We start from the raw sequence: 72,089 nt of genomic DNA, 5'->3' as shown, positions 1-72,089 counted from the left end.
GTTTTCCGGGCCTACCGGGAAAACGGTGCGACTCCCGAAAGGGGTTTGTTTGGGGAGGGGTGTGCAATTTCAATAGATAATACCCCCCCGCAAGGGTTTACCCCCACCCCCCATGGAAAGTAGCGGTTTTTTCGGGCACCCACCGTTGCCGAACCATACACCGGACCCCATCAAGTATCAAACGGTACTTGATGGTATCAAACGACGCGGCTTGAAGAGACGAAGCCAACGAACAAGTTTCCACCCCCCCACCTATACCCACCAACCCCCAGACGTTTTTTTACGGTTTTTCGCGAATTTGCCGGGGAAGGAGGGAAATAAGAGTGTCGGGATGTTCCGCAGCAACAACGCGCACAAAAACGTCTTTGTACCGGAAGCGATTGGACGCCATTTGAGGGAGTTACGCACGGGAATGCGTTTTTCTTGGGTTTTCTAAATTTTCCAGCCGCATCCCCGCATCCGACCCCTCCATCAACGCGGCCTGAGGAGAGGACCACGGAAAACAACACCTTTCCTGCTTACCATCCACCACACCACCCCCCCCCCCCCCACCCCCCCCCCCCCCCATCCAGATCGGAAAAACCCGTTCTTTACGGTTTTTTGCGATTTTCCCGGAGAAGGAGCGATACTAGCTGTTTCGGGCAGACGAGTTAACTAGTCAAAGGGATTTAAACGACGGACGGTCGTTCCCTTTGGCAAAGAAGGGGAGCGTTCCGGGGTGCGGTCGTTGTCCGCTCCCGGGAAGCGGTCGGACACCCCTTCCCCTTCTCCGGCGACATCATGGCCGGCCGGATCAGCGGAGGATCAGTTGAAATCTCGGAAGAGGAGGATGATGGCGAATTCTCCGATGCCTCGACTCTCTGGCCAAGGAGAGTGACGTGGAGCTCGCCATCAAGGAGAATGAGGGGGGCAGAGCCGGAAATCGCGCGTGTCGAACTCTGGGAGCTCCGTGATGGCACGAAGCGCGCTCGAGTGCGGTTCCCGCTCACAAAGGCACGGCTTCTCATCGGTCAGAAGCTGACACTGTGCCAATGCGTCAGCGGCATCCGGGAAGTGCCGAAGAAGCCGCTCGACCGTCAGCGTTGCTTCCGTTGCCTGTTGATGGGGCATCTGGCGCGAGACTGTCGTGCCTCGTCGGACCGGTCGGGTCAGTGTTTGCAGTGTGGCGAAGAGGGCCACCGCATTAGCCAGTGCACTTCGACAGCTAAGTGCATTGTCTGCCAGGGGCCCCATCGTGTGGGCCACTCATCGTGCCGCCAGAAGCGGGCGTAATGCGGAGAATGCAGGTCAACCTGAGTGGTGGACGCATCGCTCAGGATCTGGCCCTGCAAACAGCCCGCGCGAAGCGGGTCGACATGCTGCTGCTGTCAGAGGTGTATCGGCCTCCGGAGGGCAGCGGAAACTGGGCGGTGGATTCGTCGGGGTGAGCAGCTGTGGTGGCAACCGGCCACCTTCCGATCCAGCGGATTTGGCGCTGTGCCATGCCCGGGTTGGCTGCTGCGCAGATTGGAGGGGTGGTGTTTATCAGCTGCTACACCGCTGCTGTGGGCAACGGAGTCGCCACTCCCAGTGTCGTGGATGTGTCTTTCGCTAGCGCATCCATCGCTTGTCCGAACACTTGGGAGGTGGCAGCGAACACCGCTGCGTGCCACTACACGGCGTCGGACCACCAGTACATCTTTTTCACCGTGGGGCCTCCAACTCTTGACCAGCAGTAGCGACGACAACAGCAGCAACACCAGCAGCAGCAGCAGCAGCAGCAGCAGCACCAGCAGCAGCAGCAGAAGCATCATCAGCGGGGACAGGGGTCCTCTACGTCGTCCACCACTTTTCGGCACGCTGGCCGTAGATGGAAGACGACCCAGTTTTCGGTCGAGGCATTCCTAGCCGCACTCCAGACGGCCGGTTTCCCGGAGCGTGCCGTCAGCCAGGAGGAGATGGTCGACGCCATGCTAGATGCATGCGACGACACGATGGAGCGCGTCACCATGTCGCATCGTGACCCCCATCGAGACCTTTTCTGGTGAACTCCGGAGATTCTACGTCTTCGGGAGGAGTGTGCGACTGTGCACGGGCGGATGCTTCGAATCACCGATCTGCAGGAGCGCAGCATCGTGGCTGCACATCATCGGATGGCGAGGAGAGCCGTGGAGAAGGCTGTCCGTGCCAGCAAGCGAGCGCAGCTCGACGAGCTGATTCAACAGGCGGAAACCAACGAGTTTGGGGCCGGCTATTGGATGGTCATGTTTCGTATTCGTGGTTGCTTCGGGCCACCTGAGAAAGACCGTGTCGTGTTGGAGCGGATAGCCAACGATCTGTTTCCCGACACATCCGCCTGTTGACTGGCCGGAAGCCGAATCGTCGAGCGAAGACACCGAGGAACAGAGATCTTCGCCGACCCCTGTCACCTTAGGCGAGCTCCTGTGGAGGCGAACCGGAAAGCGCCTGGACTTTACGGTATCCCCAATACGGCGGTTAAGACGGCCATTAGGAAGTACCCGGAGGTTTTCGTCCGTTTGTGCCAGGACTGCCGTGAACGGGGTGCGTTTCCAGCGCCCTGGAGGACTGCTGCCACAGCCTGGCAAGCCTCCCGGGGAAAGCTCCTCCTACCGGCCGCTGTGCATGCTCCACGTACTTGGCAAGGTGTTGGAGCGCCTAATACTTAACCGCCCCAACGAGTTCCTGGAGGAACCAGATGCGGAACGGCTGTTGGACGGGCAGTACGGGTTCCGGCGAGGCAGACCCACCATCAGTGCGATCCAGCGCGTTGTCGAAGCGGGCAGGACGGCCATGTCCTTTCGCCGTACCAACGCCCGAGACAAGCGCTGCCTGATGGTGGTGGCACTCGACATCCGCAACGCCTTCAATTCTGCGCCCTGGCAAGCCATCGCCAACGCGCTGAGGGACAAGGGAGCACCGTCATCGCTGCAGAAGATGCTGAAAAGCTACTTTGAGGATCGGCGACTGGTTATTGATACCAGCGACGGCCCTGTTGAGCGGAGCATCAGTGCGAGCGTTCCGCAGGGTTCCATATTGGGACCCACGCTATGGAACGTGTTGTACGACGGGGTCCTGGGTGTCCAGTTGCCGGAGGGGGCCGAGGTTATTGGCTATGCTGATGACCTTGTTGTCTTGGTCCCCGCAACGACACCCCAAGCCGCTTCCTCGACTGCTGAACGAGCCATCGCGGCAATCACGGACTGGCTGGACCGGAACCATCCCTCGCTGGCACCGGAGAAAACGTAAATGACGCTGATATCCACCCTGAAGCGTCATCCGGTCGTCAGCATCAACATCAGAGGTGTGGTCGTGCAATCACAGCGCTTTATCCGCTATCTTGGAGTTTGGTTGCACGACCACCTGTCATAACTGCCGCATGTTCAGCAGGTTGCAGCGAAGGCCATGAGGATTGCGGAAGCCGTCACACGCCTCATGCCCATCCTCCATCCAGCCTGCGCTACGGGGCCCCATCTAGCGCTAGGACTCCATCCTGCGCTACGGGGCCCCAGTATGGTCGGAGGGACTGCAGCTGCAACAATGTCGCAGATTGGTCCAGCGGGTGCAGAGGACGACGGCCATTCATGTTTGTCGGGCTTTCCGGACAGTGAGAGGTGAGACGGCCGTGCTGCTTGGATGAGACCCCAACTGCATGCAGATCGAGGAGGACAGTTCATCACCGGCTGAACGATCCAGCAAACGAATACTCTAGGACTGGTGTTTGGAATCTGGAGCATGACCGGACGTACGGGCAGTGGCAGCAGCAGTGGGACGCAGATGCGGCCAGCCAAGACGTCAGTCGTTTCACTTGGTGGAAGCATCGAGTGCTACCCGACGTGAGCGAATGGCAGTCACGGAAACATGGAGACGTGACGTTCCAGTTGGCGCAGGTATTGTCTGGCCACGGATTTTTCCGTGACTACCTGTGCCGGATGGGCTTCACGTCGTCTCCGAACTGCCCCAGATGTCCTGGCGTCGCTGAGACGGCGGAACACGCCGTTTTTGGCTGTCCACCGTGTGCCGCTGAACGTGGAAGGCTGCTCGAAGGGGGGAGATCGAGTCAGATCACTCCCGAGGATCTCGAGCCAGCTCTGCTCGAGAGCCCGGAAAGATGGAGCGAAATCTGCGAATTCGTCGCACCCGGAACTGACGAGCTCCAAGACGACTGGAATGCGGAGAGGGAACAGTTGGTTTTGCAGGGCCAGTTGTCAGCCGCACGCCCCTCCGACAACTAGGTGGCCGTCGCTCGCAATCAGCGCCGGAATGTTGCGAGGAATGCAGCACGGGCGAGAACGAGGGAGTTGCAGCGAGGTGGGCGGCTCCCATCACCAACTCCATCGCCAACAACAGCTGCACGTCGTGCGGCCATCCGCGAACGAGTCGCGAGGTTCAGGGAGAGGCGAAGGTCTGTGGCCTCCCTGGCATGGCTGCACGGCGATGGCATGGAGTCTTCCAGCGAGGATGAGGACGTCTTCCCACCAGCAGCACTAGAACGGGCAAGCAGCACTAGATCGGGAGGCCTCTCTGCCGCGGAAGCAGCCGCAGCAACAGAGGCGGATGCAGCTGCGCGTTGTAGGGGTCAATGAGCGAGTGTTGGGCACCTCCGTTATCGTTTTGGAGATGTACCGCCCAGTCAAACTCCGCACCTGGCACTGTCCATCACGTGGACCGATAGGTGTCGCCAACGGACGGTACAACGGTACAAATAGAAAGAGAAATCCTGACCGTGATCGGTCGCCAACGGACAACCGATGAACTGCTGACCGCGATCGGTCAGCAATTATTAGATATAAAACGCGAACAAATTTCAATAAAGTTTGTCATTTAACCATCAGAACGAGTCTGAGTATTATTGGCCTTTAGGCGGCGTGACCTGCACCTGTTTAAAGAAACGCGCCGCTAGGTTAGCTTCGCGCACGCGACAAACACACTAATATCATGGAAATGAATTTCAATGAGGTCAAAATCGATATGGATTTTCAAAGTTAAGATTCATTGCCAAAAATTGAAAATAACAAACAAATTGTTGTCAACGACAATGATTTGAATGAAGAAGAAAAACGAGCATTGAATGGAATATTAACAAGCTATAAAGAAATACTACAATTCGAGTCCGATCCTCTTACATTCACACACAAAACAAAACATCAAATAAGAGCTACAGATAACATACCAGTCCATACAACATCGTATACATACCCGCAAGTTTATGAAGATGCAGTTCAGACACAAGTAAAAAGAATGCTAGACGATGGTATAAGATAAGTCAAGTCAGTAAGAGTCAATAAGACAGTCCCTTTCACCATACACTTCTCCGGTATGGGTGGTGCCAAAAAAGGCAGCTTCAAATGGCAATAAGCAGTTTCGTTTCGTTGTTGACTATAGGAAGATTAACGAGATAACTATCAGTGATCGTTATCCAATCCCAGAAATATCAGACACATTTGATAACTTAGGGCAGCCCAAGAAGCATTTGACAGCTATCTTGTGGGCAAAGGGGGTAGAAAGAGAACAGAAACAACGAGGTGAAGAGCAGTGGTGAATTGCACTGGGTGACTGGCATATAGAAAGACAGAGAGCGCAAATAAGAAAGAACGAGAGACAATGAAAATAGACGAATGACGTTCCGAATGGTTTGCATAAATATACCCGGCGTTATCTTGTGCAGAACAAGCCATTCTCTGTGTTCTGTTTTTATAATTTCAATTAAAGTATTTTGAGCGAAAATTAATTGAAAATGGAGAACGTGAAACGAGCAAAGAAAAGTGGACTATTGAGAAGGCTGGGAAAGTCCTTCAGGGAGCAGTGCGAAAGAGAATTGGAAGCTGAAAATCAACCAGGACCGAGCACGCTGCAACCCAACCCAAGCCAAACTGCAACATGTAAGTTTTTTGTGTTCTGGCTGTGTATTCAAGTGAAGAGTGTGAAAATAGAAGCAGGGATATCAAAAACATATAACGAATATCGTGCTACAGTGTTGGAATGAATGGTCGGGTTTCTTAACTGTTGCTGCTTGTGCTGTTTAATGTACGGATCGGTCCTGCAACTGTGGCGATCCAGTGGCTTTCCGCTGATTTTGATACAGTGAAAGTTTCGGTACCGGCCGAGCAGTTGCACTCTTTCATACGATAGAACCGGGCAGAACCGTAGCGCCTGGTGCTTTGTAAAAAAAATTAGCCAACCTCTGTGGTGCAGTGGAATTAATTACCGTGTATGTTTTTTCTTTATTTTAGATACTGATCTGCACATCACCGATGAGGATATGCATGAAGAGATATATGTGCATGAGCTTGATACTGGCATGGCTGAGAGTGCAGAGTACTAAGAGGAATGGATATCGTTAACGGATGAAGAAGATGAAGAGGAAGATGATGCTGAGCAGCATGTGGTCAAGGATGATGATGAAGCCAACCGGAACAACACGTTTTCCAAAACAACAATTGTGGGCACTATCTCATCGAATAACACATGCTGCTTTGAACGATTTATTGGAGATAGTTCAGGAAACTACGGAATGTTATGTTCCTAAAGATGCCCGGACTTTCTTGAAGACTTCCGTTGGCGTTGGCAAATAAATTGCTTCGGTGGCAGGTGGACAGCAAAAAGATTACCATAAGCCTCAGAGCCATGATTGCTGATAATCCTGCTCGAGCGTTTATTAAAAGTAAGCAAATTCAATACAATAAAAAAAATTAAGGCAGTATTAATGACTTGTCTCTTTTTCAGGAGTGGTCTATTTCAACGCTGCAAATGGCTGTATTAAGTGTAAAATTGTGGGTCGACATGACAAACGTACTCGCAGAATGATTTTAGAAGGCGTAGCAGCTAAAAGGACCGATGCAGAGTTTAGAAGCGGGCAATACGCTATTGGGCATCAAAGGCGACCTACACCTATAGCGGATATTACAGGTTTAGCCATAATTAAGCACATACCAGTATCGGACGATCTCCACCAACTACATTCCGGATTCATGAAGTTATTCGTGGTAGGTCATGCAGAAGGAACTTTGTCTTCGTTTCCCAAGTGGACGTTAGAAGAACAAGAAGAGGTTTCGACCATTTTATTAAAAACTCGTTTGCCAGTAGAAATTAATAGGGCTATGAGATCGCTTACATATGTAAAATTTTGGAAGGGGTCTGAATTTCGCACTTACTTAAATCATATTAGCATACCATTACTGAAAGGAAGAATTCACGATGATGCCTATCATCATTTTAAACTGTTTTACGTAGCTATAACTTTATTATCTAGTTCTCATTTTAAAAGACTTTGGGATTATGCAGAGACACTTTTAGAAAAGTTAGTCGCAGAATTTAGTTTGCATTATCATAAATCGTATATCACTAGCATCATACACAATATTTTACATATAGCTGATGATGTACGCGAAATTGAACCCCTCCCTACAATCTTTTCGTACCCTTTTCAGAACACATTACAATTTATAAAATCATTAGTACGGACAGGTCATAGGACGTTAGCTCAAGTAGTAAGTAGGTTAACAGAGTTTAGGCAACTAGAAATTAAGCATAATAAGACAAATATTTCATATCCAGTAGTTAAACATAAGAAAGTTGAGGTTATCTTTAATATTACATAAAAATTTAAGTTATGAAAAGGGAAAATAAATGGCTGGTTCCTAACAAAAGAAAATGAAATTATAAGGTACAGTAGCGTTAAGCTAGTATCAGGAGCATACGTTATAGAAAGACAGCAATTATTGAGGAAACAAGCTGCGTTCAGTTATCCGATTACTTCTGAAACAGTTTATAATTTCCAAGGAAAACTAGAAGACATTTCATAGGAAATAGTTCAGGTAGAATTAAGTTATGTTAAAGTTAAGCTTGTAGCAATTTCTGTCAATTATATTTCATTTTATTTCAGTCCACTTTTGCACACTTTAATGTAATAAACAAAAAAAAAAACTTTATCTGCTGTATAATATACATATTGTTGATGTAGTTACATATTCTATATTTTATATTTATCTACATATTTTAAACTATATTCGAAAAAAATAAAGTACAGAAAATGTACAACTAGTTCTTATGGTATAGACTACTTCATTCATCTTAACCTACTTAACCTTAATCACTTAACTAACTGAACTTATTTTATTCTTCTTCAGAGTCCGCTACTCGTCGTTTCTTAACCGTTAATTGTCCAGCTGGCTTAATATTATAAAGTTTTTTAATAAAAAAAATTCTACTTGATCGTCCGTAAGTTTGGAAACTTCGTTTCCCCCGACTATTTTGAATAACTTTAAAAATTGCAGAATATTTGCATATTTGATCCTCTCCCAGTCCAGCTACATTTTTTTTTAAATTCCTTTTCAAAAACATGATCCATCAGAATGCACAATCTTTTTTTACAATCACTAATATTTTTCAACATGTGCGTCATGTCGTTCACCAATTCTGCCATGTAATTTCCTTCCTGAAGGTCGTTATAAAACTAGTTGAGAGCTTCCTCCGTGTTTACTTAATCTAATGCAAAATTTTTTGGGACTTTGGGTCCATTTGCATACACCTGATTTAAAACAAGTTTAATATATGCTGCCGTTTTTCTATCATGTTCAATCCTAAATCAACCTTCCTTTCTATTCTGTCCAATTGGCAGAGGCCGGAATACGATGGACATGAGTCTAGCAAATTTGCCAGCCCAAAATTAGATTGAGTGGAACTTGGAGGTTTGGAAGGTACGGTTGGTTCAGGCGGAATGGCTGGTTTAGATGGAATGGATGGTTTGGATGGTACGGTTGGTTTAGGCGGTATGGCCGGACGACCATGGCCATGTACCAATACCCTACATCTGCAGCAAGGGCGAGACAAATAATTTTCTGCATCGATATGTTTTTTTTATTCGGCAGTATAAACCGCAAGGAACGTTCAACATTGAACGTCATTTGTACGCCAATACAATTTTTTGGTCGCCATTTTGAAATTTCAATCCGATTGACCTTGGGATGCAAACATGAACCAACCACCCCTCCAAACGCTGCAAAAGAGGGAATGATGAATTTAGGCGTGGTGAATTGCTGCTTGGAGGACTCGCTATTTTTCAGCAATTGATTTACCATCAGGATATCACCAAATCCAAATGAATGAAGCGGATATAGAAAAACTGCATTTTCAGTGTCGTCTGGGAAGTTTTAATTTATGCGAATGCCCTTTGGGTTGAAAAACGCACCCGCCACATTTCAAAGAGTATTGGATTGTTTACTTAGACAGGAAAAAGGGAAGTGCTGTTTTGTCTACATGGACATAGTTTTCTCGAGCTCACCGCAGAATCATAAAAACGAATGGATTAAAATATTTACGAAGCTCAAAGAAGCTAATTTGAAAATTCAAGTGAGCAAATGCAACTTCTTTAGAAAAGAAGTCGATTTCTTAGGACACACAGGTACGGAGGAAGGAGCAAAACCAAACAGCAAAAAGGTAGAAACTGTTAAAGCATGGCCGTTGCCAAAAATGAAAAAGAGCTAAAACAATTTATTGGTACAAAAGGGTGCTATAGAAAATTTATAAAGGATTTCGCAAAAATGGTACAACCACTAATGTTGGATTCCTAAATAGGTTAGGGTAGGCGCCTAAAGTTAGGCTCAACGCACCCATCGTTCTTATCAGAGTCCTTCACCCAAAATGTCAAACATTGTGACGTCCGAGGAGAAGGAGGAAAAGAAGAATTAAATAAAAAGGTTAGTTCTGATCGGTCGGTCCTCGCGTCACCACGCACATAATCAGTGTTTCATTTAGAATACAATTTTACGGCGTCATTTCTGCGCGCCACCAACTAACGAACTCGTAAAGAAAAGATACGGAATTCAATGTTACGAAACAGTTTGAAAGTTGTTTTGAAAAATGCAAAAAAAACTGTTGACAATGGATCCTATTCTAATATACCCTGTGTTCGCTACCGACACGCTAGCTCCGGTTGCTAGTGCAGCAGACTGTAAACTGCGCGCTAGGATGTGCGTGACCACCATGACCACCGACGCTAACGAGGCGACGAGGAGAACCGAACGCGCTGCAAGCAAAGCGGAGAGAGGGGCACCCGAGCGCAAACAATCATCATTGTCATCACGAAATACGAGGATCGAGAAGTGACACTCGCAGAAACTTGCTGGAACCTTCTAAATATTCTGCGGGTAGCAGTTCCTCGCGTATAAAAAAACGCGAGAATCGTCGTAGAATGGAGTTGGATATGACCTGCCAAACGATTAAGTACAAAAAAAGTACCAGTACAAATGAAAAGAACCTACCACCTCCTTCTCCATTCTGAAAGAAACCCCTTGAGGCAACCCGGCGCCCCAACGCCCTGATTTCTCAAAAGATTTTATTCTTACAACTGATGCGAGCGACTGGGCAATTTGAGCCGTCTTGTCGCAAGGATCATTAGGGAAAGATAGACCAATAGAATACGCTTCACGTACTCTGGGCAAAACCGAAGAGAAGTACTCCACTACTGAAAAAGAGTTACTAGCAATGGTGTGGGCTGTGAAGCATTTTCGTCCATACCTCTATGGCAGAGCACTTAACTTGTAACGGATCACTAACCACTAACGTACTCTTTGACAAATAGTAACCACCGCATTGTTAGAGGCAAACTTATTTTGGGAGAATTTGATTACGAATCAGTTTGCAAGCCAGAGAGACAAAATGTAGCTGCCGATGCTTTATCATTCAATTCGATATGCTTTATCTTCGACAACGAAGTATTGCCAGATACAAATACTGTTCAATTATTACTCAAACATCTGAATCGGAATCCAGTCTGCCTCCAGCTTCCGTAACGATTAGACATGTTTCGTTCGGAAGCGTCCTAAAGATCATTGCGTACGGCACATAGTTGGCATTGTTCTCGTGTGCGATTGCGCAATCAACGTGATTACCCGTATCGCACTTACCGGTGTCTCCGCCTTTCTCCGGCATTCGCTCGGAGTTAGTGTTTATCGATCGAGTGGCGCCTAGCCCCGATCATTGTGTGTTTTAGTGTTGTGAATGTGTGTATCTGTTGATCGTTGCGATAAGCAAGCGTGTCGACGCTGCATCGCCGCTTCGATCGTAAGCAGTGTGTGTGTGTGTGTGTGTACCTGTGCGCGCGAGCCTTGTGTTTCGTGTGTAGCGGTAAGTGTTGTCTCCCCTCACTCCCGCTGTTGTCTCCGGTCCCGTCATGGGGACTTATTTATCGGACTCGGAAACGGAGATAGAGCCGCATGTTAAGCGCAAACCAGGACGCCCTAGGGCCGCTCCGGCCACAAAAAAAGTGGCCTTTGACGAAGGTCCTTCGACCTCGAAGGCCACGAGTAGTGCCCCAATTATTAGCGGTGCCCCGCAGATAAAAGCAAACGAGCACCGCGCACGAACTTACCCGTCATCGTGGGAGGGTAAACCGCATGTTTATTTCATGCCACGAACGAAGCAGCTCGATGTTAGGTCGATCGCGGCTGCTCTATTCAGAAAGTACCCGGGCGTTGCCGATGTTTTTCGGATGCGCCCGAATAAGATCAGGGTCACCGCAAAGGACCGGGCACAAGCCAACGTCATTGCGGCTGATCCAGATTTTGCGAAGCAATACCGGGTGTATATCCCCGGTAGTCTGGTTGAAGTGACCGGCGTAATCGAGGATTTCGATTACCCAGAGGAGGAAATTTTGAACTTTGGGGTGGACGCTTTTGTAGCACCAAACACCCCAAAAGTAAAAGTGCTTGAAGCCAAAAAGATTTTCAAGTTAGACGCCTCGTCGAAGGACGAGAAAAAGTATATCCCGACCGCCTCAATCCGGATTACGTTTGAGGGAACGGTACTTCCGCAGGCCCTCATTCTTGAGGGTCTCCGGATACCCATCGACCGGCCATACGTACCAAGGGTGGCCACCAGTTCAAAGTGCAGCCGGATTGGACACGCTGAACCGTTTTGTACTCACAAAACATGTTGCGGTAAATGCAAAAGGGCGCATACTACAGAGGAATGCAAAGCCCCGTCCCAAAAATGCTCGCATTGTCGGGAGGAGTGGCATGAGGTAGCCTTGTGCCCTGTGTACCGGAAACTCCAGAAGGAGCAGACAAAAACTGTAGCCGAGGGGGCACGCGGCTTATACAGCGATGCTCTCAAGAGAGCAAACGCAACGAACCCTTTTGCAGTTTTGGGTACAACTGCAAATGGCGAGCCTAGTCCGACTGCACCCGAACAGGTGCCACTGAGATCGGTAAAGATCATGAGAGTGCCTTACAAAAAGGTACAGCGGAAGGTTCTAAAGACAAAAAATAGACCTTTGGCACCACAGCGCCACGCTAAAGTTTCTTCCCCGGTCCAAAACGTAACGCTGATCCCAAAACTCCTGCCCCCCAAATTGCCAGGAAGCAGCCCAAGAAGAAGCGATCTTCTCGGACCGAAGCGCTAGTGGAAAGCCTGGCTTTTCCGACGGAGCTTCTCGTTGACGGAAGCTTCCCGAGAACTCCCACCCCATCTCTTTCCGAGATCCTTGAGTCCCTCCTAATGACCCTTAACCTCCCGCAGCACCTGCACATGATCGCTACTTGGGCCCTTCCTTTCCTGAAGGGGTTGATCAAACAGTGGCTGGTTCAATGGCCATGCTTAAGTATGATGGTCCGTTTGGATGATTAATGGCTCCTACGGCTACTATCATACAGTGGAACTGTAGGAGTTTACTTGGAAAGCTAAACTCTTTCATAACATTAGTGGGCGAACACAACTGCGATGTGTTTGCCCTCTGTGAAATTTGGCTATCGGATAACATTAAATTAACCTTCCCGGGATATAATATAATCCGTGAAGATCGCGTTACTAGGGGTGGGGGGGTACTGATTGGTGTTCGAAAGAGTCACACTTTCACTAGAATACCCACCCCAAGACAAGAAATGATAGAAACTGTCGCAGTTAAGGAAAAACTGGGCGTTCTTCACGTGACAATTGCATCCATCTATATCCCCCCGATAGCCAATAATGAAAAAGAAAAAATTGAAAAGTTCAAAGAGGATCTTGGAAATCTAGCAGCGGTCTTGCCTGGACCGCTTTTGATCCTGGGAGACTTTAACTCCCATGGAATCGACTGGGGGTGCGATAAAGATGACATTCGCACTCCTATCATCCGAGATTTCTGCGACAGATTTGGTTTTTCGATTCTAAACTCAGGAGAGGAAACTAGGATGCAGACACCTCTAAGTAGGGCGAGTGCACTGGACCTGTCTCTATGTCCATCAGCAATGGCCCTGGATTTTAGTTGGAAGGTGATCCAGGACCCTATCGGCAGTGACCACATACCGATAGAAATTTCCTACATCAAGGGAGGATGCCCAGTAGAAGAAATCCCCGTTAAATGTGACTTAACGAGGAACATAGACTGGACGAGATACGGCGAATTAATAGCCACTTCGCTTTCACTTGACTTGGAAGATTTGTCTCCTGTCAAGGAGTACGAAAAACTTGTTTCAATCATAAACAAGTGCGCCCTTGAGGCCCAAACTAGGCGCTCCCACCAAGCAAGGACATTTCAAAAACCTCCCACTCCTTGGTGGGACAAGGATTGCCAAGCTTTTACCAAGAAGCGTGAGGCATCTAAAGCCTTCCGGGACACGGGCTCGAGGTCCTTATATGAAAAATATAAAGGACTAGAGAGAAAGTGCAAAAACCTGTTGAAGGCGAAGAAAAAGGGTTGTTGGCGTAGATACGTCAATAATCTAGACCCCGCCACTTCACTTAATTCGCTTTGGAGAATGGCTAGAAGGATGCGAAACAGCAACAACATCAATGAGAACGAAAGCTTTTCTGGCGTGTGGCTATATGAATTTTACTACGGCGTGTGGCTATATGAATTTGTCCTGATTTCGTTCCTGCGCAAAGCTTTACACAAAATGCGCCTGGTAGTGACCCCAGGATGGATTCACCGTTCACAATGGTAGAGCTATCACTTGCTCTCCTATCAAGCAAGAATTCCTCCCCAGGTCTGGATCAGATTGGTAGCAAATTGCTTCCAAATCTTCCTGACATAGGGAGGAAGCGTCTGTTAAGTATTTTCAACAATATGTTGGAGGTCAATAGCGTCCCGCAAGAGTGGAGAGAAGTGAAAGTTGTCACTGTCTTGAAGCCTGGCAAACCGCCATCAAGACACGATTCGTATCGGCCAATATCGTTACTGTCGTGTCTGAGGAAACTCCTTTAAAGAATGATTCTTTTCCGGTTAGAAGAATGGTTGGAATCAAACAACCTTCTCTCAAATACCCAGTTTGGTTTTCGTAAAGCCAGGGGTACTAATGACTGCTTATCCCTTCTGGTAACAGAAATAGAGCTTGCTCGTGCGCGCAGGCAGAACATGGGATCTATTTTCCTGGATATACAGGGGGCATTTGACTCAGTATCACCATACAAGCTGAGTTAAAAACTAGAAAATGTGGAGCTGGGTCCAAAGTTGAATAACTTTCTGTTCAACCTTTTGTCGGAAAAAGCTATGTATTTCAACAATGGTAATATTCAGCTAAAACGGACCAGTTTCCATGGACTAGCCCAAGGGTCCTGCTTGAGCCCCCTGCTATACAACTTCTATGTTAGTCTAAATAGATTCTTGTCTAGTACCAAACTGCAGCATTAGACAATTGGCAGAGAACGGCGTCATATCTTTTGCAAGCAAGGACGACGCCGAAATACAACTGGCTTTACAAAACACTTTGGACAATCTTGCCGAGTGGTCTGAAAACCTTGGTATCAAGTTCTCTGCAACGAAAACTGAGATGGTAGTCTTTTCCCCTTTTAGCGACACGACAAAAAACAGGGAGAAAAGACTATTTGACCCGAAAATTTATGTCTTTTTGTACGGTGAAATGATATCAACTACCGACAATTTTCGTTACCTTGGTGTTTGGCACCAGGCTAAACTGGAGTACACACATCACCCATCTGGTGCAAAAATGCAGTAAAAGAATCAACTTTCTAAGGACAGTCACAGGATTCTGGTGGGGCGCACATCCAACAGACGTCCTGCGACTGTATAAGACAACGGTACTATCCGTGTTGGAATATGGCAGCATATGTTTCCATTGGGCATCCAAAACGCATATCCTCAAATTAGAGAGGCTACAGTATCGTTGTCTTAGACTCGTTCTAGGGAGCATGAAATCAACACACAACATGTCCCTAGAAGTGATGACCGGAGTGATGCCGCTAAAACTTCGTTTTGAAATGCTGTCGCTTCGCCTTCTAGTCCGTTCTTCAGTATCAAATCCCTTGATCGAATAAAATTTTAAAGCGCTTCTAGAGACAGGTTCTAAGAGCAAGATCTTGAAAATCTACGAAGATTTTGTTGCCCTAAAAGTGCATCCTAGCGCTCCACAGGCATTAATCCGTGCTGCCCTTCCTGAGACCTACAGTTCCCTTTTAACAACAGATTCCTCGTTGCACGAGGAAATTAAGACCATACCGAATGATCTTCGCCCGATGGTAGTTCCGGGCATTTTCAGGGATAAGTATGGCCATTTAGACCAAAGTAGCCAGTATTATACTGATGGATCATCCTCTAAGGAAGGCACCGGCTTCGGCGTTTTTAGTGAGTCCGCCGAAGCATTTTTCAAATTGCGGGAGACGTGTAGTGTCTACACCGCAGAACTAGCCGCAATCTTGTACGCACTATTGATTATAGCAGCGAGACCTTCGGATCAGTACTTCATTTTTACAGATAGCCTTAGCGCTATCGAAGCACTACGATCCTCGAAGGCTGTTAAGAGTCAGGATATCCTTACCGTCAAAATCATAGAATTGCTTGGCTCCATGTTCGACAAGGCGTTCAGGATTACGCTAATTTGGGTACCTTCTCATTGTGGAATTCCCGGCAACGAGAAGGCAGACTTACTGGCCAAAACAGGTGCCCAACAAGGCACCTTTTACGACCGTCCGATCTCGGCCCGAGAGTTTCTTCGTCTACCACAGCAACTTTTCCTGTCTCGCTGGCAGAGCATGTGGCCGATGATCTCGGGCGATTCCTATTCTCGATCTCTCTGCAAGTGTCCCTGCGGCCTTGGTTCGGTGGGCTCTCTATAGACCGGGCATTCATACGCATGATGTCTCGACTTATGTCGAATCATTTCGCGTTGAATGCTCATCTTCAGCGTAAAACTCTGGCTCAGACGAAGGTGTGTGGCTGCGGTGACGGATTTCACGATGTGGATCACCTTCTGTGGTCCTGCATGGAGTTTGAAACCGCAAGACCCTCCTTGTTAAGCACAGTCGAGAGCATCGGTAAACAACCGGGTACAGAAATTAGAGAAATTTTGGCGACTAGGGACCTCGCTTACATGAAGCTCATCTTCCGATTCGCCAGAGACAACGGTCTTATCCTTTGATTCCGCATCACAATTATCCTTTCAATCCTAAGTCCCCTACATTCCTTTTTTGTTATTCGTTGTGTTGTCCGTGTCTTAATTGTTCTTTGTAGTGCCACGGGTGGTCCGTTGACGGTGCAACAGTATCCGGGACCAAAGTCGACAATATCGTTAGAAGGGAGGCAGACTTTTCTGCAATAGTGTTCTTCATCTCTGCCTAGCCTTGATGGAGCGAGTTCGGACTTGTTGGCGTTGGGTTCGGAGGTGGTCGGCGGGTCCTACCTCGTGATTAGCAGAAACCCTGCTGTTACGGAGGGGAACTCGCCGATAGCTTTTGATTTCGCTGCTGGCTTGGTCGAGCTTGGGCTATCACTGCTGGGCAGTTTGAGAAACACTACACAGAGGCAAATGTTTGTGCTGTCCAAAACGCTGTTTTTTTTGTTTGGTTTTTGTTTCACTCTCCAGATCCGATACACGGAAGGATGATCCGTTTACACACCACACTACCATCAACACAACACCGCCAGCAATAGACCTAATCATTGATACAACTTCTACAATAGACCTGGATTTCCACAATACAATCGCCACACACCCACAACCGAGCATAACCCGGATAAGGCTAAATACCAGGGAGGAAATGCCTTGGTAGTTTCTTTGTGAATTTTTTGTTTTTGACATTTGTATTTCGTCAGCACATGCGGTGCTGACAATACGGCTCCTAGCCGTGATAATTAATAAATAATAATAATAATAATAATTTGCGGAAATTTTTTATCTTAGCTTACAAACACATTAAATTTGAATGGTATAAAATGTCATTAGAACGGGACGTTTAGAGGCCCAGTGCCAGCATGCAGAGAGCACCACACCAGTGCCGTAGGTGGAGCGCATTTCCGCCAAACTACCCCCATTCTGGGATGATATGCCTGAAATTTGGTTTGCTCAGGCGGAGGCTGAGTTAGAGGTATCTCAAATTACAAGGGAGCGCAACCGATACTAAATACCTAATAGTCGCTCTTCCTAAACAAACCTTAGCTAAAGTGTTGGATGTTATCCACATGAAAAAAACACCATACAGTCATTTAAAGGAACAAGTTTTGAGTCGCCTTTCAACCAGTGAAGAAGCCCAACTTTCGAAACTCTTATATCACGTGTAGATGGGTGACAGGTCACCATCCGAGCTTTATCGGCACATGGCGCAGCTCGCGGTTGGTTCAGATGATATCTCTGCCAAACTGATACAAAAGTTGTAGAAATCGAGTTGACCCAAATCCATTGAGGAAGCACTCTTTGCAGTTGATTCTAAGGACCACGATGAGCAAATGAAAATCGCTGATAGACTCTGGGAATGCAACAATCCACGTAGCGTTTCGCAATGGAATGTAAGCCAAAGTATTTTTATCAACACTACTAGACTGACGATATTCGTCAAGAAATGTCGGGGCTACGAAATATGATTCGCCAAATGGCTGTAAATTCTAATAATCAGCGAAGGGGACGAAAGAGAAATTGCTCAAAGTCGCGAAATAGTTGCAACACACCCTCACAACAGGGAGAACGTCCGCTATGTTGGTACCACCGCAAATATGAACGGAACGCAAAAAAGTGTATCAACCCTTGCAATTTTAATTCAACGCAGGGTGGGAACAATTTATCTCTTCAAAAAACTAATTTGCTCCTTAGCATTGAGGGATAGCCCACGAGCGATTTTAAGCTCCTCACCTCGTCTCTTCATCAATGATGAGATTCACATTCCTTGTAGGTACCGGAGCTGACATATCCGTCATTCTACAAAATTTAGTAGGCACTCTAGCCAAACCAACTGACCACGTATTAGCTACAGCCAACGGTAGTACCATTGCTGCATATGGAACCAAGCTAATACAAGTATCTCTTGGATTGAGGCGGTCTTTTTCTTATACTTTCGTTATAGCAGCGGTTAATCGTCCTATGATAGGAGCTTACTTTATTCACAAACACCGTTTGTTAGTTGATCTTAAGGAGCGGCGCCTAATTGAACCAACTACAAATCTGGTGTCAAAGACTACTATTGCGACAGGGGACACTCCCGCACCAAAACATTTTTCTATGGAAGCAATTGAGTTCGGTGAGGTTTTAGACAATACCCATCATTGATCGAGCGCCCTGACTACAGCACACCGGTCGGTCATTCTGTTTCACACTACATTGAAACAAAAGGCTCTACCATTTGCTAAGCTTCGCCTTCTGGAACCGAAGAAACGTAAAATTGCCCCGACACAACCCTGACGTGTTGACAGTCGACGAAAGCACGATCGTGCTTTCGTTAAGTTGGGGCATTCGCGTAGCCAGGATTCGTGTTGAGTGCAGAGGCGCTTACACGAATAAAAGTATTTAAGCCAGGCTACACGATGCGAGATGCCGAAGAGATTTCGCTTAAAAGGGGGGGTTATGCGAAATCTATACGTCAAAAACATTTCAGCTCCTTGAGCTGAAATCCATGAGATATCTTTTTGACACTTCGCCGAGATAATCAAAATTGAAATTGAGAAAAAAAAAGAAGAAGGAATAAACCAAAACAAAACAAACCGCGACAAAGCCCGCAAAGCTACAGTATGGTAAAAAAAATCTTAAATTTTACATGCTGCTTCAAAAATAACTCTCTTGTCTTTTGTTTTTAGAATAAATTTGAACATGGAAAATGCAAAGCCGCAACGTGCGTACGCGCAGAAGGTGAGTACGAATCATTCTCATTATCACATGATGAAAACGGAAGCCGGCTCTTCCAAGCAACAAATTGTAGCGGTCTCCTGAGGTGCCACTAATGTAGCGACGCTAGAAGTTCCCATGGCGAATGGAGGATGGTGGAATTGCATCGCTGCAGCTGCACTGACAGCTGCCAGTGCATGGTGCATGTTGGCGTCCTATGTTGTGCGAGGATATTATACAGTTCTTCAATGGAGCCGCTGTTGAACTGCAATTAGTGACTGCTATTATTATTATTTGTAATTGTAGAATACGGAGCTCTGCCTGCGTTTGGAAAATGCCGTGGAACGGCAGCCGATAATTTACACAAAAAGTTCCCGTAATTACAAAAATCGCAACTTGCAGAACGACGCTTGGTCTTGTGTCGCAACGGAGGTTGGAGCCACAATCGTTGAGGCTCAGCGCCTATGGTCCAACATGCTATGTAGCTTTCGATCATATCGGTCGAAAGTGCGGCAGAGCATGCATACTGGAGCAGGTAAGTTGTTATAAATTAATTAGTTAAGTAACTCAAAGTAATCTTTCTACTTCTTTTAGCATACGATGAAGTTTACCGTCCGAGGTGGTTCGCCTACGAGGCGATGATGTTCATGGCGAATACCACGGAGGACAACGAACATGCCGATACGGTTAGTATAACCTCTATTTACATTTCATGTAATTTCCAAAGGCTAGCAACATTACAGACATGGACAACGTAGGATGTATTGCAATCAGTAGATTAGTTAGTTTGAAATTCTTTATAAAACGGTATGACCGTATTGCATAGTAGGCTAATTGATAGTAGTGATAGCAATGTAGAATCAACTGATGCGGTTTCTATCATACGCTGCCGCTGTCTGCAATGTTGTTTATCTTGTGACATCATTTTTTAAATACCTGTATGACGTAGTAAATAGCGTTGTTTGGTATATTTTACTTATCACGTTATGCTTACTTATTACATGCAACTTTACCTCTCTGGCCAAGACAACGATCTGTAGTAGAGGTGTCCGACATTAACTAAAATCGAGCCAACGGAAACCTGTCGATCTGTTACACTATATAACCGTATCTGTTCAGGCGTGCAGGTTTGAGTTCATTTAGCGGTATACTCAATGTTTCTCAACTTTCCATGTAGTGCAGTGGTGTTATTTTTATTTTAAAACATTTAAACATTTAAGATTTTTTCTATGCCACTAAAATTTACAAAAAGCAATATTTACATTTTTTTATTGTGAATAGAATGAACGATAATATCACAACATCACATTTTAATAGGATCATTATCTTAAGTATCACTATCTTAAGTATCACTATCTTAAGTATCATTTTTATTTTAAAACATTTAAACATTTAAGATTTTTTCTATTCCACTAAAATTTACAAAAAGCAATAATTACATTTTTTTTATTGTGAATAGAATGAACGATAATATCACAACAACACATTTTAATAGGATCATTATCTTAAGTAAACTGAATAATTAATCTAATCTTCAGAAACGAATCACGTTCTAATGTCGGATGTCCACCTCGTTCCAGATTAAAGAAAAGAGAGGTGAACACATAGTTTGGTGGTAGCAAAGTGGTCTTAAAATTTCCATTTACCTTTACGTGACATGTAAAGTTGGTCATTGTCAGTTAGTCATATAGTTTCAGGGACTAAGCAGCATAATGATGGTAATTATTTTTAAAATCGAGAACCATATGCGTTCGAACATTCATCAATCGATCAGCTGTCCGTGACGAAACAAATTTAAGATTTACCAAATTATCATTGGCTCTCCAAACGCCAGGGACCACGTTCTCGCCAATGACTCTATCGATTGAGGATGGTGGAGAGTATATTGTTCTTGAAGCATTTCTTCGTAAATAGAAGTTGTAGTGTTGTGAGAAGAATTGTGTTGTGTAGAAAGTTTGTTGTTTAAATAGACAGTTGTTAGAACAATATGTTTTGCCACATCCGGAGAAAGAAGTATTTGTCCTTTCAATACTTGAAACCGATTTGCAAGTATTCCTAGCGCATTTTCAACGGGCATTCGAGCACGCGAATGTCTATAATTGAAAATGCGCTGGTAGCTCCCAGGTGAGTGGAGCTCGCCAAAGGAAATGATGCAGTAATCGGTAAAAGCAAAAGCCTTGTCTCCTAATATAAAAAATGGTACTGGAATTTTATATGGTAATCGCAATGGCTCGGGATCTGGAATATTTAATAACTTGTTTTCAAGCTTTTGGAACAATCTTCTTCTTCTTCTGTGGCCCTACAACCTCCAGAGGTCTCGGCCTGCCATTTCTGGCTTTCTGTGACTTGTTTTTACCCGTAGAAAAGTAGTCAGCCTTTCGTACGGGGAGGCGGTCTGGATGGGATTTGAACCCCGCTGTCGCCTCGGCCACCGGACAATCTACACAATCTACTGTTTCTAAATATTCCTCCATCCGAAATCCCACCCTTGCCTCCCGCATCAGCAAACATAAAATTGTAATCTGCATCTATGGCATACTTCCAGCCATTGTTCTTTAGTGGATGGTAATTGAAAATGAAAAGAATAATTAATTTCAAGTGCATTAAAATGAAATATAGCAATACGGCCAGGCCATTCTTCATGAATAAAAAATTTTTATTAATCTGTTTTCTTTTTAATAATTTCAGCTTGACGATCATGATGAGGGCCTCGCTCAGCACTCCCTCGTCTCGACCATGCCATCCACCGTCCAATCCTTTACCCATCCGATATCTACAACACCAAAAACACGATTTCCATAATTGAAACCATGATGGCGGGGGCAGTGAGTTGAGCGAGGCCCTCAAGCAGCTGATGGAGGCCACAAGGGAGAATGCACACTCCCGGGAGAACACGTTTGGCCGCTGGGTCGCTGGATTTCTCCACCGTTTTTCACCCGAAGAACAGGATTTTGTAACGTCGAGGATTCAGCGATCCATGCTCAATGCAGAAGATTTAGTTTTGGCCAAACGTGCTAACCGGGAGTAGTTTTTTTCTTTAGCATAGTATAGTGTAGATTTAGGTTTTATAGTTAGTTAGTTAGTTAGTTTACATTAGCGTAATTAGTTTAGTTTGCATTAGTTTGTTTGTAGATATAGTTAGATTTTTTGGTAGGATAGTTGTAAGTTTTGTTAAATAGATTACGGTTTACTATACCTAACAAAATTATTGTTGTACATTTATTGGTGTACAATTGATCTAAAATCAATCGAAAGAAACGTATTCGAATCCTACCTTCACATATGATCGTAGAGTTTTTGTAAGGCAGATACACGTCTCCTTTACTATGTTGCTTATGGAGGAACGAGACACCTGAAATAATACAAAGATGTTATAATTTGTTCGTTTAAGTATATCCCTCACGCACGAGATACTCACTCGAAACAAATATTGCAAACTACTGAAGGTTTCTCCAGTTGCTAAATACCGCAACGTAATTAGCAACCTTTCTTGCGCTGTGATGGAGTCACGCATATTGGTGTTCATGCGACTTATTGCCGGCCTTATAACTTGCAGCAAAACAATAAAATCTTCCTTCTTCATTCGAAGAAAGTTAACGACGGTTTCGTTGGCTTGTTCTGCGACAATTTTATCCATCAAGCGGTTGCCATCTTCTTGCCGCCGGAAAAAAATTGGTCGCATCCACCACGTGCGCACAATTTGCCTGTTGCGTCTTCGCAAATTCACTTCATTCAATTCCACAACCCACGATAACGAAGCGAACCGCTCTTCGCTCATCAACAGATTCTCCATTGCAAACTTTTCACAGCAAAATCCTTAATATTTCCAAATCAACGCCGGAAAACAAATCAACAACCGCAAACAACACTGCCTGTATGTTTACAAACATGGCGAGGAATGACAGAAAAATTTCGCATACATCGAATGACAGCTGCTGGGTGTGCGCTTTGTTGCCCTAAACGCGGCTATATGAACCGAAATGTTTTTGACGTAAAAATTTCGCCAATCCTCCCCTTTTAAGCGAAATCTTTATGAAATCTAGCATCGTGTAGCCTGGTTTTTAAAAATAAGTGCACTAGGAAAAATAAACTCTCTTACCTGCGAACTTCCAAGGAACACAAACGACGGTTAATATTCATCACTGCAGCAAAAAAAAAAAACACATCCGAAAACTCCCGCATACGAACACTGCTATTACCACCTCATTCAGCCAAACTTTCCAAAGATTCATGAATAGCATTTTCAGCGATCTGGAATTTGTCTTTGTCTATATTGACGACATCCTTACAGCTAGTCCAACGCAAGAAATGCACATTTAACATTTGCATAAAGTGTTCCATCGGCTAGCTAGTCCGGACTTCAAAATAAAGTCATCCAAATGTGTTCTTGGCGTACCATCGTTGGATTTCCTTAGTCACAACATTTCTGAAAAAGGTATAACTCCTTCTTCTTCTAAGGTAAAGGTAATTACAAAATTTCCCTCTCCATCATCCGTTAAACAACTTCAGCGATTGGCAGGAATGATAAATTACCACCATCATTTCATTCCACAGGTTTCCAACAAGTTGAGACCCTTGTATCAACTCATTGCTGAATATAACGACAAAAAGAGTAAACAAAACTTTGAATGGTTAGAAGAATGTGAACAAGCAGTACTTCAAGTAAAACATGACCTATCAAATGCAATCATGTTACCTCATCCACAGAGTAACGCTAATTATTCTCTCACTAACGACGCTTATAACAATGCAGTTGGCGCGATACTTCATCATCATCTCAATGGTGAAAGTCAACCGTTGGCATTTTACTCAAAAACAACAACACCAACCGAGCAGAGATACTCAACCTTTGATAGAGAACTACTTGCCATTTTCCTAGGAATCAAACATTTTAGGCACTTCCTCGAAGTGAGAGACTTTAAGGTGTTAACAGACTACAAACCTCTAACATTGGCGTTAAAATCCAAGGCTGAAAAGTCTTCGCGACAAAGTCGACATCTCGACTTCATCTCCTAGTACACCTCTGATATACGTACATATATATACATATATCCCTGATATATATACATTCGGGGAGAGAGCAACGTAGCAGCGGATGCCTTATCTATGATTGGAGTCATGGATTCCATTGCAATGTTAACGGATCAAACTATTCCAAAAGAGCAAAAGAAAGATGCACATTTAAAAATATTACCAAAAAACAGAGCAGAAACACTACATATAAACTAATAAAAATATCTTCAAACAATGTTCAACTATTGATAGAATCTTCTGCAGGAAAACAACGTTTGTATGTTCCCTTATCTCTGCGTAAGCTTACATTCCAAGGGATCCACAATAACTCACATCCTGGCATTCGGGCTACTAGAAAGCTTATGACCGATCGTTATTTCTGGCCATCCATGAACAAGGACGTGGGAGAATGGACACCAAAAGGCCAAAATAACAAGCCATACTCACTAGCCATTGGAAACATTTGACATTCCGAAAGGCAGGTTTAACCACATCCACCTGGACATCGTTGGTCCTCTACCTCCTCCGGAAGACATGTGTTACCTACTCACAATAGTGGATAGATTTACAAGATGGCCTGAGTGTTACCCAATGGCAGATATGTCAGCAGCTACCATCGCAAAAACATTTGTCGACAATTATGTCTCTAGTAGTGTCGACAATTATGGAAGATCTAGTGACAAGCGAATACCGTTGAACATGAAAAATATTTAAGAAAAGCTTTGTTGTTATACAATCATTTAAAATTTGAAACAGGAGCCCCTAGTTAATCACTGCGTTTCACTGGCAATGTAAAAACAAGCGAAGATTTGTAAAACTATAAAATCTACGCAAAGAGTTTTTAATAGTTTAACTGTGACGATTAGTAGTGAGTAAGCAGTATTAAATGGAGATGTATGCGTAGATAGATGATAAGAGCGAAATACAGATATACACGAGAGGTCAAAGTGTACTCACGCATTTGAAGAACACCACTTTTGGCAACGAGGAAAATTCGGCCTGCGTGTAAATGTCGAGTCTAAAATCAGAAGAAAAAAAACAAGTCGTTAATCGGTGACATAGAGCCCTCTATCATGGGGGAAAGCATCCGTGAATACTTGGAAAGAATGGACATTTTCTTTCAAGTGCATGAAATAGAAGTGTTAAAGTTAGGATGAGCATCAATGTACAGTCTGATATCGAAGATAGTATCACCGGAGGAGCCAAAGTCGTGCAACTATGAGAAGCTGTGTATGAAGCTTAGAGAACAAGCTTAAAGTCAATGTGGTGGCGGAACATTACAATTTTCGACACTGTATGCAGCAAGAACTCTCTTTTCCTGAATACATTATGGAACTGAACGCCAGGATACAAACGGGTTAGTGCCAAGCGTTTTTGCTCGAAATGTTGCGTGCCCAGATTTGTAATAAGATCGGGCATGTGTCGTCCTGTTGGAAGAATTGAGAAAGTAAAGTACAAAGTTTGAATGCGCACGAGAGAGAAATGAGTGATGAAATGAGAGAGAATTTTCGCAGTCTAATTGATGGAAATCATTGAAAAATGATTAAAGATTTCGAAGCTTGTTTGATTTTATTATTATTGTTATTATTATTATTATTATTATTTTTAAACCGGATGCCTCCAGGGCTTTCCAGTGGCGTCAGATACAATAAAAAATAAAAAATTACCATATAACTAAAACGTCATGCACGGGACGAAACACATTAGGACAAGGAAGACAATACAAGGGAACAGAATGAAGCAAAGGACATATGCTATGGTCAAACAAATCACCTACTGAAATGAAGTCAGATAATGCGCACATCCAAGGCCATTTTTAGATCGTGAGCGTCGCAAAACGGTAGCATCGGACAAAGATGAGAATGGCTGCCAGGAGGGTAGGAGAGCCAATGTTGGCAAGAAGGATGTTGGCAATAAATAGCCTGCGTGCTTGACAATGACGGTCTTTTAAGCCAACCAAACCCAGCAACTGACATCGTACCGAGTATGGGGGAGAAGCAGCACTGGGGTCGTTAAGGAAGCACCTTACGGCGATTCTAGCAAACTTCCGTTGTACCTTCTCCAACCCATTCATAGAGGTGACACCTGCTGGGGACCAAACGACGCTGGCGTAGTCCAAGATCGAACGGACCCAGCAGCAATACAACGCCCTCAAGCACAATGGATCACGGACCTCAGACGCCATTCGGGTGATGAGGACCAATAAAATGTTGGCTCGCTCGAGGACTGAGTTGATATGTGGCTCAAAAGACAGTTTGTCATCAAGCCACACACCAAGGTGCTTTACCAGAATGACTCGTGGGAGTGGTGAGCCACCGAGCTGGTAGTCATATAGCTGCTTGTAATGAGAGCGGCCGAACGAGATTACGCAGCATTTTTCTACACAAAGGATGAGCCCGTTAGAGGAACACCAATCCGCAAATGCATCGGCGTAGCTTTGAAGGCAAAGGAAGTCTTGAAACGAGGACACAGGAAGAACTAAACATCGTCAGCATACAACAGACATCCTTTGGGAGAACTCCACTACACCCCAATATTTCATAAGGCATATGCGGTGCCGTACGCGCTTAAGACAAAAGTAGAAGAAAGTTTAGAAACGTAAGTGGATGATGGAATTTTGTTTCCATGCCCTTCGGAGTGCAATCTGCAACGGTCGTTGTACACGATACGATTCTTTGATGGCGAATGTTAACAATACCACCACAAAAAAAGAATCGCTCGCTCTGTAAAAAAGAATCGCTCGCTCTGTAAAAAAGAATCGCTTGCATGATTGTGTTTAGACGGCACGAATCTTTTCATGAATGTGTGTGGTACCTACGAAAAGACATCGGTACTTTCTGCTAGAAGAAACAGTGTAAAATTAAATTAAGTTACTCTTCCCCCAAACTCTTTAACATAAATTTTAACTAAACCTATAACAACTGTTTGCCTATAACATATAGTTATAACTCCTTAGCGGGAGTTGTCAAAAGATTCGCCCAAAAGATTCGTGTTGTCCACCAAACTCGGATTCGCCGAATCTGCTCGAATGCACCAATACAGTGAAACAAAGATTCGTTGTCAAGGGAGAATTGCGGTAGAATCGTACAGTGTAAAGCATCCTAATCAATGATTGTTAAAATAGTTTAACAAACTCAAGGTAAAGCGTATTTGGATGAAATTTTGGTAGGAGGAAAAACGAAAAAAGAATGCATGGGTACTTTGACGGAAGTGTTAAAGAGGCTCGAAAAACAAAAAGTAAAGATGAATGAAAAAAGGCAGTTTATTTTCTAAACGAAAACAGAATAATTGGGCTAAGTAAAAACAGAACACGGAGTCACACCAAACGTAGAAAAAGTTGAGACTATAGATAATGCCCGCCCAGCGCCCGGAAACGTAATGCAGTTACTAGCATATATGGGAATATTAAATTATTATGGTAGGTCCCCACCAGATGTAGCAAATATACTAAAACCTTTACACGAGTCGAGCGGGAAAAAAGATAAATTCAAACATTCTAAAGAATTTCATACGTCTTTCGAAAAGACAAAGGACACTGCTGAAAGCAAATCACGTCGTAGAACCATACGATCCTAATTTGACGGAAGATGCTAGCCCTAATGGTCCTCACAAAAAAGGAAGACAAAAAAAGCCGATTAATTTTGCGTCAGCGACGCAAACACACATACACACAAACACTATGCACAAGTCCAGAGGGAAGCACTAACGGTAGTTTACGGTGTGCAAAAATACCACAAATAAATGTACGGAGTAAAGTTTAAACTTGTACCGGACAATGTAGGAGTACAAGTATTCAAGCCTTCAAGAGCAGCGTCATCAATTGCGGTTGCTAGATTAAGCCGTTGGGCATTGATATTGGCTTGTAACGAATTTGTGACTGAGCATAAACCCGGAAAATACAAGGTTCATGTACATGCTATGTGCAGGTTACCGTTGGAACAAGGGTCGATCATAGAACAAGCAGGAGTATCATGACACGTATTATCTTCCAATCCAATCATAGTGTGAGAAATATTCTCGACGCTGGAGAAATTATCGCGGTAAAGTGAAACCCGTGCAGTCTTGGCGTCGTTCCGTTTGTAACTGTTTATTCATTCGACCTAGTTCATCTTACATACATAATTCATTCGAAATTCATCCTTATTTTCCTGGTTGTCAATTCGTGTAGCGACAAGTAGTGTGTGTTTGCATTCTCTATGTGGGTTCTGTCGTCTTAGTTCAAAAATTTTAATTCATGGAATATGTCGTAATCTAAACAAGAGCAGTATGTACAAATGTATAGATATGTTTAATAGTAATAGTGCGTAGAAGACGTTATGTAAGTAGTAGTGTAAGAAGTATAAAAGTAAGGATAGCTAGTAAGGAACAAGGATTTAAATTCAGATTGAGTTCAGCATCCTAACGGAACGTGTGCGCGTTAAAGAATATCACATGGCGACCGTGACATGAAAAAAAGGAAATGCGAATCAACTAACGACTACAATAGCAAAAAACGTTCCTAAAAAACCATTGAAACGGAGAAAAGGAAGATCACTAAATTACAAGCCAACGAGTGCGTCCTCAGCAACAGTTTAACAGCTCTTCGAAGGTGAACCGTGCGGCGCAAATCAAGCGGTTATCAACTTTAAAATGCTGATTATCATCATTTGCTAAACTGAGTTCAGAAAAAACGTGAAGCATTTACTGTGCAAGCGTATATGTGTAAAAGTGAAAGAAGAAGAAGAAAAATGCGTACCAGATAATTGCTGTACAAATGTCCCAACGAATAAGAGAATAATAGGAAGTGATAGTTTGCTGTTAATTATCAACTAATGGAGTAAGGAGAGAGAGCGTTAAGCGTTGAAGTGTTAAAGCGTGTGCGTAAAAAAAAAAGAGGACTTATCAGATAATCGCAAAGCGAACTACCGTTAGTAGTGCGAAATGATAGTATGAGTAAGCGATAAATTAGGGACAGGTTAGAATTAGGTGAAACGAAAAGTTATCGGCGTTGTTTTTTTCCATACTAAATTATATAATATCGTTAAGTGCTCATTAGGTGTAGCGTGTGCAAAACAAAATCCTTTTTCGTCTGAATGCTTTCAAATATTAGTCAGAACATTGTCCGGCTTGTAGATATAAAAAATAAGCTCCTTATTCCAAACAAACCTTTCCGTAAGTGTGTGCTCAACCAATACGAAATTTTGGCAGAAGATATTTATAACTCTATTAGATCTGATCTAAGTGAAATTCAAGAAACATTTAACGAACCACAAATTAAATCATTAATTTTGGAAGCAAACGATCTTTTTTCTGCAATTAATAAGCGTTTTGAGTTTCTAGTGCAAGAAAATACAATGGCGAAATTCGATATTAAAACGGCTACCGTTTTGGTACAGATTCTCGATGGACGCGCTGACCATTTACAAAATTTTCTAGATTCGGCAATGTTTCTAAAAGATATATGCCCAACTGACGAGGAAACCACACTCATAAAATTCCTAAAAACACGGCTTACAGGGAAGGCAAGGCTAGGATTGTCGCCTAACATAAACACCTTCAGTGAATTAATAAGCGACGTTAATAAAAGGTGTAGTGAAAAAATAAGCTCAGACAGAATAATGGCCCAGATGAAAAATATGAAACATGCAGAAGTACAACCTGTATGTGAAGAAGTAGCATCCTTAGCTGCCAAATTAAAACATATTTATTTAGAACAACAAATACCGAAAAAACGTGGCCAACTAAATGGAAGTTAAGGAAAGTGTTAAAACATTATCGGAGAAAATTCGCAACCCCGAAACTAAAATCATACTGAAGGCATGCAATTTCTAAACCGTGTCAGAAGCTATAGAAAAAGATTAAGAAAATGAATATAATACACACCACAATACTCAAATATTGGCGATACAAAATCAAGGTTATCGATACACGAACTTTAACCCACGTACAAGAAATGATATGGGTCGATCTTCATACAACAGATTTCCCCAAAGAGGCTTCAATCGCAGATTTTCGTACTATGGAGGCCAAAACAGAAGAAATTCGAATTTCTTTGCACAAAATTCAAATCGTACAAACGATTACAAAAATAATCGCAATGTGTACAGTGCACAACAAACCGATCAGCACCATTTTTTAGAAGAACGCCAACAATCTCCAGAAGATTGCCAATATTCTGCATAAACTTGTCGGCTAGGAATTTTATTAAAGTTAAAATTTAAATGGAAAACTCAGAATTTGCTAGTCTTTTTGTGGACACCGGAGCCGATGTATCATTATTCAGAATAGACAAAACCAATCCCTACAAACCATTATACACCAAAAACAAAATAAGCTTAACGGATAAAACAACCAACACCATAAACACATAAGGAACAGCAAACACAATTATACCATTTGACAACGCTTCAGTAAACCATCAATTTCATTTAATGCCTCAACAATTGATATTAAAGCAGTTGGCATTCTTGGCAGAGATTTCCTTAAAAACACAGATGTATTATCGATTATGATCATTGGCTGATAACTTTCAATTATAATGAAGTTACTATTTCCCATCCCATAGATGATGCTATTGAAAGTGGATTCATGCTTCCAATGAGGAGTGAGATTATACGTACAGTAAACTTACCAAATGTTAAAGGGGACTCAATAGTATTTCCATACGAAATCAAACCTGGCGTTTTTTGCGGTAATGCGATAGTTTCACAAAACAATCAAAATGTTAAATTTATAAATACGACTGAAAAAAACCTATTCATTAGCAACAACACATTCAAACCACTCATTGAACCAATGACAAACTGCTTAGTTAAAAATTATGATATTCCTAAAGAAACAAACAAAGATAGATTAAACATATTACTAAGCAAAATAGATATCGAAAGCATACCTTAATACATTCGCAACAATCTGGAACAATTACTCGAAAAGTACACAGATTTATTCTGCATAAAAGACGACCCGATAACTTATAATGATTTCTACAAACAAGGCATACAATTAAAAGATAAGATACCAACTTACATCCCCAATCACAAAAAGATCTACTCTCAAGCAACAGAAATTCAAAACCAAGTTGATGCCATGTTGAGAAACGATATAATAGAGCATTCGGTATCGCCGTATAATTCTCCTGTGCTACTAGCTCCAAAAAAATCGAATGATGCAAACAAAAAGTGGAGGTTAGTTGTTGATTACAGGCAACTAAATAAGAAGATTATTCCCGATAAATTTCCACTGCCTAGAATAGACAGCATTTTAGATGAACTTGGTAGAGCAAGGTATTTTAGTACGTTGGATCTAATGTCCGGGTTCCATCAAATACAACTCGAAAATAGTTCAAGAAAATACACTGCATTTTCAACCCCCTCCGGGCATTATCAATTCAAAAGACTGCCATTTGATCTCAACATAAGTCCAAATAGTTTTCAGAGGATGCTTACCATAGCTATGACAGGACTAACCCCAGAAACATCCTTTGTCTATATCGATGATATTATTATTACTGGTTGCTCGGTTAACCATCACTTAAATAATCTCAACAAGGTATTTGATAGATTGCGAAAGTATAATCTCAAATTGAACCCAGAAAAATGTAAATTTCTCAAAAGTGAAGTAGTCTATTTAGGTCATAAAATAACTGAAAAAGGAATATATCCTGACGAATCCAAATACAATGTTAAAAGAAACTACCCCACTTCCAAAAATGCAGACGAGGTTAGGAGATTTGTGGCATTTTGCAACTATTACCGTAAACTCTTACGTAATTTTGCCCAAATCGCTAAACCACTTAATGACTTACAAAAAAAAGCAAAGGTATTTTACTGGTCAAAGAAATTCGAACAGTCATTTGAAACACTTAGAAAAATATTATTATCTCCATCCATTTTAAAATACCCAGATTTTACAAAAGAATTTTTCATAACCGCATCTGAAAATCATTTTGCATCTGAAAATACATGTGGTGCTTTACTTTCCCAAATAACCAACGGTAACGATCTGCCCATAGCATTTGCCAGCAAAACTTTTAGTAAGGGTGAAAAGTCAAATCCAACAATTGAAAATGACTGACAGACATCCATTGGGCAGTCAACTACTACAAGCCATACATTTTTGGAAGAAAGTTCACAATCAGAACCGATCATAGACCATTGGTCTATCTATTTAATATGATAAACCCAACGTCCAAGCTTACGCGTATGAGGCTTGATGTAGAAGAGTTTGAATTCGACATTGAACACGTCCCTGGAAAAACGAATGTAGGAGCCGATGCGATGCATAGTTAGTTCTAACGACTTAAAGCGTTCAGACAAAGAACCTGAAGAAAGTGGGGTAAACGACGACGAGATCAAAATATTACCAGTTAATACACAGGCTATGACAAAAATTCAAAGTAAACCACTGCCTCTAGATAAAAATATTCCAGGAGAAGTACTAAATCCTGTAGTCTGGCATAGCGACAGCCCTACAGAAGTGAATAAGGTTTTAAAAATTAAATCAATAACCCAAAGGCATAGCATCCAGCTATGTTTGAACAATCATAGTTATAACAAAGTACTAGGATGCGCAATAGTGCCAATTTGCAATAAAACCAGTCTAAATGGAAGTCAATCTCTAGAGAATGCTCTTCTACAACTGTGTAAAGTTGCTAAGGTCTTTAAAAGAAACAAGCTTGCAATTTCAATACATGATATAATATTTAGTTATTTTTCTATAGAAACCATTAAGGAAATCGCCAACAGGGCCATCTCCGGTTCAGAAATAATAACATTCGATCCACCAAAATGGATCACGGATCCCAAACAAACATTAAAAATTATACAAAACTATCATACTCCACCTTCGGGAGGGCATATAGTACAGTATCGGCTATACCTTAAAATCAGAGATAAATTTTAATGGAAAAAAATGAAGGAAGATATAAAGAACTATGTAAAACAATGTGATAAATGCAAACAAAACAAAGTACTTAGGCATACAAAAGAGAAATTTGTAATTACGTCAACGCCGTCCAAACCATTCGAAACTGTATCAATCGATACCGTTGGACCGTTACCAAAAACTCAAACAAACAATAGACACGCCGTCACAATGCAATGCGACTTAACAAAGTATATTACTCTTATTCCTATACCTAACAAGGAAGCCACCACAGTTGCACGAGCCATTGTTGAAAATTACGTACTAACGTTCGGAAAGTTTCTTCAACTTAAATCTGATCAGGGGACAGAGACAATGACAACACACAATGAACAATGAGATTTTGAAGTAAATAGCCAAAATTCTGGACATTAAGCACACATTTGCAACAGCATACCATCCCCAGTCGATTGGAGACTTAGAACGTAAACACCGATGTTTAAATGAGTATTTGAGAGCGTTCACTAACGGACACCACGATGATTGGGACTCGTGGATTAAATATTATGAGTTCGTTTACAACACAACACCACTAGTGTTCGGCAGAAAAGCTTATCTACCACAACAAAACTATGAAAGATCAATTCATCCTATCCACAACTACGATCAATATTATAATGAACTGCGGTTTAAATTATAAAAATCAAACAAGAAGGCTAGGGAAATAATCAACGAGCACAAGAGGAAAAGAAAGAACAACACCGAGGAAACCGTTAATCCCCTAAATATTAAGGAAGGAGAGATAGTTTACCTGAAAAATGAAAATTGCAAGAAATTAGATCCGGAATATGTAGGACCCTGTAGTGTAACAAGCGTATCTCACCCAAATTGCACGATTAGACATAAAATTACCAACAAAACCTCGATAGTGCATGAACAGGTTAGTTAAGCAAAAACAAAAACACAAAAAAGGCGTTTGCCAATCTTCTAAAGGGGGGAGGTTTAGTATGTACAAATGTATAGATATGTTCAATAGTAATAGTGCGTACAAGACGTTATGTAAGTCGTAGTGCAAGAAGTATAAAAGTAAGGTTAGCTAGTAAGGATCAAGGAATAAAGTTCAGATTGAAATCCGCATCCTAACAGAACGTGTGCGCGTTAAAGAAAATCACAGTAGCAGTACTTCTCACACATAGACATTAAAATGGTAAGGAAGTGTCAGAAAAACGATATGACAATGCAACAAGTTTATAAGAACGTAAAATACGGATGGTCACAAAATGTGTAGTCAATTTAAAGATTACGCTAAGCTTAAGAGTTATTTGGGAATCGAAAACGGAATGCTGCTTTTCCATGATAGAGTGATATTACAATAGAAACTGAAAGAGAAAACCACGCCACACTGGCGGAGAGGATGAAAATGGCAGCAAGTAGCTAACCATGGTGGAAGAATATGGATCAGGATTTCTATTATGTCATTATTTTTTCCAATCTTTAATTCCAGACAGATTATAATGAAAGAAACATTCGCAACACAATGGCAAGAAAATTTAAGTCCATTTGAGCGAATACTCATAGATTTTTGTTACTTCGAGAATAGCTCACAAGTGATAGTTGACGAAATTCATACAAGTGTAGGCTCCCATAGTTTTAAGTACCTTATGTTTGTATATATCTGCATATATCTTGATTTAAATATGTCAAGTGGAAATAAATACAAAATGTCCCCGCGGCTGGGCATTCAGAAAACGCCTGCCGACCGGACAAGATCGTTGTTTGTGTCGGACTTCTGCCTTCGGTCTTTTAGTACTTCCGACACAAAGTAAAGTTAAATTTAGCGTTGTTTACAGAAGCTAACATCATGACAAGTATCAGGGCAGAGCGTGTTATCCAAGAGCAAGATACATTTTTCACATGTTTGAGAATGCCACGAGAAAAAGTGTTAGACAATGGGCCTCTATTCAACTCAGGGAAGTAAAAATCATTTTAACATTCAAAAGGTACTAAAGTCAGCAAATCACCACCTTGCCCCCCACAATCTAATGGATAAGTGGACAGAGCGATGAGAACGGTGAAAGATTCAATTATTAGTTACGTGATTCAAAATACTGAATTTCAGAGGAAATTAAATCAGTTTTTGATATCAGACTTCCATCAGAGTCTGAGATCATCAGAGTGTCAGATTTGATGTTTTACAAACGTAAAGCTGAGGTTATGGTGTCGAATTTCAACAGATTAACTAAGTTTTTTCTGCAAAATTTAGTTTCAAATGTTAGCAAGTCGTTTCTATCATTTGATAAAACGATAAATCGATTTTAAGCATCGTTTTGTTACTCCCATGACACTATGACCAAAACATTTTGTACAATAAAATAATCTTATTTATCACACTTTAAAATCGACCAAATTTTTCTTTTATAGTCCTGGACATCCGCTCTTTCGCATTTTCAACCTTCACATCGTCTAGCTTTGTTATAAAAACGTTCAATTGATTTGAGTCTAAATTTTTGTTAACTCCATTGAAGTTTTTTTTTGCTCAATGTTTTGTGAATTTTTGACAAATAAAAATACAATGAACATCAAAACTTATGATGTTGAGAATGCTTTTGCCAAAGTTTTGTAAGATAATAATAATAATAATAATATTAATAATAATAATTCAAACAATTTAAATTATACATTGTAAAAATATCGCAAGCAGTCGTTTGAAAATCGGGTAAAGGAGTGGTCTTTTTCTATTGTCCATCACTACAAACACTAAAAGGCTTAGCCCTATCATTACATTTAGAGCATCGCCCGCACATTGCTTTTAATTTACAGCAGCAATGTTGTCTCAGAGGTGGGCATAGGTGCCTATGGTTGACTAGGATTAGAAACGACCTGGCTCTTCTCCCCTTGCTGCGACATTGCGATGAATTTGTCCATTCTCTCATTCATCACATCCATCTGGACCCCCCGGCCTGTTATACGCTTCCGCAACATCTCCTTTGCCATCGCTGACTGTATTTGTTTGTTACTATTACCTTCCAGCTCTTCGCATCCATCTAAAATTCATAAAAAAAATTGTTAGATATATTGCATTTGGAAAAATGTGCAATTTACTAATAATAATTACCTTTAACCAGCAAAAAAGGAACCACACGGAAAATGGGGTTCATATTGCGTGTTCTGCTTGAACGATAAAACTTTTGCTTTGAATTTGATGTGTGACAAACAGCAGCAAGGCGAAAACATAAAACGATCACCGCAATACTCACATACAGCGACCCATCCGGCCTCCCAATTCGCGTACAACTGCCGATATCCGTCGTAATCCTAAAATGCGGCGGTTGAAGCACTGACCGCAATACGATTAGTTTTAACACCTTCCTAGCACATTTGTCACCTTCACGCTTACTACCAAACACCCTCAGCAAATTCGAGCAGTTTCGAGCAGTTATTCAAGCCCTACCTAACATCACAAACAACAACACACGCACTTACCGATAATTTGTGTCACTCCAACAGTGCTTAAAAATCAAGCACTTATCGCACACTTCATTTTACTCTTAGAGCCACTCTGAACCAGTAAACACACACACTCCAAAGTATATATCATGCACTATTTGCACCTGTCTGGATATTCGAGCAGTTTAGAGCAGTTTTTTAGGCTGCCGAACAATTCAAATAACAAAGCAGCACTCGCGAACGCTTTGATTCATTAAAACAGCGCTCGAAAAAAATCGAGCACTTTTTGCCAACTTAAATCCGTTCATAAAGACGCTGTGACGAATAATCTTACATCAAAGTATACCTGGCACTTTTGGCTCCAGCATCCATATTCAAGCAGTTGTCGAGCAGTTATCGAGCAACTGCAACATGTCCCAGCAAACCCTCTCAGCCACCAACAGCTATTCCGAACACACTTCCGATTTTACCAGAAAAGCTGCTTGCAATTTGAGCAGTTTTATTTTTTGTCGCTTGGGTACTGGAGATTTTTGTCCGACGGGAATCCGTTTTTGCTTGTGTCAAAATTCGGAGCCGGAAAGGCGTCAGCCTAAAAATTTCCATAAATTTCCGAATATCCACCGTTTTCCCGACGGAAACGGAATGCACACTCGGTTCACATCACTACAATTCAAACCGCACTCAATTCGATCCATAAATGAGCAAGTTATTTACACTTTTGCATTAAACGCGGTATATCCGCCACGTGGTGGTGCTGTCACACTACTGTCACACTTCTGCCACCTCCGTTTGATCACTTATTTAGCCTACTTAAGACGTTTTTCACTGCGGTTTTTTGGGTTCAATCAATTGATTGCACACTTCCACACCGGAAAGGACCGCTTCCGGACAGATCCGTGCGAAATTTGCCGCAAAAACACACACCCGACACTGCATCACCCCCACCACTGATACACTTTTTGGACCACGTAGCTTTCGCACTAATCGGCCGATTTTTACCCCGTTTTCGGCTTGCGCAACATTTTGGCCACCTTATCGACCGGTTTCACTCACTTCCAAACCCGAGAAATTATTTGCCAACCAACTTTGACGGCTTGTTGTTGTTGTTGTTGTTGGTGGTGTGGCATACACGCGCTACATTTCGTCCTAAAAGCAGCGGAAATGCACCGTTTCTTCACTGAAACCACTTTATTGGCCATTTATCACTGAACTGAAACACAAACCGCGCTCCGATCGGTTCACTATCACCGGGAAAACTGTGTCCATCTCAGTCTGCTTACCGCGCTTATGTGTTGGAACCATGGGCCACTTATATACACGTTAATTCACCGATTTTGGAGCCGTTTTCACTTTTGTACTGTAAAACTTGCCATTTTACCTCCATTATGCATAATATCTGGTGGATCAAGCACAATTTTACCCCCTTTTTTAACAATATAAAAACAGAGCGCACTTTGCACAGAGTGCCAGGCGCACCGGATGACAGCTCGACACTGCTACAGTGACATAACACTGACCAGGCACAACCAAGGTGTATGTATCTAGAGCAAGGTGTATGTATTTAGAACAAGGTGTATGTATTCAGAAGGTGAATTTCTGTCGATTTCACACAGCAACAGCACCATTTCCCAAGTTATCTGGTTCCCCTGTTTTCGTAAATTTTTTGGTAAATATATTCGTTAACGAAACTTCCTGGAAAAGATTGACGAAATTCCAAACTATTTCGAGGATAACTTGTTTATGTTTGGATTCTGTTTGATTACATTTTGAACGAACCCCGTTCATAAAATGAACCGGAACCATGTTCATCGAATGTAAACCGCTGATGGCGGACGGTTATCACAACGGATTTACATCCACGGAAGGCTTTCGGAAGGACTTATGGCGTATGTTTAGGAGACGGAAGGTTTCTGTTCGGTCCGAACTGGAAGAGAACGCGCGAAAGAATGGCTTTATGTTTAATAGTAATAGTGGTGTGTAGAAGACGTTATGTAAGTCGTAGTGCAAGAAGTATAAAAGTAAGGTTAGCTAGTAAGGATCAAGGAATAAAGTTCAGATTGAAATCCGCATCCTAACGGAACGTGTGCGCGTTAAAGAAAATCACTGTAGCAGTACTTCTCACACATAGACATTAAAATGGTAAGGAAGTGTCAGAAAAACGATATGACAATGCAACAAGTTTATAAATAAGAACGTAAAATACGGATGGTCACAAAATGTGTAGAGTCAATTTAAAGATTACGCTAAGCTTAAGAGTTATTTGGGAATCGAAAACGGAATGCTGCTTTTCCATGATAGAGTGATAGTACCATAGAAACTGAAAGAGAAAACCACGCCACGCTGGCGAAGAGGATGAAAATGGCAGCAAGTAGCTAACCATGGTGGAAGAATATGGATCAGGATTTCTATTACGTCATTATTTTTTCCAATCTGTCATTCCAGACAGATTATAGTGAAAGAAACATTCGCCACTAAATGGCAAGAAAATTTAAGTCCATTTGAGCGAATACTCATAGATTTTTGTTATTTCGAGAATAGCTCACAAGTGATAGTTGACGAAATTCATACAAGTGTAGGCTCCCATAGTTTTAAGTACCTTATGTTTGTATATATCTGCATATATCTTGATTTAAATATGTCAAGTGGAAATAAATACAAAATGTCCCCGCGGCTGGGCATTCAGAAACCGCCTGCCGACCGGACCAGATCGTTGTTTGTGTCGGACTTCTGCCTTCGGTCTTTTAGTACTTCCGAAACAAAGTAAAGTTAAATTTAGCGTTGTTTACAGAAGCTAACATCATGACAAGTATCAGGGCAGAGCGTGTTATCCAAGAGCAAGATACATTTTTCACATGTTTGAGAATGCCACGAGAAAAAGTGTTAGACAATGGGCCTCTTTTCAATTCAGGGAAGTAAAAATCATTTTAACATTCAAAAGGTACTAAAGTCAGCAAATCACCACCTTGCCCCCCACAATCTAATGGATAAGTGGACAGAGCGATGAGAACGGTGAAAGATTCAATTATTAGTTACATGATTCAAAATACTGAATTTCAAAGGAAATTAAATCAGTTTTTGATATCAGACTTCCATCAGAGTCTGAGATCATCAGAGTGTCAGATTTGATGTTTAACAAACGTTTGAAGCTGAGGTTATGGTGTCGAATTTCAACGGATTAACTAAGTTTTTTCTGCAAAATTTAGTTTCAAATGTTAGCAAGTCGTTTCTTTCCTTTGATCAAACGATAAATCGATTTTAAGCATCGTTTTGTTACTCCCATGACACTATGACCAAAACATTTTGTACAATAAAATAATCTTATTTATCACACTTTAAAATCGATCAAATTTTTCTTTTATAGTCCTGGACATCCGCTCTTTCGCATTTTCAACCTTCACATCGTCTAGCTTTGTTATAAAAACGTTGAATTGATTTGAGTCTAAATTTTTGTTAACTCCATTGAAGTTTTTTTTTTTGCTCAATGTTTTGTGAATTTTTGACAAAAAAAAATACAATGAACATCAAAACTTATGATGTTGAGAATGCTTTTGCCAAAGTTTTGTAAGATGATAATAATAATAATATTAATTATAATAATTCAAACAATTTAAATTATACATTGTAAAAATATCGCAAGCAGTCGTTTGAAAATCGGGTAAAGGAGTGGTCTTTTTCTATTGTCCATCACTACAAACACTAAAAGGCTTAGCCCTATCATTACATTTAGAGCGTCGCCCGCACGTTGCTTTTAATTTACAGCAGCAATGTTGTCTCAGAGGTGGGCATAGGTGCCTATGGTTGACTATGATTAGAAACGACCTGGCTCTTCTCCCCTTGCCGCGACATTGCGATGAGTTTGTCCATTCTCTCATTCATCACATCCATCTGGACCCCCAGGCCTGTTATACGCTTCCGCAACATCTCCTTTGCCATCGCTGACTGTATTTGTTTGTTACTATTACCTTCCAGCTCTTCGCATCCATCTAAAATTCATAAAAAAAAATTGTTAGATATATTGCATTTGGAAAAATGTGCAATTTACTAATAATAATTACCTTTAACCAGCAAAAAAGGAACCACACGGAAAATGGGGTTCACATTGCGTGTTCTGCTTGAACGATAAAACTTTTGCTTTGAATTTAATGTGTGACAAACAGCAGCAAGGCGAAAACATAAAACGATCACCGCAATACTCACATACAGCGACCCATCCGGACTCCCAATTCGCGTACAACTGCCGATATCCGTCGTAATCCTGAAATGCGGCTGTTGAAGCACTGACCGCAATACGATTAGTTTTAACACCTTCCTAGCACATTTGTCACCTTCACGCTTACTACCAAACACCCTCAGCAAATTCGAGCAGTTTCGAGCAGTTATTCAAGCCCTACCTAACATCACAAACAACAACACACGCACTTACCGATAATTTGTGTCACTCCAACAGTGCTTAAAAATCAAGCACTTATCGCACACTTCATTTTACTCTTAGAGCCACTCTGAACCAGTAAACACACACACTCCAAAGTATATATCATGCACTATTTGCACCTGTCTGGATATTTGAGCAGTTTAGAGCAGTATTTTAAGCTACCGAACAATTCTAATAAAACAACAGCACTCGCCAAAGCTTTGGTTCATTCAAACAGCGCTCGAAAAAAATCGAGCACTTTTCGCCAACTTAAATCCACTCATAAAGACGCTGTGACGAATAATCTTACACCAAAGTATACGTGGCACTTTTGGCTCCAGCATCCATATTCGATCAGTAGTCGAGCAACTGCAACATGTCCCAGCAGACCCTCCCAGCCACCAACAGCTATTCCGAACACACTTCCGATTTTACCAGAAAAGCTGCTTGCAATTTGAGCAGTTTTATTTTTTGTCGCTTGGGTACTGGAGATTTCTGTGCGATGGGAAACCGTTTTTGCTTGTGTCAAAATTCGGAAGCCGGAGAGCCGTCAGCCAAACAATTTTCATAAATTTCCGAATTTACACCGTTTTTCCGACGGAAACGGATTGCACACTCGGTTCACATCACTACAATTCAAACCGCACTCAATTCGATTCATAAATGAGCAAGTTATTTACACTTTTGCATTAAACGCGGTATATCCGCCACGTGGTGGTGCTGTCACACTACTGTCACACTTCTGCCACCTCCGTTTGATCACTTAATTAGCCCCCTTAAGACTTTTTTCACTGCGGTTTTTTGGGTTCGATCAATTGATTGCACACTACCACACCGGAAAGGACCGCTTCCGGACAGATCCGTGCGAAATTGGCCGCAAAAACACACACCCGACACTGCATCACCCCCACCACTGATGCACTTTTTGGACCACGTAGCTTTCGCACATTTTGGCCACCTTATCGACCGTTTTCACTCACTTCCAAACCCGGGAAATTATTTGCCAACCAACTTTGACGGCTTGTTGTTGTTGTTGTTGTTGGTGGTGTGGCCTACACGCGCTACATTTCGTCCTTAAAGCAGCGGAAATGCACCGTTTCTTCACTGAAACCACTTTATTGGCCATTTATCACTTAACTGAAACACAAACCGCGCTCCGATCGGTTCACTATCACCGGGAAAACTGTGTCCATCTGAGTCTGCTTACCGCACTTATGTGCTGGAACCATAGGCCACTTATATACACGTTATTTCACCGATTTTGGAGCCGTTTTCACTTTTGTACTGTAAAACTTGCCATTTTACCTCCATTTTGCATAATATCTGGTGGATCAAGCACAATTTTGACCCACTTTTTTAACAATATAAAAACAGAGCGCACTTTGCACAGAGTGCCATGCGCACCGGATGACAGCTCGACACTGCTACAGTGACATAACACTGCCCAGGCACAACCAAGGTGTATGTATCTAGAGCAAGGTGTATGTATTTAGAACAAGGTGTATGTATTTAGAACAAGGTGTATGTATTCAGAAGGTGAATTTCTGTCGATTTCACACAGCAAACAGCACCATTTCCCAAGTTATCTGGTTCCCCTGTTTTCGTAAATTTTTTGGTAAATATATTCGTTAACGAAACTTCCTGGAAAAGATTTACGAAATTCCAAACTATTTCGAGGATAACTTGTTTATGTTTGGATTCTGTTTGATTACATTTTGAATGAACCCTGCTCATAAAATGAACCGGAACCATGTTCATCGAATGTAAACCGCTGATGGCGGACGGTTATCACAACGGATTTACATCCACGGAAGGCTTTCGGAAGGACTTATGGCGTATGTTTAGGAGACGGAAGGTTTCTGTTCGGTCCGAACTGGAAGAGAACGCGCGAAAGAATGGCTTTATGTTTAATAGTAATAGTGGTGTGTAGAAGACGTTATGTAAGTCGTAGTGCAAGAAGTATAAAAGTAAGGTTAGCTAGTAAGGATCAAGGAATAAAGTTCAGATTGAAATCCGCATCCTAACAGAACGTGTGCGCGTTAAAGAAAATCACAGTAGCAGTACTTCTCACACATAGACATTAAAATGGTAAGGAAGTGTCAGAAAAACGATATGACAATGCAACAAGTTTATAAGAACGTAAAATACGGATGGTCACAAAATGTGTAGTCAATTTAAAGATTACGCTAAGCTTAAGAGTTATTTGGGAATCGAAAACGGAATGCTGCTTTTCCATGAAAGAGTGATAGTACCATAGAAACTGAAAGAGAAAACTACGCCACGCTGGCGAAGAGGATGAAAATGGCAGCAAGTAGCTAACCATGGTGTAAGAATATGGATCGGGATTTCTATTACGTCATTATTTTTTCCAATCTGTCATCCAGACAGATTATAATGAAAGACACATTCGCCACTAAATGGCAAGAAAATTTAAGTCCATTTGAGCGAATACTCATAGATTTTTGTTACTTCGAGAATAGCTCACAAGTGATAGTTGACGAAATTCATACAACTGTAGGCTCCCAAAGTTTTAAGTACCTTATGTTTTTATATATCTGCATATATCTTGATTTAAATATGTCAAATGGAAATAAATACAAAATGTCCCCGCGGCTGGGCATTCAGAAACCGCCTGCCGACCGGACAAGATCGTTGTTTGTGTCGGACTTCTGCCTTCGGTCTTTTAGTACTTCCGAAACAAAGTAAAGTTAAATTTAGCGTTGTTTACAGAAGCTAACATCATGACAAGTATCAGGGCAGAGCGTGTTATCCAAGAGCAAGATACATTTTTCACATGTTTGAGAATGCCACGAGAAAAAGTGTTAGACAATGGGCCTCTTTTCAACTCAGGGAAGTAAAAATCATTTTAACATTCAAAAGGTACTAAAGTCAGCAAATCACCACCTTGCCCCCCACAATCTAATGGATAAGTGGACAGAGCGATGAGAACGGTGAAAGATTCAATTATTAGTTACATGATTCATAATACTGAATTTCAAAGGAAATTAAATCAGTTTTTGATATCAGACTTCCATCAGAGTCTGAGATCATCAGAGTGTCAGATTTGATGTTTAACAAACGTTTGAAGCTGAGGTTATGGTGTCGAATTTCAACGGATTAACTAAGTTTTTTCTGCAAAATTTAGTTTCAAATGTTAGCAAGTCGTTTCTTTCCTTTGATCAAACGATAAATCGATTTTAAGCATCGTTTTGTTACTCCCATGACACTATGACCAAAACATTTTGTACAATAAAATAATCTTATTTATCACACTTTAAAATCGATCAAATTTTTCTTTTATAGTCCTGGACATCCGCTCTTTCGCATTTTCAACCTTCACATCGTCTAGCTTTGTTATAAAAACGTTGAATTGATTTGAGTCTAAATTTTTGTTAACTCCATTGAAGTTTTTTTTTTGCTCAATGTTTTGTGAATTTTTGACAAAAAAAATACAATGAACATCAAAACTTATGATGTTGAGAATGCTTTTGCCAAAGTTTTGTAAGATGATAATAATAATAATATTAATTATAATAATTCAAACAATTTAAATTATACATTGTAAAAATATCGCAAGCAGTCGTTTGAAAATCGGGTAAAGGAGTGGTCTTTTTCTATTGTCCATCACTACAAACACTAAAAGGCTTAGCCCTATCATTACATTTAGAGCGTCGCCCGCACGTTGCTTTTAATTTACAGCAGCAATGTTGTCTCAGAGGTGGGCATAGGTGCCTATGGTTGACTATGATTAGAAACGACCTGGCTCTTCTCCCCTTGCCGCGACATTGCGATGAGTTTGTCCATTCTCTCATTCATCACATCCATCTGGACCCCCAGGCCTGTTATACGCTTCCGCAACATCTCCTTTGCCATCGCTGACTGTATTTGTTTGTTACTATTACCTTCCAGCTCTTCGCATCCATCTAAAATTCATAAAAAAAATTGTTAGATATATTGCATTTGGAAAAATGTGCAATTTACTAATAATAATTACCCTTAACCAGCAAAAAAGGAACCACACGGAAAATGGGGTTCACATTGCGTGTTCTGCTTGAACGATAAAACTTTTGCTTTGAATTTGATGTGTGACAAACAGCAGCAAGGCGAAAACATAAAACGATCACCGCAATACTCACATACAGCGACCCATCCGGACTCCCAATTCGCGTACAACTGCCGATATCCGTCGTAATCCTGAAATGCGGCGGTTGAAGCACTGACCGCAAAACGATTAGTTTTAACACCTTCCTAGCACATTTGTCACCTTCACGCTTACTACCAAACACACTCAGCAAATTCGAGCAGTTATTCAAGCCCTACCTAACATCACAAACAACAACACACGCACTTACCGATAATTTGTGTCACTCCAACAGTGCTTAAAATCAAGCACTTATCGCACACTTCATTTTACTCTTAGAGCCACTCTGAACCAGTAAACACACACACTCCAAAGTATATATCATGCACTATTTGCACCTGTCTGGATATTTGAGCAGTTTAGAGCAGTATTTTAAGCTACCGAACAATTCTAATAAAACAGCAGTACTCGCGAACGCTTAGATTCATTAAAATAACGCTCGAAAAAAATCGAGCACTTTTCGCCAACTTAAATCCACTCATAAAGACGCTGTGACGAATAATCTTACACCAAAGTATACGTGGCACTTTTGGCTCCAGCATCCATATTCGATCAGTAGTCGAGCAACTGCAACATGTCCCAGCAGACCCTCCCAGCCACCAACAGCTATTCCGAACACACTTCCGATTTTACCAGAAAAGCTGCTTGCAATTTGAGCAGTTTTATTTTTTGTCGCTTGGGTACTGGAGATTTCTGTGCGATGGGAAACCGTTTTTGCTTGTGTCAAAATTCGGAAGCCGGAGAGCCGTCAGCCAAACAATTTTCATAAATTTCCGAATTTACACCGTTTTTCCGACGGAAACGGATTGCACACTCGGTTCACATCACTACAATTCAAACCGCACTCAATTCGATCCATAAATGAGCAAGTTATTTACACTTTTGCATTAAACGCGGTATATCCGCCACGTGGTGGTGCTGTCACACTACTGTCACACTTCTGCCACCTCCGTTTGATCACTTAATTAGCCCCCTTAAGACTTTTTTCACTGCGGTTTTTTGGGTTCGATCAATTGATTGCACACTACCACACCGGAAAGGACCGCTTCCGGACAGATCCGTGCGAAATTGGCCGCAAAAACACACACCCGACACTGCATCACCCCCACCACTGATGCACTTTTTGGACCACGTAGCTTTCGCACATTTTGGCCACCTTATCGACCGTTTTCACTCACTTCCAAACCCGGGAAATTATTTGCCAACCAACTTTGACGGCTTGTTGTTGTTGTTGTTGGTGGTGGTGTGGCCTACACGCGCTACATTTCGTCTTTAAAGCAGCGGAAATGCACCGTTTCTTCACTGAAACCACTTTATTGGCCATTTATCACTTAACTGAAACACAAACCGCGCTCCGATCGGTTCACTATCACCGGGAAAACTGTGTCCATCTGAGTCTGCTTACCGCACTTATGTGCTGGAACCATGGGCCACTTATATACACGTTATTTCACCGATTTTGGAGCCGTTTTCACTTTTGTACTGTAAAACTTGCCATTTTACCTCCATTGTGCATAATATCTGGTGGATCGAGCACAATTTTACGCCCTTTTTAACCCAAATAAAACCATAGCGCACTTTGCACAAAGTGCCACGCGCACCGGATGACACCTCGACACTGCTATAGTGACATCCCAGGCTGCAAGGAACATATGAAAAGACCAAATCCCTCTGTTTACAATACTAAGTCAGCGAGTTCATGAACTTTATACGGCTTTTTACCTAATAATAAATAGTAAAATCATAAAAAAACGTATAGAAAACTCATGTCTTTATTTAACATGTACATTTTATTTGGTTTTAAAAGATTTTTCATTAATTTTCAATTTTAATCTAAAAATCGAGAGTAATGATATTGTTGATATTGGTTCCCTGATCAGCGATTGTTGTTGTTTTGCCTGTCAGACTGGCCGACGCGCTACAAAAAGAAAACTTCTATCCGTATAAACAAAAATTTTCCGAGTGCTTCTTAATTACGTTTTTGCTCAGTGCCTTCTAATATCACCAATCTTGTAAAAATGAGTGACCAATTCACTAAACGAGTAAAATATAATTCATATTTGTATCGTTATCGCGATGCGACAGAGCGCCGAGCAGCTTTGCTAGAGCAGAATGACGAAGAGCTAGCTGCAGGAGGAAGTTCATACGGTATAAGACGGGCAAATATCATTGTTAGTTTCTTTTATAACATGGCATATGTTTTGTTTTCCAGTTATTGGAAGCAACCAAGGCGCAGGCGATGCACCTATGGATTATCATTCAGAAGGATCTTCCAATGTGATGGCAGTAGAAGCCGGTGAAACGACAAGCGAACCTGAATGTGATGAGTTTGTTACGGACTATTTAGTTGAAAGCTCTGACGATGAAAGAATGGACACAGAACGCACAGAAGGGTATGATGTAGAAGCCGAATTACGTCGATGGGCAATATCCACCAATCAATCGTATAATTCTATAAGTCAAGTTATGGAAATCATACGAAACGTGAGTTCTTGTAATCTTCCAAAAGATGCTAGAACTTTGCTGAAGACTCATCGAAATGACTCAAATGAAGTTGTAACGATAAACGGAAGTCAGTATTGGTATAACGGAATAAGACGATGTCTGCTCAACGAACTAAGGTGCGTAGCTAATAAAAGTTGTTAACAACAATCTTTACATAACAAACGTTACGTTTTGTATTTTCAGCCGCAGCGATACAGCTCTCGATTCGTATTCTAAGCTGGAACTTAATGTTTCTATTGATGGATTACCCATATTTAAAAGCAGCAATCTTCAATTTTGGCCAATATTATTCAACGTTCATAACATTCCAGAAGTGCCGGTAATGACCATTGCAGTTTACAGCGGATCAACAAAACCAGCAGATATCGATCAATTTCTTCAGCCCTTCGTTGATGAACTTAACTTCCTTATGGAAAATGGAATAACCATCAATAACAAAAAGATTTCCATAGAATTACGTGTCATTATAGCTGATTCACCTGCTCGAGCATATATTGAAGGTAAGACAAAATATAAGATTACGTTGAAAATTGTATGGAACTTAATATACTTTTTTAAATAGGTGTTGCTGGTTTCAACTCACGAGATGGTTGCTTGAAATGCGCAACGAAAGGAAGAAGCCTTAATGGAAGAACTGCATTTTCCAGTTATACTGAACTTGAGCGAACAGATCATGGGTTCAAATTACGAATTTACGAAGGTCATCATAAATATTGTACTCCATTGTTGAAACTAAATAACTTCGACATTATCAAACAAATAATCGTCGCAGATCAACTACATTTGATAGACTTAGGTATCACCAAACGCACGATCGTAAGTTTCATGGAAGGAAAATTTGGCGTTAAAAAAAAGCTTAGCAATACACAAATTAACAATTTGTCTGCAATGCTGACCAACATTAAACTTCCTATTGAAATTCACAGAAAGTTCCGTTCATTGCGTGACTATAAGCACTGGAAAGGCTCAGAATATTCCTCATTTCTATTTTATGCCAGTTTCGTTATACTCAAAGAGATAACAAATGAAGAACAATACAAGCACTTCATGCTGTTCTTTTGTAGCTTAACTTTGTTTTCCTCAAATGTTTACAAAGAACATTGGCCTTTAGCAAACACGATGATTCAACTTTATGTAAAACATTACGCAAATATCTATGGCCCGGAATTTATTTCAAGCAATGTACACAATCTGCTACATATATTCAAAGAAGTTGAACAATTTGGTCCAATTAGTAGCATATCTTCTTATCCATTTGAAAACCATTTGCAGCATTTAAAACGTTCATTGCGTTCTGGCTGGAAATGCTTAGAGCAAACTATAAATAGACTTTCCGAAAAAGAAGTTTTTAACACTCGTTCAGCTAATCTATGTTTAAATTTCCCTTCTGTTCATACCAGAACTGGCACGGTAACATTACATGTCCGCAAAGCCTTTCTTTTAAAAACTGGGGAACGTAACGAATGGTTTTTGACCAAAAGTGGTAATGTGTGCAAATTTATCACTGCACATGAACAATACCGTAACATAAAAATTGTTGCGAAAAAATTGTCTCAAACAGACGATTGTTTTGTATATCCTTTGAATTCTAAATTTATGCATATGCATCATGGAAACCTGAGCGATCTGGAACATACGGAATTGGATGTTAATATTGAGGATATACGATGTAAATTGGTAGCTGTTCCCCTTTCCAAAGAAAATGAGTATCAATATGTTCCATTAATTCATACCCTCGTAGGCTAATATTTGCATTTCTTAGATAATAAATAATCAATATGATTTTCTTTCTGTATCGTTCTTTTTAATTGCTATAATTTATGGATTATAACATTTCAAATATTTACATATTATACATGATACATTTTTCATGAGTTTTTATTATTAACATACATATTACATCATATTACATGTATTTAAAAAAATAAGGACACTTAGTAAGTGAAGGAACTTTATAACAAAACAAAAAAACACTAATAATGAGAATGTTGATGTCTGTGGTGCGTGGATTTAATCTTACCTTCTAGGTTCAGTCTTTGGCGGGCATGCTTCAATTTATTTTGGAAGAATGTTTTAATTTTTTGAGGAGTTGGAGTTACTCCGTGAAAGGTTCCAATGTGCTTAAATAAAGCAAGAATATTTTTATATCCAAACAACGGAATTTTTTGGTTCGGATGTCCAATTCCCGTCCAGCTCATCTCTATAACAAACTGTCTGGCAAATATGATGTCCATCGCTGAATGAAGCCTTTCTTCCGAGCTATCTGTTGGCAGCTGGCATTCCAGATATTCTTCAAATTCTTTTTTGTACTGTTGATCATTAAGCTGCTGATCCACTGCATCCAACATTTCTTTGGATGCGATCGGTTCCCAGTTGAATGAACTATTTGTTACCAATCCTGGACGAGGAGAGATTTTATCTAAGATCAAGTCCAGCTTAGTTTTAATAATTGCTTGATTTTTCTCAACAACTCGAACCCTGTTGGCGTGGTTAGTTTCTATTTCATTAAGTTTCTGGTCCAAATTTGTAATTTTTTTTGTCATGTCATCCATTTTCTGTCCAATTGAAACTAAAAGATCGCGCAATCCTGCGTCTATAGAGGATATTGTTGTCTCTAGATTTATGGGACTATTGCTGCTTATGGGTTTGGAAATGTTGGGTTTGTTGGATGCGGAAAAAATGGAATCCGAAATGGATGCGGAAACATTGCGGTGAACGATGTTTGTTGCAGGTTGGATGTTCTTGGATATATTTTTTGCCGTTGGTAGTTGTTTTATAAAATCTGGATGTAGTGTTGGTTGTGATGAGGAAGCTGTAACACAACGATGAAAAACAATACATATTACTCTCAATACTGCTCTAAAGTTTTATGAACCAATATTTTTTATACCTGTAGGCTGCGGCTTCTCGGATAAAACATATTTTCCGTCTCTCATATTGAGCACCACGATCTTGCGTGGTGTGCTAAATGATTCGCCACATCGTTAAAACACGAACAAAGAGATAAATATATTATACATCGAATCCTTTGTTACATGTATTTTAAAAATACATACTTTTCCATGTTGCTTGGTTGCTTCTGTTATTGGATGTTTACGTCTCTACACAACACAACCGCAATAGCTCACACGGATCAGATGGAGGACAAGCAACTCGGTAAGCACAAGTTCAAATCAACTTATAACCCTATATAATTGATAACACAGAAAAGATACGATAGCCACCGGTAAAGGGGGGGTACTACACACAGCTATGGCATATGAATGAATAAGTGTGAATTTTAAATAAATGACAGCTACAAGAAAAAAACAAGATTTTTTTTCGTTTTTACTTGCTTGAAAACGGCACGTTTTTATTTTCTTTACCAACCAAGTTGTATACATTAAGACCAAGATGTATACATTACCACGCCATGACAGTTGGTCCGATGAGGTGTTATTAAGACGTCTTTTCGTGGTCTTTTCGTGGGTGAAAAGACCACGAAAAGACGTCTTTTCATCTGTCATTTGGAGCAAAGTGAGTTGAGAGGAGGTGTCGGAATAGCGATTTCTCGGTCGGACATTTTGAAAAAAATTTTGACGTTTACTTGACTGAAATGTAAACAAACTGCGGTCAAGCATTCTTTGTTGGTCAAGCAAGTGATCTCTAGCATACATTGATTAAGCTCGATCTGCTGTGCTCTTGATGAATTTTTGCTTGCAGATCGGCAAAAAAGTGGAATGATCCTATATCTCGGATCTTCCAATAGTTCGGAGATGCAAACCGGCTCCGTCTATGCCGCCGATACAGTCAGCTGCCCTGCCCATATAGGCGCAGAATCGTTACCACCAAAAACAGTTATAAATATAAAACAGAATCACCTCAGATAGCACTGACACACTACAATATCCTGATTTCTTCACTTGATCTAAGCTTTCCGAACGATATTGAACAGCAGAATGGAAGAAAACAAATCATATAATGATGTTATTGCTTCGAGAATGATAAACAACACATATAACCAGCTGATTCAATGCGGTCAAGTAAACGTCAAACTGGTGCTGGTCTTCTACTTCTTTCCATGTGTCAAAACGGGCTTTTTACGGCACCTCCTCTCAACTCACTTTGATTTGGAGCCTGGGATAACACTGCCCAGGCACAACCAAGGTGTATGTATCTAGAGCAAGGTGTATGTATTTAGAACAAGGTGTATGTATTTAGAACAAGGTGTATGTATTTAGAACAAGGTGTATGTATTCAGAAGGTGAATTTCTGTCGATTTCACACAGCAAACAGTACCATTTCCCAAGTTATCTGGTTCCCCTGTTTTCGTAAATTTTTTGGTAAATATATTCGTTAACGAAACTTCCTGGAAAAGATTTACGAAATTCCAAACTATTTCGAGGATAACTTGTTTATGTTTGGATTCTGTTTGATTACATTTTGAATGAACCCTGCTCATAAAATGAACCGGAACCATGTTCATCGAATGTAAACCGCTGATGGCGGACGGTTATCACAACGGATTTACATCCACGGAAGGCTTTCGGAAGGACTTATGGCGTATGTTTAGGAGACGGAAGGTTTCTGTTCGGTCCGAACTGGAAGAGAACGCGCGAAAGAATGGCTTTATGTTTAATAGTAATAGTGGTGTGTAGAAGACGTTATGTAAGTCGTAGTGCAAGAAGTATAAAAGTAAGGTTAGCTAGTAAGGATCAAGGAATAAAGTTCAGATTGAAATCCGCATCCTAACAGAACGTGTGCGCGTTAAAGAAAATCACAGTAGCAGTACTTCTCACACATAGACATTAAAATGGTAAGGAAGTGTCAGAAAAACGATATGACAATGCAACAAGTTTATAAGAACGTAAAATACGGATGGTCACAAAATGTGTAGAGTCAATTTAAAGATTACGCTAAGCTTAAGAGTTATTTGGGAATCGAGAACGGAATGCTGCTTTTCCATGATAGAGTGATAGTACCATAGAAACTGAAAGAGAAAACTACGCCACGCTGGCGAAGAGGATGAAAATGGCAGCAAGTAGCTAACCATGATGGAAGAATATGGATCAGGATTTCTATTACGTCATTATTTTTTCCAATCTGTCATTCCAGACAGATTATAGTGAAAGAAACATTCGCAACTAAATGGCAAGAAAATTTAAGTCCATTTGAGCGAATACTCATAGATTTTTGTTACTTCGAGAATAGCTCACAAGTGATAGTTGACGAAATTCATACAAGTGTAGGCTCCCATAGTTTTAAGTACCTTATGTTTGTATATATCTGCATATATCTTGATTTAAATATGTCAAGTGGAAATAAATACAAAATGTCCCCGCGGCTGGGCATTCATAAACCGCCTGCCGACCGGACAAGATCGTTGTTTGTGTCGGACTTCTGCCTTCGGTCTTTTAGTACTTCCGAAACAAAGTAAAGTTAAATTTAGCGTTGTTTACAGAAGCTAACATCATGACAAGTATCAGGGCAGAGCGTGTTATCCAAGAGCAAGATACATTTTTCACATGTTTGAGAATGCCACGAGAAAAAGTGTTAGACAATGGGCCTCTTTTCAACTCAGGGAAGTAAAAATCATTTTAACATTCAAAAGGTACTAAAGTCAGCAAATCACCACCTTGCCCCCCACAATCTAATGGATAAGTGGACAGAGCGATGAGAACGGTGAAAGATTCAATTATTAGTTACATGATTCATAATACTGAATTTCAAAGGAAATTAAATCAGTTTTTGATATCAGACTTCCATCAGAGTCTGAGATCATCAGAGTGTCAGATTTGATGTTTAACAAACGTTTGAAGCTGAGGTTATGGTGTCGAATTTCAACGGATTAACTAAGTTTTTTCTGCAAAATTTAGTTTCAAATGTTAGCAAGTCGTTTCTTTCCTTTGATCAAACGATAAATCGATTTTAAGCATCGTTTTGTTACTCCCATGACACTATGACCAAAACATTTTGTACAATAAAATAATCTTATTTATCACACTTTAAAATCGATCAAATTTTTCTTTTATAGTCCTGGACATCCGCTCTTTCGCATTTTCAACCTTCACATCGTCTAGCTTTGTTATAAAAACGTTGAATTGATTTGAGTCTAAATTTTTGTTAACTCCATTGAAGTTTTTTTTTTGCTCAATGTTTTGTGAATTTTTGACAAAAAAAAAAATACAATGAACATCAAAACTTATGATGTTGAGAATGCTTTTGCCAAAGTTTTGTAAGATGATAATAATAATAATATTAATTATAATAATTCAAACAATTTAAATTATACATTGTAAAAATATCGCAAGCAGTCGTTTGAAAATCGGGTAAAGGAGTGGTCTTTTTCTATTGTCCATCACTACAAACACTAAAAGGCTTAGCCCTATCATTACATTTAGAGCGTCGCCCGCACGTTGCTTTTAATTTACAGCAGCAATGTTGTCTCAGAGGTGGGCATAGGTGCCTATGGTTGACTATGATTAGAAACGACCTGGCTCTTCTCCCCTTGCCGCGACATTGCGATGAGTTTGTCCATTCTCTCATTCATCACATCCATCTGGACCCCCAGGCCTGTTATACGCTTCCGCAACATCTCCTTTGCCATCGCTGACTGTATTTGTTTGTTACTATTACCTTCCAGCTCTTCGCATCCATCTAAAATTCATAAAAAAAATTGTTAGATATATTGCATTTGGAAAAATGTGCAATTTACTAATAATAATTACCTTTAACCAGCAAAAAAGGAACCACACGGAAAATGGGGTTCACATTGCGTGTTCTGCTTGAACGATAAAACTTTTGCTTTGAATTTAATGTGTGACAAACAGCAGCAAGGCGAAAACATAAAACGATCACCGCAATACTCACATACAGCGACCCATCCGGACTCCCAATTCGAGTACAACTGCCGATATCCGTCGTAATCCTGAAATGCGGCTGTTGAAGCACTGACCGCAATACGATTAGTTTTAACACCTTCCTAGCACATTTGTCACCTTCACGCTTACTACCAAACACCCTCAGCAAATTCTAGCAGTTTCGAGCAGTTATTCAAGCCCTACCTAACATCACAAACAACAACACACGCACTTACCGATAATTTGTGTCACTCCAACAGTGCTTAAAAATCAAGCACTTATCGCACACTTCATTTTACTCTTAGAGCCACTCTGAACCAGTAAACACACACACTCCAAAGTATATATCATGCACTATTTGCACCTGTCTGGATATTTGAGCAGTTTAGAGCAGTATTTTAAGCTACCGAACAATTCTAATAAAACAACAGCACTCGCCAAAGCTTTGGTTCATTCAAACAGCGCTCGAAAAAAATCGAGCACTTTTCGCCAACTTAAATCCACTCATAAAGACGCTGTGACGAATAATCTTACACCAAAGTATACGTGGCACTTTTGGCTCCAGCATCCATATTCGATCAGTAGTCGAGCAACTGCAACATGTCCCAGCAGACCCTCCCAGCCACCAACAGCTATTCCGAACACACTTCCGATTTTACCAGAAAAGCTGCTTGCAATTTGAGCAGTTTTATTTTTTGTCGCTTGGGTACTGGAGATTTCTGTGCGATGGGAAACCGTTTTTGCTTGTGTCAAAATTCGGAAGCCGCCCACTGGTCCTGTCGAGCAGTTTCCGCACAAGGTCCTCAGCTTTGTACCCAATTTTGTGCTCGTGTGCAACATTCCATATTGCTATCCCTCTTTGCCAGTACGGCAATGAGCGTCTGTGCTGCTCTGTCAATTCTTCCACAGCCTGTGTCGATGTGTATGCGTGTGTATGCCACTGCTCGACCGTGTAAACGCGCAGTATTGGTATGTACTGTCGCGTCGGTGTAGACTTGACAGGTACGGTGCCGGCACGGAAACAAACCATTGGCCGCAGTTGCTGTTATGGATTAGAATTGTGTTTAGGCAAAGCAAATTTGCCAGCCAAAACATCCGCGTCACGTCGAGATCGCTCCTGTATCGGAGGGACCGTCGCATTAATCAATTGTGTTAAAAATTTGCGGGAAAAACGTAGTGCAATGAAAGCCTTTAGCTCTCTTTCGGAGCCGGCGTAGGAAGCTTCCGGATGTGTTTCGGAGCCGGCATCGGATACTATCGGAGTGTTTAAAGAGGCGGATGAGGTCTCTGAGGGCCAAAGCCTCTTTTAATAAATGATTTAAAAAAGAGCTGTTTTGTTTGTGAAGCAAATAGTGGCAAGGCGAAAGAAAACACATATCACAATACATACAAACAGCGTGATCACACACACATGTATACCCCTGGAGCGCAAACGCTCACACACACCACCCCATAAGCCCGAATCCGAACGTCCTCAGAATGTCCTCAGCCCATGTAAAAACGTCCTCAATTTTGTATGGCCGGCGGGCTTGTGACACAAAATTAGGACGTTGCATGCGGATTCGAGCACTTGTATGACGAGTGGGCGGAGAGCCGTCAGCCAAACAATTTTCATAAATTTCCGAATTTACACCGTTTTTCCGACGGAAACGGATTGCACACTCGGTTCACATCACTACAATTCAAACCGCACTCAATTCGATCCATAAATGAGCAAGTTATTTACACTTTTGCATTAAACGCGGTATATCCGCCACGTGGTGGTGCTGTCACACTACTGTCACACTTCTGCCACCTCCGTTTGATCACTTAATTAGCCCCCTTAAGACTTTTTTCACTGCGGTTTTTTGGGTTCGATCAATTGATTGCACACTACCACACCGGAAAGGACCGCTTCCGGACAGATCCGTGCGAAATTGGCCGCAAAAACACACACCCGACACTGCATCACCCCCACCACTGATGCACTTTTTGGACCACGTAGCTTTCGCACATTTTGGCCACCTTATCGACCGTTTTCACTCACTTCCAAACCCGGGAAATTATTTGCCAACCAACTTTGACGGCTTGTTGTTGTTGTTGTTGTTGGTGGTGTGGCCTACACGCGCTACATTTCGTCTTTAAAGCAGCGGAAATGCACCGTTTCTTCACTGAAACCACTTTATTGGCCATTTATCACTTAACTGAAACACAAACCGCGCTCCGATCGGTTCACTATCACCGGGAAAACTGTGTCCATCTGAGTCTGCTTACCGCACTTATGTGCTGGAACCATGGGCCACTTATATACACGTTATTTCACCGATTTTGGAGCCGTTTTCACTTTTGTACTGTAAAACTTGCCATTTTACCTCCATTGTGCATAATATCTGGTGGATCGAGCACAATTTTACGCCCTTTTTAACCCAAATAAAACCAAAGCGCACTTTGCACAAAGTGCCACGCGCACCGGATGACACCTCGACACTGCTATAGTGACATAACACTGCCCAGGCACAACCAAGGTGTATGTATCTAGAGCAAGGTGTATGTATTTAGAACAAGGTGTATGTATTTAGAACAAGGTGTATGTATTTAGAACAAGGTGTATGTATTTAGAACAAGGTGTATGTATTTAGAACAAGGTGTATGTATTTAGAACAAGGTGTATGTATTCAGAAGGTGAATTTCTGTCGATTTCACACAGCAAACAGCACCATTTCCCAAGTTATCTGGTTCCCCTGTTTTCGTAAATTTTTTGGTAAATATATTCGTTAACGAAACTTCCTGGAAAAGATTTACGAAATTCCAAACTATTTCGAGGATAACTTGTTTATGTTTGGATTCTGTTTGATTACATTTTGAATGAACCCTGCTCATAAAATGAACCGGAACCATGTTCATCGAATGTAAACCGCTGATGGCGGACGGTTATCACAACGGATTTACATCCACGGAAGGCTTTCGGAAGGACTTATGGCGTATGTTTAGGAGACGGAAGGTTTCTGTTCGGTCCGAACTGGAAGAGAACGCGCGAAAGAATGGCTTTATGTTTAATAGTAATAGTAGTGTGTAGAAGACGTTATGTAAGTCGTAGTGCAAGAAGTATAAAAGTAAGGTTAGCTAGTAAGGATCAAGGAATAAAGTTCAGATTGAAATCCGCATCCTAACAGAACGTGTGCGCGTTAAAGAAAATCACAGTAGCAGTACTTCTCACACATAGACATTAAAATGGTAAGGAAGTGTCAGAAAAACGATATGACAATGCAACAAGTTTATAAGAACGTAAAATACGGATGGTCACAAAATGTGTAGTCAATTTAAAGATTACGCTAAGCTTAAGAGTTATTTGGGAATCGAAAACGGAATGCTGCTTTTCCATGAAAGAGTGATAGTACCATAGAAACTGAAAGAGAAAACTACGCCACGCTGGCGAAGAGGATGAAAATGGCAGCAAGTAGCTAACCATGATGGAAGAATATGGATCAGGATTTCTATTACGTCATTATTTTTTCCAATCTGTCATTCCAGACAGATTATAGTGAAAGAAACATTCGCAACTAAATGGCAAGAAAATTTAAGTCCATTTGAGCGAATACTCATAGATTTTTGTTACTTCGAGAATAGCTCACAAGTGATAGTTGACGAAATTCATACAACTGTAGGCTCCCATAGTTTTAAGTACCTTATGTTTGTATATATCTGCATATATCTTGATTTAAATATGTCAAGTGGAAATAAATACAAAATGTCCCCGCGGCTGGGCATTCATAAACCGCCTGCCGACCGGACAAGATCGTTGTTTGTGTCGGACTTCTGCCTTCGGTCTATTAGTACTTCCGAAACAAAGTAAAGTTAAATTTAGCGTTGTTTACAGAAGCTAACATCATGACAAGTATCAGGGCAGAGCGTGTTATCCAAGAGCAAGATACATTTTTCACATGTTTGAGAATGCCACGAGAAAAAGTGTTAGACAATGGGCCTCTTTTCAACTCAGGGAAGTAAAAATCATTTTAACATTCAAAAGGTACTAAAGTCAGCAAATCACCACCTTGCCCCCCACAATCTAATGGATAAGTGGACAGAGCGATGAGAACGGTGAAAGATTCAATTATTAGTTACATGATTCATAATACTGAATTTCAAAGGAAATTAAATCAGTTTTTGATATCAGACTTCCATCAGAGTCTGAGATCATCAGAGTGTCAGATTTGATGTTTAACAAACGTTTGAAGCTGAGGTTATGGTGTCGAATTTCAACGGATTAACTAAGTTTTTTCTGCAAAATTTAGTTTCAAATGTTAGCAAGTCGTTTCTTTCCTTTGATCAAACGATAAATCGATTTTAAGCATCGTTTTGTTACTCCCATGACACTATGACCAAAACATTTTGTACAATAAAATAATCTTATTTATCACACTTTAAAATCGATCAAATTTTTCTTTTATAGTCCTGGACATCCGCTCTTTCGCATTTTCAACCTTCACATCGTCTAGCTTTGTTATAAAAACGTTGAATTGATTTGAGTCTAAATTTTTGTTAACTCCATTGAAGTTTTTTTTTTTGCTCAATGTTTTGTGAATTTTTGACAAAAAAAAAAATACAATGAACATCAAAACTTATGATGTTGAGAATGCTTTTGCCAAAGTTTTGTAAGATGATAATAATAATAATATTAATTATAATAATTCAAACAATTTAAATTATACATTGTAAAAATATCGCAAGCAGTCGTTTGAAAATCGGGTAAAGGAGTGGTCTTTTTCTATTGTCCATCACTACAAACACTAAAAGGCTTAGCCCTATCATTACATTTAGAGCGTCGCCCGCACGTTGCTTTTAATTTACAGCAGCAATGTTGTCTCAGAGGTGGGCATAGGTGCCTATGGTTGACTATGATTAGAAACGACCTGGCTCTTCTCCCCTTGCCGCGACATTGCGATGAGTTTGTCCATTCTCTCATTCATCACATCCATCTGGACCCCCAGGCCTGTTATACGCTTCCGCAACATCTCCTTTGCCATCGCTGACTGTATTTGTTTGTTACTATTACCTTCCAGCTCTTCGCATCCATCTAAAATTCATAAAAAAAAATTGTTTGATATATTGCATTTGGAAAAATGTGCAATTTACTAATAATAATTACCTTTAACCAGCAAAAAAGGAACCACACGGAAAATGGGGTTCACATTGCGTGTTCTGCTTGAACGATAAAACTTTTGCTTTGAATTTAATGTGTGACAAACAGCAGCAAGGCGAAAACATAAAACGATCACCGCAATACTCACATACAGCGACCCATCCGGACTCCCAATTCGCGTACAACTGCCGATATCCGTCGTAATCCTGAAATGCGGCTGTTGAAGCACTGACCGCAATACGATTAGTTTTAACACCTTCCTAGCACATTTGTCACCTTCACGCTTACTACCAAACACCCTCAGCAAATTCGAGCAGTTTCGAGCAGTTATTCAAGCCCTACCTCCCACTCGTCATACAAGTGCTCGAATCCGCATGCAACGTCCTAATTTTGTGTCACAAGCCCGCCGGCCATACAAAATTGAGGACGTTTTTACATGGGCTGAGGACATTCTGAGGACGTTCGGATTCGGGCTTATGGGGTGGTGTGCGTGAGCGTTTGCGCTCCAGCGGTATACATGTGTGTGTGATCACGCTGTTTGTATGTATTGTGATATGTGTTTTCTTTCGCCTTGCCACTATTTGCTTCACAAACAAAACAGCTCTTTTTAAAATCATTTATTAAAAGAGGCTTTGGCCCTCAGAGACCTCATCCGCCTCTTTAAACACTCCGTTAGTATCCGATGCCGGCTCCGAAACACATCCGGAAGCTTCCTACGCCGGCTCCGAAAGAGAGCCAAAGGCTTTCATTGCACTACGTTTTTCCCGCAAATTTTTAACACAATTGATTAATGTGACGGTCCCTCCGATACAGGAGCGATCTCGACGTGACGCGGATGTTTTGGCTGGCAAATTTGCTTTGCCTAAACACAATTCTAATCCATAACAGCAACTGCGGCCAATGGTTTGTTTCCGTGCCGGCACCGTACCTGTCAAGTCTACACCGACGCGACAGTACATACCAATACTGCGCGTTTACACGGTCGAGCAGTGGCATACACACGCATACACATCGACACAGGCTGTGGAAGAATTGACAGAGCAGCACAGACGATCATTGCCGTACTGGCAAAGAGGGATAGCAATATGGAATGTTGCACACGAGCACAAAATTGGGTACAAAGCTGAGGACCTTGTGCGGAAACTGCTCGACAGGACCAGTGGGCTAACATCACAAACAACAACACACGCACTTACCGATAATTTGTGTCACTCCAACAGTGCTTAAAAATCAAGCACTTATCGCACACTTCATTTTACTCTTAGAGCCACTCTGAACCAGTAAACACACACACTCCAAAGTATATATCATGCACTATTTGCACCTGTCTGGATATTTGAGCAGTTTAGAGCAGTATTTTAAGCTACCGAACAATTCTAATAAAACAACAGCACTCGCCAAAGCTTTGGTTCATTCAAACAGCGCTCGAAAAAAATCGAGCACTTTTCGCCAACTTAAATCCACTCATAAAGACGCTGTGACGAATAATCTTACACCAAAGTATACGTGGCACTTTTGGCTCCAGCATCCATATTCGATCAGTAGTCGAGCAACTGCAACATGTCCCAGCAGACCCTCCCAGCCACCAACAGCTATTCCGAACACACTTCCGATTTTACCAGAAAAGCTGCTTGCAATTTGAGCAGTTTTATTTTTTGTCGCTTGGGTACTGGAGATTTCTGTGCGATGGGAAACCGTTTTTGCTTGTGTCAAAATTCGGAAGCCGGAGAGCCGTCAGCCAAACAATTTTCATAAATTTCCGAATTTACACCGTTTTTCCGACGGAAACGGATTGCACACTCGGTTCACATCACTACAATTCAAACCGCACTCAATTCGATCCATAAATGAGCAAGTTATTTACACTTTTGCATTAAACGCGGTATATCCGCCACGTGGTGGTGCTGTCACACTACTGTCACACTTCTGCCACCTCCGTTTGATCACTTAATTAGCCCCCTTAAGACGTTTTTCACTGCGGTTTTTTGGGTTCGATCAATTGATTGCACACTACCACACCGGAAAGGACCGCTTCCGGACAGATCCGTGCGAAATTGGCCGCAAAAACACACACCCGACACTGCATCACCCCCACCACTGATGCACTTTTTGGACCACGTAGCTTTCGCACATTTTGGCCACCTTATCGACCGTTTTCACTCACTTCCAAACCCGGGAAATTATTTGCCAACCAACTTTGACGGCTTGTTGTTGTTGTTGTTGTTGGTGGTGTGGCCTACACGCGCTACATTTCGTCCTTAAAGCAGCGGAAATGCACCGTTTCTTCACTGAAACCACTTTATTGGCCATTTATCACTTAACTGAAACACAAACCGCGCTCCGATCGGTTCACTATCACCGGGAAAACTGTGTCCATCTGAGTCTGCTTACCGCACTTATGTGCTGGAACCATAGGCCACTTATATACACGTTATTTCACCGATTTTGGAGCCGTTTCCACTTTTGTACTGTAAAACTTGCCATTTTACCTCCATTTTGCATAATATCTGGTGGATCAAGCACAATTTTGACCCACTTTTTTAACAATATAAAAACAGAGCGCACTTTGCACAGAGTGCCACGCGCACCGGATGACAGCTCGACACTGCTACAGTGACATAACACTGCCCAGGCACAACCAAGGTGTATGTATCTAGAGCAAGGTGTATGTATTTAGAACAAGGTGTATGTATTTAGAACAAGGTGTATGTATTCAGAAGGTGAATTTCTGTCGATTTCACACAGCAAACAGCACCATTTCCCAAGTTATCTGGTTCCCCTGTTTTCGTAAATTTTTTGGTAAATATATTCGTTAACGAAACTTCCTGGAAAAGATTTACGAAATTCCAAACTATTTCGAGGATAACTTGTTTATGTTTGGATTCTGTTTGATTACATTTTGAATGAACCCTGCTCATAAAATGAACCGGAACCATGTACATCGAATGTAAACCGCTGATGGCGGACGGTTATCACAACGGATTTACATCCACGGAAGGCTTTCGGAAGGACTTATGGCGTATGTTTAGGAGACGGAAGGTTTCTGTTCGGTCCGAACTGGAAGAGAACGCGCGAAAGAATGGCTTTATGTTTAATAGTAATAGTAGTGTGTAGAAGACGTTATGTAAGTCGTAGTGCAAGAAGTATAAAAGTAAGGTTAGCTAGTAAGGATCAAGGAATAAAGTTCAGATTGAAATCCGCATCCTAACGGAACGTGTGCGCGTTAAAGAAAATCACAGAAGCAGTACTTCTCACACATAGACATTAAAATGGTAAGGAAGTGTCAGAAAAACGATATGACAATGCAACAAGTTTATAAGAACGTAAAATACGGATGGTCACAAAATGTGTAGAGTCAATTTAAAGATTACGCTAAGCTTAAGAGTTATTTGGGAATCGAGAACGGAATGCTGCTTTTCCATGATAGAGTGATAGTACCATAGAAACTGAAAGAGAAAACCACGCCACGCTGGCGAAGAGGATGAAAATGGCAGCAAGTAGCTAACCATGGTGGAAGAATATGGATCGGGATTTCTATTACGTCATTATTTTTTCCAATCTGTCATCCAGACAGATTATAATGAAAGACACATTCGCCACTAAATGGCAAGAAAATTTAAGTCCATTTGAGCGAATACTCATAGATTTTTGTTACTTCGAGAATAGCTCACAAGTGATAGTTGACGAAATTCATACAACTGTAGGCTCCCAAAGTTTTAAGTACCTTATGTTTTTATATATCTGCATATATCTTGATTTAAATATGTCAAATGGAAATAAATACAAAATGTCCCCGCGGCTGGGCATTCAGAAACCGCCTGCCGACCGGACAAGATCGTTGTTTGTGTCGGACTTCTGCCTTCGGTCTTTTAGTACTTCCGAAACAAAGTAAAGTTAAATTTAGCGTTGTTTACAGAAGCTAACATCATGACAAGTATCAGGGCAGAGCGTGTTATCCAAGAGCAAGATACATTTTTCACATGTTTGAGAATGCCACGAGAAAAAGTGTTAGACAATGGGCCTCTTTTCAACTCAGGGAAGTAAAAATCATTTTAACATTCAAAAGGTACTAAAGTCAGCAAATCACCACCTTGCCCCCCACAATCTAATGGATAAGTGGACAGAGCGATGAGAACGGTGAAAGATTCAATTATTAGTTACATGATTCATAATACTGAATTTCAAAGGAAATTAAATCAGTTTTTGATATCAGACTTCCATCAGAGTCTGAGATCATCAGAGTGTCAGATTTGATGTTTAACAAACGTTTGAAGCTGAGGTTATGGTGTCGAATTTCAACGGATTAACTAAGTTTTTTCTGCAAAATTTAGTTTCAAATGTTAGCAAGTCGTTTCTTTCCTTTGATCAAACGATAAATCGATTTTAAGCATCGTTTTGTTACTCCCATGACACTATGACCAAAACATTTTGTACAATAAAATAATCTTATTTATCACACTTTAAAATCGATCAAATTTTTCTTTTATAGTCCTGGACATCCGCTCTTTCGCATTTTCAACCTTCACATCGTCTAGCTTTGTTATAAAAACGTTGAATTGATTTGAGTCTAAATTTTTGTTAACTCCATTGAAGTTTTTTTTTTGCTCAATGTTTTGTGAATTTTTGACAAAAAAAAATACAATGAACATCAAAACTTATGATGTTGAGAATGCTTTTGCCAAAGTTTTGTAAGATGATAATAATAATAATATTAATTATAATAATTCAAACAATTTAAATTATACATTGTAAAAATATCGCAAGCAGTCGTTTGAAAATCGGGTAAAGGAGTGGTCTTTTTCTATTGTCCATCACTACAAACACTAAAAGGCTTAGCCCTATCATTACATTTAGAGCGTCGCCCGCACGTTGCTTTTAATTTACAGCAGCAATGTTGTCTCAGAGGTGGGCATAGGTGCCTATGGTTGACTATGATTAGAAACGACCTGGCTCTACTCCCCTTGCCGCGACATTGCGATGAGTTTGTCCATTCTCTCATTCATCACATCCATCTGGACCCCCAGGCCTGTTATACGCTTCCGCAACATCTCCTTGTTTGTTACTATTACTGTACTTGTTTGTTACTATTACCTTCCAGCTCTTCGCATCCATCTAAAATTCATAAAAAAAATTGTTAGATATATTGCATTTGGAAAAATGTGCAATTTACTAATAAAAATTACCTTTAACCAGCAAAAAAGGAACCACACGGAAAATGGGGTTCACATTGCGTGTTCTGCTTGAACGATAAAACTTTTGCTTTGAATTTGATGTGTGACAAACAGCAGCAAGGCGAAAACATAAAACGATCACCGCAATACTCACATACAGCGACCCATCCGGACTCCCAATTCGCGTACAACTGCCGATATCCGTCGTAATCCTGAAATGCGGCGGTTGAAGCACTGACCGCAAAACGATTAGTTTTAACACCTTCCTAGCACATTTGTCACCTTCACGCTTACTACCAAACACACTCAGCAAATTCGAGCAGTTATTCAAGCCCTACCTAACATCACAAACAACAACACACGCACTTACCGATAATTTGTGTCACTCCAACAGTGCTTAAAATCAAGCACTTATCGCACACTTCATTTTACTCTTAGAGCCACTCTGAACCAGTAAACACACACACTCCAAAGTATATATCATGCACTATTTGCACCTGTCTGGATATTTGAGCAGTTTAGAGCAGTATTTTAAGCTACCGAACAATTCTAATAAAACAACAGCACTCGCCAAAGCTTTGGTTCATTCAAACAGCGCTCGAAAAAAATCGAGCACTTTTCGCCAACTTAAATCCACTCATAAAGACGCTGTGACGAATAATCTTACACCAAAGTATACGTGGCACTTTTGGCTCCAGCATCCATATTCGATCAGTAGTCGAGCAACTGCAACATGTCCCAGCAGACCCTCCCAGCCACCAACAGCTATTCCGAACACACTTCCGATTTTACCAGAAAAGCTGCTTGCAATTTGAGCAGTTTTATTTTTTGTCGCTTGGGTACTGGAGATTTCTGTGCGATGGGAAACCGTTTTTGCTTGTGTCAAAATTCGGAAGCCGGAGAGCCGTCAGCCAAACAATTTTCATAAATTTCCGAATTTACACCGTTTTTCCGACGGAAACGGATTGCACACTCGGTTCACATCACTACAATTCAAACCGCACTCAATTCGATCCATAAATGAGCAAGTTATTTACACTTTTGCATTAAACGCGGTATATCCGCCACGTGGTGGTGCTGTCACACTACTGTCACACTTCTGCCACCTCCGTTTGATCACTTAATTAGCCCCCTTAAGACGTTTTTCACTGCGGTTTTTTGGGTTCGATCAATTGATTGCACACTACCACACCGGAAAGGACCGCTTCCGGACAGATCCGTGCGAAATTGGCCGCAAAAACACACACCCGACACTGCATCACCCCCACCACTGATGCACTTTTTGGACCACGTAGCTTTCGCACATTTTGGCCACCTTATCGACCGTTTTCACTCACTTCCAAACCCGGGAAATTATTTGCCAACCAACTTTGACGGCTTGTTGTTGTTGTTGTTGTTGGTGGTGTGGCCTACACGCGCTACATTTCGTCCTTAAAGCAGCGGAAATGCACCGTTTCTTCACTGAAACCACTTTATTGGCCATTTATCACTTAACTGAAACACAAACCGCGCTCCGATCGGTTCACTATCACCGGGAAAACTGTGTCCATCTGAGTCTGTTTACCGCACTTATGTGCTGGAACCATGGGCCACTTATATACACGTTATTTCACCGATTTTGGAGCCGTTTTCACTTTTGTACTGTAAAACTTGCCATTTTACCTCCATTGTGCATAATATCTGGTGGATCGAGCACAATTTTACGCCCTTTTTAACCCAAATAAAACCAAAGCGCACTTTGCACAAAGTGCCACGCGCACCGGATGACACCTCGACACTGCTATAGTGACATAACACTGCCCAGGCACAACCAAGGTGTATGTATCTAGAGCAAGGTGTATGTATTTAGAACAAGGTGTATGTATTTAGAACAAGGTGTATGTATTTAGAACAAGGTGTATGTATTTAGAACAAGGTGTATGTATTTAGAACAAGGTGTATGTATTCAGAAGGTGAATTTCTGTCGATTTCACACAGCAAACAGCACCATTTCCCAAGTTATCTGGTTCCCCTGTTTTCGTAAATTTTTTGGTAAATATATTCGTTAACGAAACTTCCTGGAAAAGATTTACGAAATTCCAAACTATTTCGAGGATAACTTGTTTATGTTTGGATTCTGTTTGATTACATTTTGAATGAACCCTGCTCATAAAATGAACCGGAACCATGTTCATCGAATGTAAACCGCTGATGGCGGACGGTTATCACAACGGATTTACATCCACGGAAGGCTTTCGGAAGGACTTATGGCGTATGTTTAGGAGACGGAAGGTTTCTGTTCGGTCCGAACTGGAAGAGAACGCGCGAAAGAATGGCTTTATGTTTAATAGTAATAGTAGTGTGTAGAAGACGTTATGTAAGTCGTAGTGCAAGAAGTATAAAAGTAAGGTTAGCTAGTAAGGATCAAGGAATAAAGTTCAGATTGAAATCCGCATCCTAACGGAACGTGTGCGCGTTAAAGAAAATCACAGAAGCAGTACTTCTCACACATAGACATTAAAATGGTAAGGAAGTGTCAGAAAAACGATATGACAATGCAACAAGTTTATAAGAACGTAAAATACGGATGGTCACAAAATGTGTAGTCAATTTAAAGATTACGCTAAGCTTAAGAGTTATTTGGGAATCGAAAACGGAATGCTGCTTTTCCATGAAAGAGTGATAGTACCATAGAAACTGAAAGAGAAAACTACGCCACGCTGGCGAAGAGGATGAAAATGGCAGCAAGTAGCTAACCATGATGGAAGAATATGGATCAGGATTTCTATTACGTCATTATTTTTTCCAATCTGTCATCCAGACAGATTATAGTGAAAGAAACATTCGCAACTAAATGGCAAGAAAATTTAAGTCCATTTGAGCGAATACTCATAGATTTTTGTTACTTCGAGAATAGCTCACAAGTGATAGTTGACGAAATTCATACAAGTGTAGGCTCCCATAGTTTTAAGTACCTTATGTTTGTATATATCTGCATATATCTTGATTTAAATATGTCAAGTGGAAATAAATACAAAATGTCCCCGCGGCTGGGCATTCATAAACCGCCTGCCGACCGGACAAGATCGTTGTTTGTGTCGGACTTCTGCCTTCGGTCTATTAGTACTTCCGAAACAAAGTAAAGTTAAATTTAGCGTTGTTTACAGAAGCTAACATCATGACAAGTATCAGGGCAGAGCGTGTTATCCAAGAGCAAGATACATTTTTCACATGTTTGAGAATGCCACGAGAAAAAGTGTTAGACAATGGGCCTCTTTTCAACTCAGGGAAGTAAAAATCATTTTAACATTCAAAAGGTACTAAAGTCAGCAAATCACCACCTTGCCCCCCACAATCTAATGGATAAGTGGACAGAGCGATGAGAACGGTGAAAGATTCAATTATTAGTTACATGATTCATAATACTGAATTTCAAAGGAAATTAAATCAGTTTTTGATATGAGACTTCCATCAGAGTCTGAGATCATCAGAGTGTCAGATTTGATGTTTAACAAACGTTTGAAGCTGAGGTTATGGTGTCGAATTTCAACGGATTAACTAAGTTTTTTCTGCAAAATTTAGTTTCAAATGTTAGCAAGTCGTTTCTTTCCTTTGATCAAACGATAAATCGATTTTAAGCATCGTTTTGTTACTCCCATGACACTATGACCAAAACATTTTGTACAATAAAATAATCTTATTTATCACACTTTAAAATCGATCAAATTTTTCTTTTATAGTCCTGGACATCCGCTCTTTCGCATTTTCAACCTTCACATCGTCTAGCTTTGTTATAAAAACGTTGAATTGATTTGAGTCTAAATTTTTGTTAACTCCATTGAAGTTTTTTTTTGCTCAATGTTTTGTGAATTTTTGACAAAAAAAAATACAATGAACATCAAAACTTATGATGTTGAGAATGCTTTTGCCAAAGTTTTGTAAGATGATAATAATAATAATATTAATTATAATAATTCAAACAATTTAAATTATACATTGTAAAAATATCGCAAGCAGTCGTTTGAAAATCGGGTAAAGGAGTGGTCTTTTTCTATTGTCCATCACTACAAACACTAAAAGGCTTAGCCCTATCATTACATTTAGAGCGTCGCCCGCACGTTGCTTTTAATTTACAGCAGCAATGTTGTCTCAGAGGTGGGCATAGGTGCCTATGGTTGACTATGATTAGAAACGACCTGGCTCTTCTCCCCTTGCCGCGACATTGCGATGAGTTTGTCCATTCTCTCATTCATCACATCCATCTGGACCCCCAGGCCTGTTATACGCTTCCGCAACATCTCCTTTGCCATCGCTGACTGTATTTGTTTGTTACTATTACCTTCCAGCTCTTCGCATCCATCTAAAATTCATAAAAAAAAATTGTTAGATATATTGCATTTGGAAAAATGTGCAATTTACTAATAATAATTACCTTTAACCAGCAAAAAAGGAACCACACGGAAAATGGGGTTCACATTGCGTGTTCTGCTTGAACGATAAAACTTTTGCTTTGAATTTAATGTGTGACAAACAGCAGCAAGGCGAAAACATAAAACGATCACCGCAATACTCACATACAGCGACCCATCCGGACTCCCAATTCGCGTACAACTGCCGATATCCGTCGTAATCCTGAAATGCGGCTGTTGAAGCACTGACCGCAATACGATTAGTTTTAACACCTTCCTAGCACATTTGTCACCTTCACGCTTACTACCAAACACCCTCAGCAAATTCGAGCAGTTTCGAGCAGTTATTCAAGCCCTACCTAACATCACAAACAACAACACACGCACTTACCGATAATTTGTGTCACTCCAACAGTGCTTAAAAATCAAGCACTTATCGCACACTTCATTTTACTCTTAGAGCCACTCTGAACCAGTAAACACACACACTCCAAAGTATATATCATGCACTATTTGCACCTGTCTGGATATTTGAGCAGTTTAGAGCAGTATTTTAAGCTACCGAACAATTCTAATAAAACAACAGCACTCGCCAAAGCTTTGGTTCATTCAAACAGCGCTCGAAAAAAATCGAGCACTTTTCGCCAACTTAAATCCACTCATAAAGACGCTGTGACGAATAATCTTACACCAAAGTATACGTGGCACTATTGGCTCCAGCATCCATATTCGATCAGTAGTCGAGCAACTGCAACATGTCCCAGCAGACCCTCCCAGCCACCAACAGCTATTCCGAACACACTTCCGATTTTACCAGAAAAGCTGCTTGCAATTTGAGCAGTTTTATTTTTTGTCGCTTGGGTACTGGAGATTTCTGTGCGATGGGAAACCGTTTTTGCTTGTGTCAAAATTCGGAAGCCGGAGAGCCGTCAGCCAAACAATTTTCATAAATTTCCGAATTTACACCGTTTTTCCGACGGAAACGGATTGCACACTCGGTTCACATCACTACAATTCAAACCGCACTCAATTCGATCCATAAATGAGCAAGTTATTTACACTTTTGCATTAAACGCGGTATATCCGCCACGTGGTGGTGCTCAAGGTATATAGATTTAGGAGGTAGAATTATATAGAGCAATTTGACATTTCGCGACTTGACGTTTTTGTTCCGTGGTGAGGTGGAGAAGAAATGGTTGTGGAATGGTAGAAGGTATTGGTGGAGGTATTGTTTACAAATATTTACCCTCATAGCTTCTTGTACTTTCGGTTTGCTCGGTTGTGGATTGCGTGTTTTTGGTGGCTTTGAAGTGATATCATAAGGAAGTGTGTTTTTTGAAGGTTAATTTTTTGTTATAGTTATTTTTTATAATCATTTAATAAAAATTATAGTTTGTATTAAGTGATTTTGACTATAACTTGGATAGATGTGTAGATTCTAAATTAAGATCCACATCTACAGTTCTTTGAAATCGTTAGTTAAGTTTCATTTACGATAATTTTCTTATAAAATAGTGTTTAGTTAGGTTAGTTAGTTAGCTCTATGGTAAGATAGTTACGTTAGTATAGGTATTAGTTTGATATTTTGTTGTTTGTTTTCAAGTAGCATTAGTTAAATTTTGTTTCTTTCATTACCATAACGAATTTCATAAGAACTTTTCTAAAACTTTTAAACATGCCTGCTCCCTGTGCTGTTTCACTGTGTCGCAATAAACGATGCGATGCAAAAAAACATTCGGTGGAGATTTCCTTCCACATTTTCCCAAAATCTGAACCCCTTCGTAAATCTTGGGTTCAATTTTGTAACCGGGAGGAAAATTGGGAACCTTCAATAAATGACGTGATATGTTCAACACATTTCCTAGAAAATGATTATCTAATGCCAATTAATAATTTGGTTGGTGCTAAAGTGTCTCGAAGACTTCTTCTTCCTAATGGTGAGTTGTTTTGAATTGCATCTTAATCTTTGTGTGACTAATTCATTATATTTGTTTCAGCTATTCCAACAATTAAAACTGCATTGCATACTGCAATGAGTAATCAACAGGAGGAAGATTTGGAAAACTTTCCTCCCTTAACATCTATTCCTGTTACGGCAAGCAATGATGCATCCGTAAGCACAACGCAATCCACGAACACAAACAATTCTCAGGAAATACAGAAACTTAGAGAAGCTAATTTGCGATTAAAAGCAACCTTAAACTACGTTACTTCTGAAAATTTTAAACTAAAACAAAAAGTTTTAAATTTAGAAAAGGAACTTAACTTTTTGAAGAATTCTTGCATCCATCCGAACGATCTGATTGACAAAATGAAAAACCTTTTACAAGGCACACTATCATCAAATCAGATTGCTTTGATTACGGAAGAAAAGAAACGCGTCAGATGGACGAAGAAAGAAATTAGCAGTGCTCTTACGCTCCGATATTTTGGGAAAAGGGCATATGACTATATGGTACGGGATATGAAATACCCCCTACCATCAATTTCGACCTTACAAAAATATGCAAGGACTATTAATTTAAGCGAAGGCATTTTGGAGGATGTTTTAATATTTATCGGTAACTTTATTAGTACATTGAACAGTAGAGATGCGGAATGCATATTAAGTTTCGATGAGATGAAGGTGCAACATACAATGGAATATGATCCTTCAACTGATGAAGTTGTTGGTCCTCATAATTACCTACAAGTAGTTATGGCTAGAGGTTTGTTTAAGAATTGGAAGCAGCCGATTTATATTGGTTTTGACAAAAAAATGACCAAAGAAATCATTATTATTATTATAAAGAAACTATTTGAAAAGGGTATAAACGTTGCTGGGATCGTAAGCGACAATTGTTCGACTAATATAAGTTGTTGGAAAGAGCTAGGTGCACAAGATTATAAAAAACCGTATTTTGAGCATCCCATAACTAAGAAAAATGTATATGTATTTCCAGACGCACCACATTTACTAAAATTATTGAGAAATTGGCTCGTTGATCATGGATTTAATTATAAAGATCAAGTCATTTCTGCAAAACCATTACTTGATCTAGTAGAAGGTAGATTAGGAGCTGAAATGACTCCTTTATTCAAGCTTACTAAGGGGCACTTGATTTTGTCAAGTCAAGAACGACAAAATGTGCGTAGAGCAGCAGAGCTACTATCTCGTACTACAGCCATTTCATTGCGGCGATATTTGCCAAATGA

General features: G+C 41.0%; 1 protein-coding gene and 1 long non-coding RNA gene across 2 annotated transcripts; one reads left to right on the top strand and one right to left on the bottom strand.

The window, feature by feature from the left end:
- The first annotated feature begins 46,501 nt into the window (after positions 1 to 46,501).
- LOC118516977 lies at positions 46,502 to 49,145 on the top strand. Its single transcript, XM_036062802.1, has 4 exons — positions 46,502 to 47,020; positions 47,085 to 47,493; positions 47,561 to 47,877; positions 47,940 to 49,145. Exons 1-4 carry the CDS (start codon positions 46,891 to 46,893, stop codon positions 49,121 to 49,123), a joined length of 2,040 nt encoding a protein of 679 aa, XP_035918695.1. The 5' UTR covers positions 46,502 to 46,890; the 3' UTR covers positions 49,124 to 49,145.
- A 449-nt stretch (positions 49,146 to 49,594) lies between these two features.
- Positions 49,595 to 50,472, bottom strand: LOC118516978. Its single transcript, XR_004908214.1, has 2 exons — positions 50,268 to 50,472; positions 49,595 to 50,189 (listed from the first exon to the last, which is right to left on the bottom strand). It is a non-coding gene; the product is annotated as an uncharacterized LOC118516978 (long non-coding RNA).
- Between the last annotated feature and the right edge of the window lie 21,617 nt (positions 50,473 to 72,089).

This window comes from Anopheles stephensi, unplaced genomic scaffold, assembly GCF_013141755.1.
Source record: "Anopheles stephensi strain Indian unplaced genomic scaffold, UCI_ANSTEP_V1.0 ucontig423, whole genome shotgun sequence".
NCBI lineage: Eukaryota > Metazoa > Arthropoda > Insecta > Diptera > Culicidae > Anopheles > Anopheles stephensi.
The sequence above is the reverse complement of the archived record's forward strand: the minus strand, read 5'-3'. Positions and strand labels throughout refer to the sequence as shown.

Excerpts from the sequence above, each read along its gene's own strand:
- LOC118516977 (XM_036062802.1), top strand. The coding sequence starts at position 46,891 with ATGAGTGACCAATTCACTAAACGAGTAAAATATAATTCATATTTGTAT. Across the intron at positions 47,021-47,084 it reads TGCAGGAGGAAGTTCATACG|TTATTGGAAGCAACCAAGGC; the intron begins GTATAAGACGGG and ends TTTGTTTTCCAG. Across the intron at positions 47,878-47,939 it reads TGCTCGAGCATATATTGAAG|GTGTTGCTGGTTTCAACTCA; the intron begins GTAAGACAAAAT and ends TTTTTTAAATAG.